This window comes from Malus domestica, chromosome 05 (genome assembly GCF_042453785.1).
Source record: "Malus domestica chromosome 05, GDT2T_hap1".
In the NCBI taxonomy this organism is placed as follows: domain Eukaryota; kingdom Viridiplantae; phylum Streptophyta; class Magnoliopsida; order Rosales; family Rosaceae; genus Malus; species Malus domestica.
In genome coordinates, this window is record NC_091665.1 from 5,719,309 (window position 1) to 5,789,238 (window position 69,930).

General features: G+C 38.7%; 6 protein-coding genes, 2 long non-coding RNA genes, 1 other non-coding gene and 1 pseudogene across 22 annotated transcripts in view; 3 read left to right on the forward strand and 7 right to left on the reverse strand.

The window, feature by feature from the left end:
* Positions 1-12,671: 12,671 nt before the first annotated feature.
* On the reverse strand, positions 12,672-16,984 carry LOC103448890 (probable serine/threonine-protein kinase At1g54610). 4 transcript variants are annotated; one of them, XR_011581723.1, is made up of 8 exons: positions 16,319-16,893; positions 15,585-15,866; positions 15,180-15,497; positions 14,854-15,075; positions 14,206-14,300; positions 14,013-14,052; positions 13,286-13,385; positions 12,672-13,055 (listed from the first exon to the last, which is right to left on the reverse strand). XR_011581723.1 is itself a non-coding variant. In XM_008388144.4 (7 exons), exons 1-7 carry the CDS (start codon positions 16,745-16,747, stop codon positions 12,803-12,805), a joined length of 1,815 nt encoding a protein of 604 aa, XP_008386366.1. In that variant the 5' UTR covers positions 16,748-16,984; the 3' UTR covers positions 12,672-12,802. The 4 variants fall into 4 exon arrangements, 3 of the variants coding, with proteins under 3 accessions (XP_008386366.1, XP_008386365.1, XP_008386367.1); XM_008388144.4 differs by lacking the exon at positions 14,013-14,052 and having other exon boundaries at positions 12,672-13,171; positions 16,319-16,984; XM_008388143.4 differs by lacking the exon at positions 14,013-14,052 and having other exon boundaries at positions 12,672-13,192; positions 16,319-16,966.
* An 867-nt stretch (positions 16,985-17,851) lies between these two features.
* LOC139196628 (uncharacterized) lies at positions 17,852-18,898 on the reverse strand. The gene is made up of 3 exons (XR_011581729.1): positions 18,758-18,898; positions 18,562-18,656; positions 17,852-18,291 (listed from the first exon to the last, which is right to left on the reverse strand). It is a non-coding gene; the product is annotated as an uncharacterized lncRNA (long non-coding RNA).
* On the forward strand, positions 18,218-19,265 carry LOC103448888 (uncharacterized). The gene is made up of 2 exons (XR_531295.4): positions 18,218-18,357; positions 18,819-19,265. It is a non-coding gene; the product is annotated as an uncharacterized lncRNA (long non-coding RNA).
* A 357-nt stretch (positions 19,266-19,622) lies between these two features.
* Positions 19,623-21,188, reverse strand: LOC103448889 (light-harvesting complex-like protein OHP2, chloroplastic). Its single transcript, XM_008388142.4, has 2 exons — positions 20,564-21,188; positions 19,623-19,959 (listed from the first exon to the last, which is right to left on the reverse strand). Exons 1-2 carry the CDS (start codon positions 21,019-21,021, stop codon positions 19,845-19,847), a joined length of 573 nt encoding a protein of 190 aa, XP_008386364.1. The 5' UTR covers positions 21,022-21,188; the 3' UTR covers positions 19,623-19,844.
* On the forward strand, positions 20,444-20,543 carry LOC114825284 (U6 spliceosomal RNA). Its single transcript, XR_003773926.1, has one exon. It is a non-coding gene; the product is annotated as a U6 spliceosomal RNA (small nuclear RNA).
* A 4,200-nt stretch (positions 21,189-25,388) lies between the features above and the next one.
* On the reverse strand, positions 25,389-29,990 carry LOC103448886 (uncharacterized). 3 transcript variants are annotated; one of them, XM_008388141.4, is made up of 3 exons: positions 29,798-29,990; positions 27,698-28,316; positions 25,389-25,789 (listed from the first exon to the last, which is right to left on the reverse strand). In XM_008388141.4, exons 2-3 carry the CDS (start codon positions 28,246-28,248, stop codon positions 25,720-25,722), a joined length of 621 nt encoding a protein of 206 aa, XP_008386363.1. In that variant the 5' UTR covers positions 28,249-28,316; positions 29,798-29,990; the 3' UTR covers positions 25,389-25,719. The 3 variants fall into 3 exon arrangements, with proteins under 3 accessions (XP_008386363.1, XP_017191380.1, XP_017191381.1); XM_017335891.3 differs by having other exon boundaries at positions 27,698-28,320; XM_017335892.3 differs by having other exon boundaries at positions 27,698-28,337; positions 29,798-29,988.
* A 4,273-nt stretch (positions 29,991-34,263) lies between these two features.
* LOC103448885 (uncharacterized) lies at positions 34,264-37,938 on the reverse strand. Its single transcript, XM_008388140.4, has 3 exons — positions 37,447-37,938; positions 36,263-36,343; positions 34,264-34,970 (listed from the first exon to the last, which is right to left on the reverse strand). Exons 1-3 carry the CDS (start codon positions 37,603-37,605, stop codon positions 34,563-34,565), a joined length of 648 nt encoding a protein of 215 aa, XP_008386362.1. The 5' UTR covers positions 37,606-37,938; the 3' UTR covers positions 34,264-34,562.
* Positions 37,939-53,214: 15,276 nt separating this feature from the next.
* On the reverse strand, positions 53,215-54,035 carry LOC114825201 (cytochrome b-c1 complex subunit Rieske-4, mitochondrial-like; annotated as a pseudogene).
* A 1,405-nt stretch (positions 54,036-55,440) lies between these two features.
* On the forward strand, positions 55,441-59,830 carry LOC103448892 (UDP-rhamnose/UDP-galactose transporter 6). Of its 9 annotated transcripts, none has more exons than XM_070822990.1 (7): positions 55,644-55,762; positions 56,155-56,256; positions 56,560-56,806; positions 57,777-57,961; positions 58,050-58,250; positions 58,346-58,507; positions 59,268-59,830. In XM_070822990.1, exons 3-7 carry the CDS (start codon positions 56,680-56,682, stop codon positions 59,595-59,597), a joined length of 1,005 nt encoding a protein of 334 aa, XP_070679091.1. In that variant the 5' UTR covers positions 55,644-55,762; positions 56,155-56,256; positions 56,560-56,679; the 3' UTR covers positions 59,598-59,830. The 9 variants fall into 9 exon arrangements, with proteins under 9 accessions (XP_008386368.2, XP_008386372.2, XP_070679096.1 ...); XM_070822993.1 differs by having other exon boundaries at positions 55,653-55,762; positions 56,581-56,806; XM_008388148.4 differs by lacking the exon at positions 55,644-55,762 and adding an exon at positions 55,828-56,016.
* A 642-nt stretch (positions 59,831-60,472) lies between these two features.
* LOC103448893 (protein GIGANTEA) overlaps positions 60,473-69,930 on the reverse strand; it is an 11,914-nt gene continuing 2,456 nt past the window's right edge. The window contains exons 4-16 of the mRNA XM_029101908.2: positions 69,454-69,525; positions 69,319-69,373; positions 69,070-69,212; positions 68,641-68,912; positions 67,073-67,128; positions 66,560-66,800; positions 66,294-66,444; positions 64,439-64,648; positions 62,743-64,284; positions 62,466-62,534; positions 61,925-62,143; positions 61,049-61,141; positions 60,473-60,927 (exon numbers count right to left, since the gene is read on the reverse strand). Coding sequence (XP_028957741.1) covers positions 60,628-60,927; positions 61,049-61,141; positions 61,925-62,143; positions 62,466-62,534; positions 62,743-64,284; positions 64,439-64,648; positions 66,294-66,444; positions 66,560-66,800; positions 67,073-67,128; positions 68,641-68,912; positions 69,070-69,212; positions 69,319-69,373; positions 69,454-69,525 — 3,423 coding nt within the window. The 3' untranslated portion in view covers positions 60,473-60,627. The remainder of the gene's footprint in view (positions 60,928-61,048; positions 61,142-61,924; positions 62,144-62,465; positions 62,535-62,742; positions 64,285-64,438; positions 64,649-66,293; positions 66,445-66,559; positions 66,801-67,072; positions 67,129-68,640; positions 68,913-69,069; positions 69,213-69,318; positions 69,374-69,453; positions 69,526-69,930) is intronic.

Consider the following 69,930-nt stretch of genomic DNA (forward strand, 5'->3'; position numbering starts at 1 on the left):
GGTGGTCCATCCTTGGTCTCAAGTCTAGATCAAGAGGTATAAGACTAAACCTTCACTTTGTTCTTTTCTCTAAATTTTTATTTGATGCATTATATATAAACCTATGAACCTTGAAGGGGATTTGCATGACTATAGCTTTGATAATATGTTATAAATGCTTCCGCTGCTTTCGTATATCAAAATTGTTTTGGATATGCATGATAGTCATTTAGAAATCCCATACATGAATCTCATAGTTTTCCCTTCAAGCACCACGAAGGATGTCAAAAGAGAAGTAATAAGTGGTGCGTGGATAGCACACCCCTAAATTAATTATTATTAACATTTACACATTTTCAATTCACCCTAAAATTAATAAGGGTGTGTGAGAAGTAATAAGTGGTGCGTGGATAGCACACCCCTAAATTAATTATTATTAACATTTACACATTTTCAATTCACCCTAAAAACACTATTCACAAGTGTTTGCAGGGTTTTATAAATTCCAATGGCGATATAACCATTGTAAAATCATAGGGGATGTGATAACGAGTGTTTTCATATTTTTAAAAATTCATAAAATTAATTAACAAGCGAAAAAATTGTGTAAATTTATGGAAACGCTTATGGTCACATCCATTATGCTTTGATGATGATTAGATCATCAATTAGAGTTTTTAAAGTTTTTCCTTTGACTTCTAATTTTTTTTTAAATATATAATTAATTTACAATTGTGAAAATTGTGAAAAATTACGGAAACGCACATAATGACAACAGTTACAACTTTCATGAAGAATTTTTCTCCAAATCTCGACACAAAAATCAATTTTCATTACTGACAAACCCTAAATTTTCATCACCGAAAAGCATTTTTAGGAGTTTTTTATTTTTTTTATTTTACTTTTCAAAACATAATCTTCTAGTGGATTGAAAAAGATGAATAGTTTGGATCGTTCACATCACATTCCAATTTTACGATTAGTGCAATTGTTGCTCGATGTTTATAAACTCTGTAGACACTATAGAACATCGAGCAATATTTGCACTACCCTTAAAAATCAAAAAATATTGTCAGCTGTGACAACCCGTCTCCAATTTTACGATGTAATAAATTTTTAAAAAGTGAATTGACAAAAATGCCCTTGAGATGAGGTTGTTGACTTTCGTTGATCCTCTCTTGGTGAACTGTGTGAGCTACTATTTTACCGTAGTCTCGAAGTACTCAACAATACGAACTCATAGGCACAAGAAGAATCAAAATTGGAGTTACGGTTAAAATTTTACTAAACTACGAACATGGAGGCATTTTGGTAATTTCGGATATTTTCTATTTTGTTCTGTGGTGACATTGCTTTGTGAGCCAGTAGGGCCCACAGCCCATTCTCTCCCTATTTCCCCGTGTTTCCTGATCTCCCGGGTCTCTCATCTGTCACATCTCTAATTCCTCATTCCCTTTCTCTTCTTTCTCTCAACTCTCTCTCCCCGCACAGAAGGTGTAAGAAGATGGTCATTCATCACCACCCTAGAGAGTTCTCAAGCAACCATCATTAACCTCTCTCTATCTCGGACACTCTCCTTCACTCTTAGGCTCTCCCTCTCGAGCTCTCTTGCTGCACTCACTGCACAGAGGCAGTAAGCTAACCAGCGTGACCACCATCACCATTTCATGGTGGAAAAATGGTATAGCCACCCTCACTTGTTATTTTTCACGACAACTTTCAACAATACACAACCAAGGTAATTTTGGAACCCCCCAACCTCATATCTTTCTTATTTTGATCCCCTGGTGATGTTTCTAATCTTAAATAGGAGATTTGTGGGTGAATTAATGCAAATCACATATCGGGGAAGGATTTTCCCCAGATTCCTAGAAAATGAATTGTGGCTGTTTGACCACTTTCACACCCCTTTTTTTACTATCTTCGGTCTCCGTTGAGCCTTCATTTTGGTATAAACCTGTTCCTTACATTCCTAACTTCATTTTAACATTTGAATCACCGAATTTGGTTAAGAATTGAGCTTGATATGAGCTCTGGAAGTCGGACCAAAAACCTGCAAAACGTAGGCCTTCACGAGGAAGGTGAGTATCATCGTACTCGCAGGCGCATGGGAAGCACAACGTGGTTGGCGCGTGTGACACGTGGCTGTCTGTGCAGCCACCTTGTGGCAGCGCGTGGAGGAACCTGAGATCCCTCCTTAGGTTTCTCGACGTGCAGAATCTAAATCCGCCGTCCGTTTTTCGAAATTCAACTGTTTTAAAATAGTTACTTTATTAGCCGTCCTTTGTACAAAAAATGAGTTTATACGTTAGTGTGTTATATATTTACGTTAATGGCTTTATTTTTAGGTGAAATGCATCACAAGGATCTTTGAAGCCCGCGAGGTGGGTTCGACCCGACGACATGATCTGTGAATGGATCTTTTCTTTGATATATGCATATATATATATATATATATGTGTATATATATATATATATGTGTATATATATATATATATGTGTATATATATATATATGTGTGTATATATATATATATATGTGTATATATATATATATATATATATATGTATATATATATATATATATGTTTAGTTTCCATATATACATTTAATAATGAATTTTCTATACGAGTGCCGTAGTTAAATTAACATTTATAGGTAATGATGTAACAAAGAGAATTAGAAAATCATTATGAATCTTACAGGATGCCTTAGCTTAAGTTACGGTGATGAATAATGTTATGTTGACCATAATTATCGAATCATTGTGGCATGACTATATTTGTGTTAACTGCTCATCATTTGATGCACCGATGTTGGTACTCGTTCGGGCAGGGCCAGTCTTTCACATGTATGTGCACATCGCACTGTACGCTCATTTTGGATCCATTGTAGGTGCCAATCCTGTCCTAGATTGCTATAGGCAATTAGGACTCGTATGTGCTGCGCATAGCGCCAGCCTTCACATGATTGTAGTACTAGAGCGTATATCATTGTTACACCCAGTCTTATTCATGTCAGAATACCTCTACATGAACTTGTGTGTCAACAGGTGTCGATGAATACTCGATATGAGATGTTTGCTTATGCAAGATTATGTTGATTACAGACGTCATGCATTTACTTATGAAATATTATGCCGTATTGAATTCTTGAGCTAATGCAGGCTATAGTAAATACTTTCTTACTATAAGTAATATGTATATTTTGGAAACTATACTTGATTTACGGCGATGGATTATTATGTTTTCGAAAAGATTTTTACGAAACTTTATTTTTAAGCCCACTCACCCTTGTTTTTCGCCCCTCCAGGTTTAGTAGCTGAGCTTTCATATCGACGAGGATTCTTGATAAATCTTGGTATTGGAGATTACCTGCAATGGTATAATTCTCATCCTACTTTACTATACTTTACTTATCACATGTGAAATGGGCTCATTCCCACTCACCAACGCACTCTTAAAATTAGGCATTTTTAGGTTTAAATTTATTCATAGGTTCCACTACATTACACCTTATGGCTTTATGACCTTCCAGGTGTCGGCCAGCACAGCTTGATTCGGAGTCCAAGTGGACATTCCAGGTTGGAGCGTGTCATCAACAATCCAAAAAACCATTCATTTTATTCAATCCACTAAAAGATTATTTAAAAAAAAAAAAAAAACACCCAAAAACCTTTTCTGCAGATGAAATATTAAAGAGTAAAAGTAAATGATAATCAAAAAGTTAGAGTTTGTCATTATGTTTTTTCGATTCTGGTGTCGATATTTAGAGCTGATTCCTTTACAAACGTTGTAGAGTTATTACAAGCGTTTTCATAATATTTTTATATTTTTTACAATTGTAAATTAATTTTTTTACACTTAAAAAAAATGGAAATCTTAGTAAAAACACTATTCATAAAGTTTCGGTAGTTTCAAAAATCCATATCACCATCTAATCATAATCAAAGCTTAGAGGAAGTGATCTCAAGTATCTTTGACACACTCATACATGGAATGTCTATCTAGACTCCGAATTGAGCTGTGCTAGCTGACACCAGGAAGGTGATGAAGCCATAAAGTGTAGTGATGTGGAAAAATGTGAATAAATTTAAACATAAAAGTGCCTAAATATAAGAGTGCAGTAGTGAGCGGGAATAAACCCATTTCACATATGACGTCAGCTCATACGTAAAGTACAACAGGGTAGATTGAGAATTATACCATCAAAGGTAAACTTCTATACCAAGATTTGTCAAGAATCCTCGTTGATACGAAATTCAGCTACTAAAACCTAGATGGGCGAAAAACAAAGGTGAGTGGGCCTAAAAATAAAGTTTTGTAAAAATCTTTTTGAAAATGTAATAACCTCTTGTCGTAAAATAAGTATAGTTTCTACATATAACAAAGTACATATAGTATGAAAGTACTTACCGTAGCCAGCAATATCTCAAGAATTCAATTCGTCACAATATTTCGTAAATAAACACCTAACGTCCGATAATCACATAATCTCGCATAAATAAATATATCATATAGAGTGCTCATCGACATATGATGACACACGAGTTCATACAGAGATATTCTGACGTGAACAGGACTGAGTGTAATAATGATATACGCTTTAGTATTACAATCACGTGAAGACTAGCGCTATGCGCATCACATACGGGCCCTAATTGCCTATACCAATCTAGGACAGGACTGGAACCTACAATGGATCCAAAGTGAGTGTGCAGTACGATGTGAATATACACGTGAAAGATTGGCCTTGGCCCCGGGCGAGTACTAACATCAGTGCAGCACACGATGAGCAGATAACGTAAATATGATCATGCAACGGTAAATCGATAATTCTAGTAAACATAACTCCATTCATGGTTGCAAATATAGTTAAGGCATCCCATAATAGTATGCATACATGTGCATCCCGCAAGATTCAGAATAATTTCATAATTCTCAACATTACAACCTTTCTTATAAACGAATTTAATTATGGCAATCATGTAGAAAATTCATTATTAAATATATATGTGAAAACTAAACAAATATATATATACACACACACTATATAAAAGAAAAGACTCACTCACAAATACTTGCGAGGTATGTGAAAACTAAACAAATATATATACTATATAAAAGAAAACACTTGCTCACAAACACTTACGAGTTCGCATCCGTTCGAACTAGGAAGGCTAGAGTCTCCAATAGTAATTGCATTTAAGCATAATATTGGGACTCATTAGTAAAAGTCAACAAAAATGATTAAATTTAGGAAAACGGAGCGCTGATTTGGAATCAAGGCGTCGAAATACCCTAAGAGAGGTCACATGTAAATTTCGTAAAAAGTCAACGAAAAAATCAACAGTCAACCCTAAGAAGTCAACTGAGACGCCAAACCGGTCAACTATGTTAAAACTTCGGAATTTCACTAAACGGATGTCAAAAAGGGACTCAAGGCTTCGAAATTAGCCTAGAACGATTTTCGAGAAAATTTCGTAAAAGTCAACATAAGGATATTCCATATCCATTTTCGAAAATGGTCGGATTTGATCTTAGGTTTATATCCGGATCTAGGTCGCATATCTAAGCTTTTTTTCTTTTTTTTCTCGGGTCGGGTTGACCCATTTGGGCTTGCTGATCGGCCGAACCCAACGAAACTTCCCGAGCTCTACTCGAGCTCAATTTTTAACCATTTCACTACAAAGTTAAACCAAAATCAAGATAAAAAGACGAGGGAGTCAAATCTACCTTACCCAAGCAAAATAGGTGGTCAGAGAGGTATGAAAATCGCCTGCAAAAAATCACGGCTCTCGTAGGAAAACTGAGGGAAGTCTCCCCAAGTTGATCTCTGTACCAAAATCCCCACTAAAGACCTTAGAAAAGCTAGAAACATATACCAAAACATGATCCAAGAAGTTTTGGATGGTTTTTGGAACTTACCATCGTCGAAAATTTGAAAACTTGCCAGAGGAAAATATGAACAGTACTGGTGCCACTGTGTAGAGAAAGAAGGAGAAAGAGAAAGAGAGAGTGATTGCGTTCCAGAGCTTGGGGTTTGTGACGTAGTGGTCAGGTGGTGTACGGTGGTGGTGAGGTTCACTGAAGCGCCGAGGGCGTGATGTTGTGTCATTGTTATGTTGTTGCAATGGAGGAATACAAGAAAGGTACTAAGTCACTCATGTATCTTATCATGCAATGTATAAAGTGTAAAATATTGTACTAATTCATTATATATAAATGATTATGGTGTGTTTAAACTTCTTTCATTAATCACTACATATTTACTACACTCACAATGTTTGCCTCACTATATAATCAACTTAAATCAGTTAAATCCATCATGCAATGCATTTCCTTCCAATTTTTTGTGATAAACTAATAGATAATTGACTAAATAAACATCCTGCAAAGTTTCAATAAAAATTTCCAAGTTTTTATTACAATTTCCGTGGTTTTTATTGAATTTTTATCGATGTAGATAATATCCCGATATTTCCATCGAAATTTCCGTGTTTTTGGACTACCGATATTTCTGATATCATCGATATTTTAGACCTTGGTTTAGTTTCATAAGGTGTTACAATCCTTCATCCAATATATAAAAAGTAGACAACTGAAACTTAGCCACCCACGTGGCCAAACCAGATGGTGGGAATTGGGGGCGGGAAGTTAAATATTTCGCCTGGATTCATTTTCTGGAAGTATATTAAGGCTCTTTGTGAGACGGTTGGTATTCCCCATGGCAGATGTTGGTTGTCCGAGAAGGTCGTGTTTTTTTAGGCCTTGGCTGTTGAGGACTTTCAATTATGTTGTGTCCTCTAGTTTGCAGCCTCAGATAAAGAGCCATAATTTGGATCCATCATTTCATTTTCCTAGGGGTCTGCACACCACCTTCCGCCTCTATTTTTTGGTGGTGCTCAAAACATTATTTTAGCATCCCTCCATCTTCAACCCCTTTTCCATATTTCATGACATATACTGTTTCACTTTCCTCATGGCTCAAAAATCTCAGCTCAATGCTAGTTCATCCAGCAATTCTAGATCTTTCTCTAATCCTAGGCTTCCCTCCTGGGTTAACCCATTCCCTAGGTGAAGACCCTATTGTGGTGGAAACTGCTAGCTGTACTTTCACCATGGAACATGGTATAACTAGGGGTTCAGATGAACCAAATCTCCACTACCAATGTGTATCATATGAAGTGTATAGTTCTTATGTATAAAATGTTTGGGAAACCGTGGAAGCACACGTCATGAAGAGGGAGCTTGCTATTTATCTTGCCCCGAACACTGGGGTCGGCAAAATAAATGACTCTGTGTCCAGCGCACAAGTAAAAATGAAAATAAAACGAAAAAAAAAACTAAACTTTTCTTATAAAAATAATTTCAAAATCCTTACAGGTTTTACAAATCAAATCCTTAAATCTCTTCTATAACACAACTTCAGCTTGTCTAGCACTTGTCTTGCCAAATAATTCATCTGAAAAATATAAAGGCGAGGGGTGAGCAACAACCACCGTCTCCCAGTGAATAGAATATATGATATGTCAGTCAAGCGATGTCGTGTTACGCAGTCTAGAAAATACAATAATAATATCCAAGCTTTAGCCATGTAATTCCATATCACTCCATGGAATTACATGGCTATCCTTGTCCTTGTCGAGACACCATTTGAGAGAAACGACATCGCCTATCCTTGTCCTGCTTCGGGACACCTCGTTTAGGGTACACTGCAAGAGCTGACTCACCAAGATAAGCTATTGTGCAAGGGTGCTTGTGAGTTCTGCAACCTGTCGAGATAGGTGTTGTTTGCTATTTCGAGTGAATGAACTTATATGGTAGACGCTTACTTGAGTTATGGAAGTGTAATGGACTCCGGATGCAAAGCTTGAGCCAGGGTGGGTTTAATCTGTAACAAGGTAGGGTGAAAATACCTTTGGTTCATCCGTCAACCTTGGGATCTAGATCTGGGCTGGTTGAACTGTTATGGGATCATGCTTGACCGTCTAGAGGGCTGCGGAAACAGGTCAGGTGCATGGGCGTTGGGTAGCCTCGGTTAGCGCGACTTAGGCTGCCTCGATCTGGGCAGTTCGCATCCAAGTGACAGTGGCAGAGGACAAAGGCTATTGCCGAAGGTGAGCAGCTGCTTGGGTTTACGCTTGCTAGCTGCTTGCACCGTGGGCCTCCTGCCCTAAGGCTTTCTCACATTGAGTGGAGGCTACCTCGTGGGCCATTACAGTAGCGACTACCGCTGCTGGTATAACCACAGTACCTTGTGGTGGCAAAAGTGCAGTTTTACCGTGGTAAGCCTCGAGAAGCCACGTCGTAGAGCCACATCGCGATCTCTATCGGTTGGTCCATATCCTTCAATGTATGAGGTCCTATTGGTTGTAGTTTCTGAATTTCCTGCCATCGTGGTCGTGGATCTATGAATGAGGAAGTTGAAAGCGATAGTCTTCTTCGAGCCTTTGAATCGAAGCTCTCAATAAAGCACTAATTTGTGGATGAAAATTTCCGCATTTCCTGGATTGATGAATTTGCACCTGCAAAATAATAACAGTTAAGATTAAGGCCAAAAGCCTCACACACTCACAATGAATGAGGATGAGGGGCTTTGGCCGAAGAATCTCTGATGCCAAAGTTAAAATTCTAAAAAGAATGTGTTTGAATGTTTGTGGGAAGAAAAAAGCCTCTCTAAGGATAGCTAAAGCTTACTGAATTTTGGAAATAAATGGAGTATTTATAAGAGAGGAAGAAGAAGTGGGCCGGCCCTCTAGGGTTTAGGGGTGGCCGGCCTTAGGTGGTATTTTGGGTGGAATATTCTAAGATATTTGTGTAAATAAATATCTTACAATAAATAGGTAAATATCCTAAATAAATGAAATTAGGATAACTTACTTGAAAGAGGTCTTCTCTGATTAAGAATGTATTTATGATAAGAATAAGGGATTATCCTATCATAAATACTTTCGACTTTTCCTACAAGCAGGGGTGCCTTGAGCAGTCGTTGATCTCTGCCTGTTATACCTCAGTTGCGCATGGTAAATGAGGCTGCTCCCTACTCATTTAATAGGGGTAGTGTTGTCTTTCTTGGGAAATAATTCATGTATCAACTCCATGATTTTTGGGATTATTTTTTGCTCCACACTTGCACTTTTTAAAGGCCCTTTCAAGCTTCCCACAAGTCACAAATATCTTTTTTCCTTGACTTTATTAGGGACGGCCTTGGCTTTACCTTTGCTCTTTTCTTTCCTCATCTTGTTACTTTCTCCTACAAACCCCAATTTCCTAGGAAAATACTCCCTCATAAGCCTAATGCCTTCCCACTAAACCTCTACATCATGGGGTTCACCATATCGAAGCCTAATAATGAGGCAAAAGTCTTGCTTTGTGAACCGGGTCAATTCACAACTAAATAAATAGGTCAATTCCTCGAGGTCTTTGACCCCTTGAATTGCCACTCTTCGGAGCGACAACTCATGGATCAATTGGTCATCAGTGGCCAATTGATCCACATGCTTGAGGTGGCCAAAGAAGGATGCCTTAAAGGAGCTTGGGATAGGTTGTTTATAGGAATATTCTTCTTTGGTTGCTAATTCAACACCCTAAGCTACCATATCCTATACACATAACCAAAGTTCTAAAAGACGCTAGGCACTAGACAAGTAGCAAGCTGGGGCCTAGCTCTTAGGTGGCTAGGTGGGTGCCTAGGTGGACTAACTAGGCGGACTTAAGTAAATTTATTATATATATATATATATATATATATATATATATATATATATATATATATTATAAGTAAGTGTCTTCTTATATTTAAAAAAATACATAATTGTATTGGGATACATAAATTTTATTTAGACATATAAATTATAAATTAGAACATATAGAAAATATGGGGAACAAACATCCAATGAGTGTTCATCCAAGTATTCAACAAGTCTCTTACATTTTATTAAAAAACATAAAATGCAAAATGAAAGTTATCAATTTTCTGTCTAAATGAGAGTTCTAGTTGGGTCTAGGCAGGCTAGGCGCTTAAGCAAGTCTAGGTGCCTTTATTACTCTTAAAACGTCTAGGGATTAATCAGAACGGTGGCCAACCGCTTAGTGCTTAGGCGGTAATTTTTAGAACAATGCACATTACACTACAAGCACTCAACAGAACCAAATTCAACAAAATATACCTTTAACACAACCAAATTCAACAATATATACCCTAACAAACATGTCAACAGGTTTTCATAACTATATATCTGCCTAAACAAAGCACCATGACTTAAGCAATATCAAGTTAATTCATAAGATTACAGAAGATTTCATCAATACAAATTAATCCCAACTTAACACTATTACTTCAACTAACAAAAGTGAATGATATAGGCCCTATACACAACCTGTCAACAAAACTTCATAAACCCACTTCCCAACCAAATTTCCCTAAAATTCCATATATATCTACCAATTTCAACTAATTTCATCAACAAACATGCATAATTAACTTTAACACTAAATTAATTAATCAAATTAAAAGAAATAACAAAATCTTTTTCTAGCGTTCCATTTTCCAAACTCGCCAAATTTGAAATTGACTTTACGGATTGAATATTGTGCAAGGACTCTGAACATGACTTGAACGAAGTAGGCACCATATCCTTTCTGCCGAACCGTTGGAAAAATTTTGAACCAAATTCACCTGAGTTTCTAAAGTGTTGTGTGGAAGTGCAGAGATTTTCGAATGCCGAGCCGGAGATGACAACCACTAATGGAAGGAATTTTTCGAACGAGAAGGCAGTTTTCGAACGGGTAGGAAGTTTTCGACCAGAAAGGAATTTTGAAATCGTTGGCATGAGCCGTTCAGATTTAATCAAATTGGCCATATTAATTCTGCACCTAAGGTCTACAAATAGCGGTTTGCACCTGTTTGGGCTCAAATTTACACCATCGGCTCGTGCAATCGAGGCCGTTGAGTGAGCATAACTCCCAACCGTTGGATGGAAAAGTGAAGATAATGTTGTTATTATTAAAAGATAATATTATGATTTTTATCATAATAATTGTTTTTTAATATGAATTATCTTGACATATTCTTGAATAGGATAAATAGTGTACCGTGTGGGTTAGAGCAATTTGGCTTGGATTCTTATCATGACGCATAGCATGGGATTTGCAAGGCTTGGATAATGGTGAGATAGGAGACCTAAGTAGGCTAAGGTGTTGTCAGGTGATGGACTTGGCCTGCATGCCGTGTGAAAATCTACCAGTTATATATATATAACAAAGATTGTCAATGGTGCTGTGTGAAAAGCTACCATATAGCCTGCATGCCTATGCCTAATTTTATATATATATATATATATATATATATATATATATATATATATATATATATATATATAATGGTGGTTATTTTGATGGGCATTATCTGAACCAATCCAAGCGTGCAGGATTATCTTGGGATGTGATAACTGATAAGACTAAGCATAAGGATCGGATTTGGTTGCATTTTTGGCTAAGTTCAGAGTCGTATGAGTATAAAGATTATCTGACGCAATTTGTGGAAGAGTCCTAATACATGGCAGAAGCATATATCAGCTTATCAACCAACATTTTTATCCAACCTTATAAATACAGGACTCAATGCATCATTGAAAAGCCCCTGCAATTCAACACAAAACTGCCCTGCGCAAGTTCTCTCAAACACTTTGAGATTTTCATTTTCTTTTTTCGCTGACACATCTTCTGTTGGCATCAACAGCACTGTGAAAGCAACCGGTGATATCTTAAGTCGGCATAGATAGCTCTGTCATCGTAGAATCAGCCAATCTCGCAGTATCTTCCGTTGGCATCAACAGCACTGCGGCGAGGACGGTTGGTTATCTATCCAAGTCTCGGTCGAGAAGGATTTCCGGATCCTTATTGATTAAGGTCATCTCATTAGCCTTCTCGACGAAGTGAGGTGTTACAGTTTATTGAGCTCGGCGCATTGCACGCCGATTTATTTTATGATTGGATACTCCCAAGTAGGATTTAGAGTTCAGCATTCGGACGGCCGAACCACGTTCACTATTAAAACTTATATTTGCTTTGAGTATTTGTGCCCTTACACTTTGGTGTCGATTCGGCGTGAGTTTACTCTGACGAATAACATCATTATGACCGAATCCGACGACGACGATTCGTGAACTTCGTAAGAATAATAACCTTGTCTTCAGGTTCGAGAACCCAAGAGGCCGAGACGTGTTCCTTCCTCGGTCACAATCGCAAGACGCAGAAGTCAGCCGCGCACCCAACGCAACATCAACAAATTTACTCCTCGGCCGAGCTCGGCCGACGAGTTGGCACGCCCCCCATTTACCGAATGACGTAGTTAACTTATAGATTATTCGGCCTGCGTGCCACGTAGGCTTGGTAGTTTCTAGGGTCAACAGCACCATAGAAATGGCGATTGTTTGTTTATTATTATTATTAATGGAACAAGAAATACAAACGTCAAATCTCTTCCAACAGTTGGAAGAAAAATGCCAAGGGAAGATTTCACTTGTATGACTAATGAGAATGCCATTTTACCCTGCATCGTCGCATAGTTTCTATTAAGAATTCTACCGGCCATATGAAGGAACTTTCGGGTTTCAACAGAGACCTTGCCGTCATTGGCCGTAAAGAACAGAGCATACGCTATCTTGGCCGGAAAACTAAATCAAGCCCCTAATCACAAAATCATTGCATTATACACGAAACCAAAAATTCATGATTATTCATGTTGGTCAATACTCAATAGAGGGTAAAGGACTACAAGAAAAAGACACGGAGCAGCTCTACATGCTCATCCAATGGGGCCTAATCATCAAGAGCATAGTGTTCTAGCTCCCTTGGATTGAACCTTCTGAACTCTCTAGTGGATGTAGACCTGTTAATCTGATTGTATTTGCTGGTGGCACGCGCTTTAGATTTGGGTAATGGGGGTAGGTTCTTGACGTACTTGGTAGCACCCGAAAGGCCTTCAACTGGTGAGAGGGAGAAGATTGGGCTTTCTTTTCGGCCTGCCTGGTTTGCACTGGAGGAGTTGCTACTGGTAGTGCTACCTGGCTCACTTTCAAAATTTGAATAAACAGTATAGGTGAGAAGGGCTAGACGAGGCTCCTCCCTGACATTGTCGTTTCTTCTTCCTTCTTTTCTTTTTATTTGAATCTTTTCTTTTCCCTTCCTCTTACATGCATGATAGGTTGGCTAGCCTCAGTTAATTATGTGAATTGTTCGTGCGCCATAAGAAAAAAAACCACAAGGGTCCCCTGAAATCTGAAAGTAAGGAACTTTATTTACCTGGTTGGAAGACGCACAAGTTTCTTTTACTTTCTCAGCAGATGCATCTTGTCTCTGGCACTCACGTGTTCGAGACCGTCTTACTTTAGAATTCCTAGACCTGATAAAAGGAGAAACATAATCAGTTACCTCAAGCAATGAAATTCACATTAGGAAACATTTTCCAAGTACATTAAAGCAAACATATCATGGTTTAGAAAATAATTCGCACCGCCTATTACAAGCTACTACCTGATTCCAGTCAGTAAAAGATCTAAAACTAAGTTGATTACGAATTCGATTTATTAAAAGTATGCCTAAATGGTTTCAAGGCTTTGATCCATACAGGTTAGTACATAACTACTATATCCCATTCCTTCAAATTCCACCATCTTATGTGAATACAGACAGTCTTTCCTTTAGCAGACTAGATCAAATGTCTTCTTTCTTCACCTTTACTTACTTTGCGCCTCATCCCTCATGTCGAGAGAGTTAAAACACTAACGAGAGTACTTTAATGTTGGTTATTTAGGGGTTAGTGTTTTAGCCATGGATCAAATAGTACGAGATCAACTACTTGACCGATTTTTTTTTTCTGGTCAAATACTTCAGTTTAAATTTTTAATTACTTGTCATAGCATGTGTGTGTGTGTGTGTACTCATGGGTTTCAGCCACCGGGATCATGCATCCTTTAATCTGGTAACTCTCGAAATCACACACTACCATACAATTGGAGGATATACTCACTGTGATATCTACAGCTTTGTACATGAATAGGTTCTTGCACCTTCACAGTTAGTGCAAGCAGAATCCATCAGAGATGTTAGTGGACGGAACAGAAGGAAGACCAAATTCAATTAGAAAGCCAGGTTAATGACATTGAACCAATTAACAGGATGTTTATGTCATCTATCTTACATAAAGGAAAGCATCAACTTACTTTTTCTGCTCATTGGCTAATTTCAGTTCTTCATCCTCATTGTAGATTATAGGTAGACCAGAAAGTTCACATGCTAAGGGGCTTCTGAAAAAGAACTGTAAGCAGAAGTCCTTATTAGTATATAACACTCACATATTAACTCATGAGTAATACATGTACTTGCGAGACAAATTCAACACCAAAACAAGAATTCATACTATTGTCATGTGTTCCGAAAACATAGGGGGAGGGTGGAAGCTAAACTGAAAAGAGATGCTTTTCAATTATGTACAACTTTATTCTACTCATCAAGTGAAATTTTTATGACGATCAGTAGTACATTACAATTCAGCATGAGATATCTTAAACTTGCAATTCTGAACATAGATCAATAGCTTTATACCTTTGTACCGCCTCAAATTGTCAGCAAGAAGAAAATACGAAGAACAATAAAGTAAAAGACAGAGAATAAACGTTTAGCAAAATAACTTGCAGCAAACTGATTTGTTTTATAACCAAAGTATATTATTCATAATTGTGGACTCAAGCGTATGAAAATAGAAGATGAAAAAACGCTGGTTTCAATCTTAAGGACACAAGTTACTTGAATAGCATGTAATTGGTACAAAACACTTCATTGTAAGAGTAAAACTTTCAATTTGTACTCACTTCGTTTCTGAGAGCCGAAGATGCAGAGCCACGATAAGCAGGATCTAAAGCAAGAAGAGTGCTCAACAGACCCAAAGAAGAAATAGGGAAACCCTTGAAAGCTTCTTGAAGACTGGGTTTGTATGAACGTGGAGGTCTAAAAGTTGTAGACAGCTTCAATCTTTTCCAGTATTCCTCTGACGGAGTGCCACAAAGCCTGAAAATCCTATGAAGTTGCTCAACCTGAAAGCAAGTAGAATGTGAGCTACTAGCCAGTGATAGTAAGATCATATAATTGATCTTCTTGCCTGGACAAACACACATGCACACGCACAACATTGAATTACCTCTGTTCTACCAGGCAGAAGTGGTCTCCCTGTAAACATTTCAGCCAAGACACAACCAGCACTCCAAAGATCAATGCCAACTCCATAATCTGTAGAACCTAACAGTAGCTCAGGAGCTCTGTACCAAAGCGTCACAACTCGGTTTGTGAGTGGGCGCTTAGGGCTTTGAACATAATAGTTTGCAAGCCCAAAATCTGCAATTTTTAGCATTCCACTTTTATCTATCAATAGGTTTGATCCTTTGATGTCTCGATGTATAATTCCCCTCTCGTGACAATGCTGCAGACCTGAAAGTAGTTGATGCATATAGCACTTGACCTGTATCAATAATTCATGTTAGAAAATGAGAGTCCAACGAATCAAAGCATCCAAATTCAGAATCCACGAGTTAGGACAAACTTAAACCTGTGGTTCAGTAAGCCCTTCAGGGCTGGAAATAATTCTTGTCAAATCTGACACCATGAAACCAAAAACAAGATAAATGCTGTACTGCATTCTTGACGTAGCCAATCCTTCAAGCTTGACCACATTGGGATGATCCAATTTCCGTAAAAACATAATCTCTCGTGCCATAAATTTAACACTCTCGGGTTCTGATGTATCAAACCGGACCTTCTTCAAGGCAACAATTTTTCCAGAGTCCCTGTCTCGCGCCTTATACACATTACTGTAGGTTCCTTCGCCAACCTACAACATTAAAAAAAGTTCAAATGCCAGCCTTTTTCTCAACAATAATCCCGCCAACTAATGAATTTATATCCAAATTTATTTCTTAAACTTTTAGTGATTTGTAAAGACGGGCAACCCCAAAATTTAACTAGAGAAGATCCAAACTTTTCCATTAGTCGCATACTTCACTTTCATGATTTTGTTTTCATTCATTCTTTTTTATTTCTTTCCCTGTCCCATCACCCTTGTTCCTCTCACCTTTCCCCTTACACTTGTCCCATATCGCAAGCACAAAAAGTGAAAACCAAAAACGAAAAATGGTCCCTTAGCTTTTCGATTGCATCCACAAAAGCACTCAAGAACAATACGAATTCCAATCACTAATGAAGGAACAGAAAAACATCCATATTACACTTCTAATGAATCCAAAACATAAAAATTTGAAAGCGAGAGTTCAAAAAGAATTGAACCTTATCAAGCTTGTCAAAAGAGTCAGCACTCTTCGGAACCAAGCCAGCCAAAATCTCTCTCGAAATATTATCAGTGAGCCACTTGGGCCATCCATCCACAAACTCCTCATCATCCACAGAAACTTTATGAGAAACTTTGTGACTCCCATCATCTTTCTCTCCCTCACTACCACCATTCAACGCCCCCCACTCATCCGCCACCGCTGCCGCCGCCTTTTCGTTGCTGCTTCCTCCACTGCCAGGCTCGACATTTGAAATTCTGGCCTCACCCCTCTGCTGCCGCGGCTTAAAGGGGTCCCTATGGAACTGGCCAGTTGATCGTCTGTGACCGTTAAGGGGACCATTTGCGACGTACCCATTATCCAGTTTGAGCTTCTCTAGCCCCCCAGGAGTGGAGTTCGTGAGAGGCTTGGCCTGAACGCAGCCCATTGGCCTGTGTGTCGAGACCAGTCTGTTGTTTTCTGAGAGTGACGGGTTGCAGAGCAGAGCAGAAGAGAGAGCAAGACGAGGAAGAAGACGGAGAATGAGGAGGGGTAGTAGGCGAATATGTGGGAATCTTGGCCGTCCATGGACGGCAATTTGGAGGCATACTGTGCGGGAGAAAATAGAGGTGTTTTGTCCTTGATTGGCTCCTTTCCTTGCGTTTCTCGCTCAATTGCAAAATCCGGAGGAGCTAAAGAGGAAGGAAGTACGATATAGCCACGTGTAAGCACGTGACAATTACTTCCTTTCTTTTTAATTTTTGTTTCCTTGCCTTCTTAACATCTATCTGCGGACTAAGATTCTTTCATTAAAAATTTTATGATTTTTTTTACAGTTGTTGAGACGTCTGCCCTGATTTAGTTCTTCAATTATTTTTTAAGTAAAAATTAAGTATACTATTGCTTCAAATAAAATCAGTCTTTAAATTTCTTAAAGGTTGTTAATTGCATCCCGACTATAAGATGCAAAACTATTCTATTCAATTTTTTGTTAATGTAAGTCACATAACTTGCATATGATATATTTTGAAGGGTCATTTGACAGCTTTTAAGGAGTTTAAAGACTTGTCACTTTGTACTACGATCTAGTGGTATTCTTCTTCACTTGTAAGTGAGATATCTTCGTTTCAATTCTTACCAAAGGCGAATTTGAACCACATTATTGATATTCTATTGTGAGGCTTAGCCCACTCTCCCACCTTCTTAGTGTAGATACTATTGTTTGTAAAAAATAAAAATAAAAAAGAGTTTAAAGACTTATTTTTCTGAACAAAAATAGCATATGCGGTTAACTTTGGAAGATAAATTGCTAATTAGATTCACAACCTATATGGAATTTTAAGTGTTTCTTTGCGAGAAAATGATGATATTATTTTCTAAAATGTGTCACGTGCAAGTTACGTGACTTAATTAACAGAAAAATTGAATACAATATCTTCGCATCTTATAATAGAAATGAAATTAAAAATTTATAATGATTTGAAGGACTTGTGTTTACGGAAAATATAGTTTAGGGTTTACTTATGTAATAATTAAGAGAATAAGGAGGACGTATTCAATCCTTGAAGGACTATAAATTGCTAGTCAAGATCTTGATTTTGTGCCAATCGGGACCATCCGTTCACAAACATACAATATCTAAGGCCAACAGATACAAGATTAACTTCACAACAATCCCTAACCTCTAGGTCAATCAATTCATCAAAAAGAAAATCTAACAGTTTCGATTATAGCATTTCTACCCGTTAATAGTAAATCAGAACTTTCTTCTTGAAATGAGAGAAGTGTAATTTATAAAAATAAAAATAAATAGAGCCCAGCCGGCCTGATGACGACACGTGATGAGATGCTAGTGGCCCAGGCCCAATGGCCTCAACCAATGGTACTGCCTATTTGGTTTGGCTGCCTGACTGACGGGTGCGCACATCACAAGTCTCCCGACCAGTTTTTCTCCCAATCTTGAATCTTGACTGGTAAGAAACCCTCAAAATCCTGGAGAATAATTGGTGACACCAAGCCCCTCAGCTCAAACAAGAAAATACAAGATTCTCTTAAAGGGTATGCATTTTTTAATCTGTTTTTTTTTTATTTTGTTTTACTTGTGTAAAATGTGGGTCTTTCGCAATTAATATGGTGAATTAGATAGAAAATCGAATCGCAGCGGAGGAAATCTATGAAACCCAGATGGAGATACAAGTAGAAAGTAGAAAATTAGAGTTGTAGATCATTTCTATGATGCACTATGGATATTGTGGAATTTACCAATCATACCACCACCACTGAAGCGTCTGGAGATGTGAGTTAAGCTAGTTGGTTAGGGCAGTGCCGGCCTCCTTGCGGCCAGTTTGTTCACTCTTCTGCATATTAAAGTAGTTTAGAATATCGTTTTGTCAAAATATGGTTAAGAAAACGTCATCAATCACACTGTATCGTATGTTGTTGAAAGCACTAGAGCTACCTTGATTTGCACGGACAGCTTTGAAAGTATGTAACTTGGAAAATGTTACGATGTTATTCAGGAATTTTAGTCTGTTGAGTTGAGATGTGTAACTATCAAGCTTGGGAAGACGATTCTCTGCAGGGTGAAGATTATGCACAGAGCATGGCAGATGGCGTAGATGTTGGGGAGACAAGGTGGGGAGCGCGGCTGGCAATGTTGGAAGCGCGGATAGCTCGAGTGGAGGCTAGGGTGGAAAGACTGGAGGCAAAGATGCTCTATCTGCAAAAGGGAATGCGTGTCGTTTGCGTGCTGTTTCTGTTTACTCTCATCTATGCAGTTGTCAAGTAAATGTTGGGGGTGATGAGTTGATTTGTTTCAGCTGTGTATGCTCTTCTTTTTCTGTAAAATATGTAGTTAGGCATCTGAATTCTGATGATTCTCTCAACTGCACATTTACCTTTGTTTTTATGATGCTGTATAAGTACTTTTTAGTTTGGACATATGTGAAAGGATCCGGATTCTCTTCTCTCCCATTTTCCCTCCCCTCCAGTCCTCTCCTATTTGAACGCTCACGATTAAGCCACATCAACATCTTGTGTTGCTTCTCTATAGAGAGAGAGAGGAGGGGACGGGAGGGGAATGAGAGGGGAGAACCCTACTCGTATGTGAAAACAAATGGGCATAGGCGTTAATCAGTTTATGCATTGGAGTTTCTACTCAGATCATCCTGCCGTCATGTGTATGATCAACCTGCATTTCGAGCAGTCATGAACAACTCCAGATATCACGAAACACTGCTGCAGACTTTAGTTCACCAATTTGATGCACCTTTGTCTCTGTTTACTTGAAAAGGAAACAACCCGAAAGCAAAACAAAACAAAAATGTTATCAAACGAGCTCTGAGGAACTTTTTCTACTGTTCAAATCCTGGTAAACATTGTAAATTTGCAAGTAAACAGCAGCGACAATAGCCAAGTATTTCTCGGAAATGAAATTTAAACGAATTACTCAACAAAGTTACAAGTGAAAACAGTGAATGTATCTGCACCAGCTCCAGAGAAGATAAGGTATTGAGGCTTTTAACATCCCTCCGCGCTGGTGTGTATCATTCCAGATCTAGAATTCCGAAATTGGAGAGAAGTATCTTTACTTGATCAACAAAGTCCGAGCCAGTTGCATACTCTGTTAGCATTCCAACGGCAAAACCGAACATTGCCCATCTGTAATGCCAAAATCACAAATACATGAGAACAAGATCACAGATCAACAAACTAAACTATGCCACACAAGTTCACAGACCCAAATAGGAAGCAGAATTCCTTTCTTTCTTTCGGGAAATCCTAGTTTGGTCGAGGATCGAAAAGAAATGACAAACTCAGACAGAGCACAACCTGAATTCAGACTCCAAGTTAGGGAAAGCATGTTGATTCTAATGAATAAGTAAAACTACAGAAGTACGGTGTCTTATTGTTTCATCATTCGAAGAACAAGCTGACTACATCACCATCCATTACTACAAATAGACGAGGCAAGGAATATAAGAAGCGCGCTAATATATAATCGAAACCGATGATTTAACAGGTTCAATTTGAAAGGGGAAGCCAAAGCTCAAAGAAGTAGGATAGAATCCAACTCAATGCTTGCGTTTAACATATTCCAAGCACACTAATCATTTTGTTGGTTTCACACATAACTATTAACTACTGCCCCTTAGAGGACATATTGGAACGATACATAGAAGATTAGCATGAACGAACCCTGCGCAAGGATGACACGCATAAATCAAGAAAGGTCCGATAGATAAACCAATTGCAAAGCTTTTACCTGCCATTGCTGATCTCATTCTTGCCAACAAAGCCAAAGAAAGGACCCTGGTTAGCTTCCTCAAGCTTCTTCTGCTTGAAGTACTCCTGAATCTCCTTAGCCTTTTGCCTCTGGAACTCCAAGGTCACCACATTCTTGTCCTCCACCATAGTCTGCCCGGAAACCTGTTCCGGCTTCAAGGGCTGCTGAGGCGGCGGCGAAGGAGACGGAGGAGAAGGAGGCGTTGGTGTGAGAGGGGAAGACGGCCGGGAGGGTTCCCGGAGAGAAGGAGCACCAGGTCTTCTGATAGGGCCTTCGGTTTGAGAGCTCCTTATGCTGAATTTGACATAGTAAGGCTTTGTTGAAGAGGAAGAAGAGAGCATAAAAGAATGGTTTGAGGAACAAGAAGGAGAATGTGAGCAGGAAGATGGTGATGCAGGTGGGGTTTTGATGCAGGGGAAGGAAGATGCCACTGACATTTTTGTGTTCTTTTGCTTTCTGAGGAATTTGGGGGTGGGATTTGTTTGTGTTATCCATTGAAGCAGATGGAGTTGGAAGTGCTTTTTGTGGATAAGGTGCGGCCAAGTTTGTGAAAAAGGAGATGCCTGGCGTCCTTCGAATTCTAATTCTAAAGTCACGTGGTCTTGGACTCTTGTGATGCAAGACTAGTTAGGTTTTCTTTTTTTTCGGAAACTCACTAGTCAGGTTTGTTGGCTGGCTTGAGTTTGGCGCCTAACGGTTTATACAATCGCGAGAGACACGTGCCAGTTATTCGTCCTGTTATTTTTCGAGGAAATGATTATCATATACCATTTTTCGCTTAGTACAAACTCATCAATGGTGACCTGTACAAATAAATCGAGCGAAAACAACATATAGAATTAAACAAGTGTATAGGCAGAGGAAAGAGGTGAGCGATTATTATTTCTCTATTTTATGGATAAATAAGTAAACATGAATTTTTTTTTTTATATAAATAAAATATATTGATGAGAAAAAAGAGAATACAAGCAGAAAAGAATAGCTGAAAATACAAACAGTTGCAGCTCTAAGAAAAACAGACAGCAAAGCTAACAACGCTGCATCAAAGCAGCAAAAATAAGCATTAACTATTCATAGTTATATTCCATTCCCGTAAAGTAGAGTCATTAGCAGCGGAATGGGCGATTTTCAAAGAACTCGATCGAAGTCTAATGGTGGACTTAATTGAGTTGAGAACCACTGCAGCGGGTTGACATAAGTTCTTGAATTTACAATTGTTTTGCTCCCTCCAAACATAATACACTGTAGCAACAAGACTTAACTTCAAAACTATCGACAATAGAGATTTTCCCTTGCAACGGCTAATAGCCCACATGACAAAAAGAGGCCAAGGGAGCCTTAGCCAAGGGACACCACACTTGAATATCACCGAAGACCAAATACTATTGGTAAAAAGACACTCAAAAAAGAGGTGGCAATGGGACTCCATAGCAATAGAGCAGAGTACGCAAGTGACAGGAACCGATGAAGCAAAAGTCAAAATTCTACCCATAGTACAAAGCTTGCATTTAATAGCCAACCAAAGAATGAAGCTCATCTTGGGAATATTTAGATTATACCAAACAAGCTTAGACCAACCTACCGTAGGCTTGGATTGCCGAAACTTATCCCAAGCAGAAGCAGCAGAGTATGCCAGACGATGAAGGTGTCCATCGAATCATATCACCCAAGCTACGATTTGGCACAATATTAGACATAGAAATTTGAATTTCCAACAACTCATGAGAAGAATTATTAGGCCAACACCAATTAGAACCATTCCAAATATTGCAAACCAAAGCAATTTTTGAAAGCCTGGAATCAACAATGATATGGCAACCCCAATTCACAACAAGAGGACCTAAAGGATGCCAATTATCATACCAAATAGATGTTCCCCTACCATCTCCAATTTTGTGGAAAAAGGAAAGCCGAACAAAATCTCTCAATCGGAGAAGCTTCCTCCAATTCCACGAGCAGTTTTGGGGGATCTTAATCTGCCAAAAGTTCATATTTCTCAAAAGATAGATTCTAGCCCAGACATACCAAACATTGTCTTCATCGATGAGCAAGTTCCAGATGTTTCTAACCATAAGCGCTCTATTCCAGTCAATCAATTTTTTAATCCCAAGACCTCCATCAGATTTAGTAAGACACACATCATCCCAAGCAACTTTAGCAACACAATGACCAGAAAGCTTACCAAACCATAAGAATTTTTGAACCCTTTGCTCAATATCACGGAGAATTTTCTTAGGGGGCATGAGGTGTGAGGCCCAAAAAACTTGCATACTACAGAGAACAGATTGAACAAGTTGTAAAATGACCAGCAAAATAGAGGACATTGTTCTCCCAAGCTCTAATTCTAGCCTCAACGCGCTCGATAAGAATGGAGCAATCTTGCAAGGTTGCTCAACAAAGCTTAATTTGCAAGATGAGCAATCTTGCAAATTATGCTTCTTTTCAATTCTAGCCTCAACGCGCTCGATAAGAATGGAGCAATCTTGCAAATTGAGCTTTTAGTTAGGTTGGCCTTAATACCAGACAAAGAATTAAAGCTGCATAAAGAGTCCTTCAAGATCTTAGCTGAATGATAATCCCCTCCACAAAACATAATGAGGTCATCAACAAAACAAATATGAGCAAACTAGACTGCCTCAAAGCGCCAGTGGTATTTAAAAGAAGGGCTAGCATTTATATTAGAGATAATTAATAAAGAGAGCACCTTCATAGCAATAACGAAAAGGTAAGGGGACAAAGGATCCCCTTGTCTCAAGCCTCTGTTACTAGCAGAGAATCTTGTCAATTCACCATTCACATAAATGGAGAATTTGGGGGACGAGATGCAGCAAAGGATCCAATTGATCATGACAGGATGGAAGTTGAACGCTGCCAAGGAGCTAAGGATGAAGTCCCATTCAACCATATCATAAGCTTTCATAAGATCAACTTTGAGAGCACACCTAGGAGACCCCTTATCCCTGTGATGGTTTCTAAGTAACTCTTGAACAAAAAGAATATTGTCTCCGATCCTCCTAACATGAACAAAAGTTGTTTGGGACTTGCTAATAATATGAGGAAGAATAGATTTGAGCCGATTAGCAAGAATCATGGATATGATCTTGTACATAGTATTGCAACAAGAAATAGGCCTGAAATCACTCATGGTAGATGGGTTGGGAACTTTGGGAACTAAAGTGATGATGGTTGTGTTGAACTCCTTGAGAAGCTTTCCGGAAGAAAAAAAAATTCTTCAACAGCACGTATAATGTCTCCACTAAACAGCCATGCTTTTCTAAAAAAACATTCCATTAAAACCATTAGGACCAGGAGCCTTGTTGGGATTCATAGAGAAGCACACATCTTTTATTTCATCTCTAGTAACCTCACAGCATAAGGGATTCGTCATTTCACAAGAAAGCGGATCCTTGATAAGATTATTCTAAACCTCTAACCAATGGTGATTACCCTCAATGGACTAACCCAACAAGGATTAAAAAAAAGGTGGTTGCTTCATTTTTGATGTCGCTGTCACTAGTAGCAATGGTACCGTCACTTCTTGAATTAGAATCAATCTTGTTTATGTTCCTCCTCTTAGTCATGACCTTGAAGAAGTAGGACAAGTTTCTATCCCCAGATTTAAGCCATTGCACACGAGCTTTCTGTCTAAAGAAACTTTCTTCAGCAAGAATCGCATCAGAGTATGATTTAAATAGAAGTTTCTCTTGCTCCCTCAACTGAAGATCAAAAACATTAGCTTCAAGATCACGCCGGCAGCAATCCAGAGCACACTTGGCCTCTCTAGCCACTCCTTCCCGTTCCATCAATAATAACCCCTTCGCACATACAATTAAACGATGGGGGCCACACTCCAGTCTAAATGCATATGAGACTTACAATGCATTTTGAGTTTGGAGTACCAAAACCCGACAATGCTATAAGAATTCAATAATCAGCGCGAATGAACGATTGTCACCTAACATTTTTTTGTTATTAATATGAAAACATTTTGAATCGTATCTTGTCACCCGTGAACAACACACGCACGCCCACAAGCCTACATGATTTTCTTCACAAGCTAAGCCACCACAACTGAACCCGCAAATGAATCCTCTACGTCACTCTGATTTGTTCTTGTCACACAAGCACACAAACACACGAGTCGTAATTTGAAGTTATTTTTCCTAGGTTTTTCAGAAGTGTACTCCATGATCTTTGGTAAAGATGGATTAAGCCCAAAAAAAAAAAAAAACAGTCCTCGTTGAGGGTCACTTTGCGAGACACCCAGCAGTCTCGAGTATCAATAAGTTCAATAAGTTCTGGTTTGGTAATGAGATGATTCTGAAAAAAGTGGCTATCAAAAAAAGTTGAGAGCTTTTTTATGTTTAGTAAACATTTAGCTTCAACTTTTTTTCACAGTTTTGGGTGAAAAAAAAAACCAAAAATACAAAGCTGCAAAACCCAACTTTGAAAAATCAGCTTTTTTTTTCACATCTGTTTTACATAAAAGTTTATCAAACACTATAATTCTGCTTTTTTTTCAAATGCACTTTTACAAAAACATTTACCAAACACTCTGCTGCTTTATTTCACAGCTGTTTATTCTCACAGCACAACAAAAGCAGTTTTTTTTCAAAGCACAGCAATACCAAACCAGCCCTTAAATCTCTTTCAATTATGCTCCTAGCTCAACATACGCAACGGGGACAAATGCTCGGTTAAAATCCAACAGTGCCTTGGACCATAGAGCATAACATCAGTCATTCTTAAAAGGTTTTAGTTTTTGGAGAAGAGGAAAATACTGAAAATTCATTAAACCAAATCAGGAGGACAAAAAATAATACATTAATTACGACAAAATAATGAACAGTGCAGTCACACAGGAGGAAGAATAACAAACGAAACGATGTCCCCAAACCCAAAGGGACAAAATTGAAACCCACAGCAACCTGATATACACATGAATGTTCATTCCGACGGACATAGTGACAAATAATACTCCTTGCTATGGTGGTGTTTTGCATGGACTCAAAAACCGTTTTCTTCTTCCGGAAATAAATATCAACCAAACAAGCTCTGTTAGCGGTAAGTTTCCTGATGAAATGTTTGCATCTAGAGAGAGGAGAAGCCCAAATCATCGTCAGGTAAAAGCCAAACTACATAACCACACATGCACAACTTCTTTCATTCCCATTGTCGAACTCATCATCTGATCCGTCCATTTCACTGCCAATATGACACCGTTTCCATCTCAGCAAAATTTAAATGTAGTACGAAAAAAAGAGAAATGAAACAACTCGAAATAAGGTGAAACAAAAAGGAAACGGAAAAATATATATTTCCCGGATTGCACGGAATGCAAGAAAAACATCTTGCAGAAGAACATATGACATAATGTAAAATTTAACCCTCAAATATCCGACGCAAACTAATATAGAAGTATTCAACAAGTATAATCCAGAACATATTGATGACAGTCAATCCTTGCTTCTTGTTTTCTTTGTCATTTCTTCCCAGCAGTTTGAGTGCTGGGTTTTTTTAATTTTGCTTTTAGACCGGACTAGCAGAACTGAACGGCCCTAAAATACAGAGATGCTAAAAATCAGCTCGAGAATAGAATGACTTTATTTTCATTCATTCTTCTTTCCTTTGGCCCCTCTCTCCCTCATCCCTCTCATATCTCAAGCACAAATAGTGAAATCTGAAAACTAAAACCGAAATGATTATCAACATATACGTAAAGACCACCACCCTGTACCTTGCAAATTGACATAACAATGGGGACGAAGGATTACAGGCTCTGATACCATATTAGGCAACCACTATAACTCTAAAGGTCAAGTTGTTAAAGAAGGACCTTATCAAGCCAACTCTAAAGGTCAAGTTGTTAAACCACAATTCTCCTAAGCGTAACTGCCTTCTCATATAAACCTAAGCCCAAGTCACCAACATTAAGGAACCGAAATCTCTTGGCAAACTTGTAAAGTAAAGGGGCAATGGCAAAAGGATTTGATCAATACACTCAACTCGCCTTTGAGCATAGTGCACAAATGGGGAGATAACAACCATACAACTTTTTCCTTTGGAGCAAATCGGAAGTGCTAAGTTTCCTATGGGGCACCAACCATGCAAAAGTCTTCACTTGAATAGGTGCGCTAAGGTTCCAAATTAAAGCTAAGCTCTAAGTTCACCCTTCGGCCTACCATAAAAAGTAAATGGGAAAAGAGCTGAACAAAATCTCAATTTAAACACCTTTGTTGAATTCCTATACAGGTTTGTATCCAAATTTATGGGTTAGGGGGTTGGTAAGCCCTAACTTGCCAAGTTGAACGTTCATGGTGATAAAAAATAAATAAATAAATAAATAGCTGTAGCCTAAGTCCAAGCATTAACAACCCAACAACCAGAGTCATAAATTGACCTAGACTTCCGAACTATACAACAAAACTATAATTGAAAACCTATCCAACACTAGGGATCTGTTTGGATGAGGAATTTCCAATTTACAAGGGCGTTAGGCATAGTGATCAAAAATTGGATGACAAAAAGTTGGAAAGGAGGGACTAGAAATGTACCGCATGAGCATTACAAAACTATCATCGAGGGATTTGAAAATTACTACTTGGAGGAGTCATTTACAATTCTCTGTCACATGCCCTTGCAACACTCATGAAGTGCATTTTCTAATTCCTTTTATCCAACTTTTTCAGAGCCATTTCTTCTTTGTTTTGGCTAAATGCCTTGGAATTTGGAAGTCCCCCACCCAAACACCCTAGAGGTACATCCCTACCACAATCAAACACATTCCGTCCATCCTTCTGATAATGCAACCATCTATATTTCTCCTCCTCACTAATTGGAAACCTACCTTAAATTTCACCATCTCATATATGTGTATCCTCACTTTAATACAGGTGAAATGTCAATGAACAATAGACATGTAAAAGTCCATGAAGAATGATTCTACTCTTATATTCCAGTACTAGGGAGAAAACACCAAATTAAAACCCCAGAAATGAGGCTTAGTTTCTGGAGAGCCTGCAGCTAGTTTACTCTAAGTTCACCTAATGGGCTAGATAAATATGTGTTTAGTAATATTGTGATTCATAATACGTGATATAAAATTTAAAATACCTGGGCTCAAATTCCCTGATTTCAACAAGCTCACTCCCGCAAACATCTGTCCACTGCACTTTCCTCGTTTCCGCATGACCAGGAATATCACTACCCGGTTCACTCGATGCTTCACGTTCATTAGCACTCTCAACAGAAGCTGGATTTCTTTTGGATGGATTCTTCAGGCTACTTTTAACAACAACCTTTCTTGCAATATGGTCATCATCAGCATCAGCAGTATGATCCTTGCCTTCGTCAGAAACAAGAGATCCAGGCAAGATATCCTGCTGTTGGGCAGGGCCCACTTTAAGAGGAGATGGAGTGTCAAGCCCGGCGGAAGCGCGACCAAAGCAGACAAAGGAAGCGCAGCCGCGGGAAAGTCGGTTCTTTGCGGAAGCCAGCTGGAGGTCAGTATCAGATTCTTGATCCACCAACCGGTACTGATTCCACGGCGAAACTCTCATGGGTTTATCTTCTTTCTTCTGACCCAAGAGAAGAACGGCTAGGCCCTTGCTATACCCAGCAGCTGAAGATGAGAAGAACCCTCCTCCTTCTACTGCAAATAACATCAGTTCTGCTCATTTGGTCACCAAGATGTGTTTCCTATACAGGTGGCTCTACTCAGAAGAACCAAATCCTGACTTCCATCCACCAATAACTCATGTAAGAATAGTAAAACATAATCAGTATTTGCATCATTGTAATTCTACCAATTTACCAACAGAAATAATCCAGTTCCCAATTTTTTTTTAATAAAAAGTGCATATATCAGGCTAGATCAGGGGTGGAATTCCGCACTTGATCGTGTTCAACAAGCACGCGCACACATATATTATGCCTTTCCAAAGAAAGGATTCCCATTTATGTGGATGTCATGTGGGCCTGACTTGCAATGTGGTTTAACGATCTGTTCCACTCATTTTTCAGGTCATTTCGGAAACCATTGAGTTATCCAACTATGGCCAAACAAATAGAAGAACAGTATCTTCTAGATAAATACTGAAGTAATCATGATGGTAATCAAACGGCTAAATGATTATATGGTTCAAAATTTAGAATCAATAGAGAACATTGCTATGGACGCTCCTCACTTCTCTAAAAATGAGGACATCCTTATTAAAGAGAGACCATATGCGTGGTAATGTTGTCATGTAAGTATACTGACATGTTTTCTTGCCACACTAAAGATCAAGACCATCTATCAAAAACACTCATATCTAAATGCCATTCTAATTGACAATCTGATAATATGATCCAACAAAATACACAGACGCACACACAGAGATTATGAATTCGAACTGTTGATGACATGGAATCATGTTTGAATGCATGTTCTTGATTAACAACTTGATAGTATAAGATACCAATATCCGGAAAGAGATCATAGCTAGATATATGCACATATGCATGTTTGTGAGCACAAAACTCATCAAAACTAAAGGCTTGTAAGGCATTCAAAAATCTTAGAAAGATGTAAATTAGTATGATTAAGTACCAAGTAACAATCAATTGCTCGAGATCATATAATGTCAAAGCTTTGCCAATTTTCAGATTCACAACATATATAGAACCTTAATATAAACCAAATTTCGATAAACCAAGGTTAACAAGGCTTCCGTAACATGTTCATTTGACCCAAAAGTCGAGAATTACTGATACCCAGAATCGCATACATACAGTGCAGTTCCTAGTAAAGTACATAATTACTGATACCCATCACAGCATTTCATTTCATTTTTTTTCTCTACTAACTGTCGATCATAAAATTAAACCAACAGTAACTAATACTCTTATCTAAAATAGTATCATATTTATAAAAAGTCAGATGATTTTATAGTTCCTATTTTTGAAAATTTGAAAAGAAAAAAAAAGCAACAATTTGATTCGGAATTAAAATTTCGTATAATTTCCTCAAACGAAATTTAAATTCTGAATCCGAATTTTCCCATGCAACTGAGTAGAATGCAACGTACTGGCGCAATTGAAGTGAAATTTAACCTTTTCTTTCAAGAATCCAGAGGGAGTACAACTTTATTTCCTTTCAGTTCCATAATTTTCTCGGGAAACAAACAGAAAATCAGATCAAAGAGAAAGGGAGAGGAGAGTCAGCAGCAATACCTGAGGACGTTGGAAATCCAAGGAGCACAGAGATTTCCAGATGTTCGGCGGCCGGCGAATCGGCGGCTCTGACTTCTTCGATCGCGGCTGGTTGCTAAAAAATCGGTGATCAATCGGAGAGAGAGAGAGAGAGAGAGAGAGAGGAATAAAAAAGAAAAGAAAAAAAAAGGAAAAAGGAAAAAGGAAAAGGCGTGGGTTTATTTATGGTTGGTATTATTTAAAGGTGGATAGGGATAGTGACTCCCACTATGATGGCGACGGGCCCTCATTACTTTGTTTCTCTTTTTTTTCTTTTTTCTTTTTTTTTTCCTACTATTTTGCTTCACTCACTTTTGTCTTTTGGTAAAGTATATGAATTATGATCCGTCGGCACGTTGCTATTTTGATCTCGAAATTTGAAAGTATCTTACTGAATAATGTTAAATATAGAATAAAATATTTTCAGACAGCTTGAACTAAAAATTACCTTAAGGGTATGTCAAATTACGAGGAGTTAAATTTTAAAAATTCTAAAGCTAACTAGTAAATCTTTATTTACAATTGACGAGAATTCTCTTTTACTATATTGGCAAAGCCCAAGTCCGTTTTACGCCAGAAGACTTAAGCTACTAACGACACTTTCTCTAAGTTCCTCTGCCTATGACAAGGAGATAAGACAAGAGAATTAACGATCGAATTAATAATCATTCCTACTTTTAAGCTTTCCACATCAAAGATATTCATTTATTCAAAGACGTACAATTAAGATCCAACCAAAAACTCTCCAAAGATAAGTCTTAGATATTATTATTAATTTAATATATCATTAAGGATTATTCTCAAACATCTTTAAGATATCTCAACATCTTAATTATACTTTCCGACTACATCCAACGGATGACAAACCTTGGCCAATTGGGAGTCGATGCATGGCGCAAGATCCATCATCCCGTGGTCAACTCTATTCTCTATAAATACTCCATTCTATACCAATTTTCTGGTGAACTTTTATTAAGCCATCCGAAACTCTATCTCTTTAGATCTATTGGTCAAAACTCCTCCCAAGTCTTTGGGCACATGGCTTTGGTCTTTGATCAAAGGTGTTTAATCGTTTTGAATGTATAATTTCATCAAGACTGAAAACTACGGATTTGTGCTACCACAAATTGGTGTTTTGATTGATAGCTTGATTTAATTCTCAAAGAAATTGCAATTCTTTCCGAATTTCTCCAACACACACAATCTCTAAATTTTTAATTCCTTGATTTGGCCCTAAAGGAAGAAAAATATGGTTGGAAATTCCAAAACCACGACTAATGACACTCCTTACGTGCCTGAATATAGACTGGAGAATGGAGACAATAGGGAGGCCCTGGTTATGACCCAGTTGGCTGCTCTGCACAGCGGACCTCGAAGTGTAGACGGCTACCTCGTCCCACAGGCTTAGCTGCATCCGCTACAACAACAGCCATAACTACTATTCAAGCCATGGAGGACAACAACTATAATAGCAGCCTCAGACCAACCTTATTCATGCGAGCCCTATTAAAGTATGAGTGTAATTCATACGGTTTGGTAATAATCCTTGTTGTCTCATATTGCTATAAAGAAGTCTTAATATGCTTATGAGAGTTAATTCGACTTTGGTTTGGATTGAAACTCTATGTTGATAAGCTTAAGAATATAACTCATACAAGGATTTGGTCTTGTATTCCTTGTAGGATTATCATAGGGTAATTCAGATTTTGTAGTTCTTTCTTATGCTAATATCGTTTGGTAGATTGTCTCCTATACTGATTCTAATAGGAGAATCAGTTGGGGACATTCGATATATATATATATATATATATATATATATATATATATGTGTGTGTGTGTGTGTGTGTGTGTGTGAACATTAGCCACTGCTCTTGCAATATCTTTGCTCATCTCGTTCCAAAGACCTATTATTTGGAGAGCAATTGTGTTTTGCTAAAAATGAGAAGGTTGATAGTTCCAAAGCCATAATGGCTTCTTCTTCTACATCGAATTATGTAGGTATATTTTCTTCTTGTCCTTGCACTGCAATATTGTTCTTGTGTTTTGTGATTTAATAGCATATCTATGATCTATGGTCTGTGTTAAGTATATGTCTTACAAGCCCAATACGCAGCGCAGCTAGCCTGCGAAGCAGATGTATAACTGCTGTTGCATTCTAATAGGTCCAAGCCTGAGCCGTAGCAAGTCCAGACACAAGCCCAACGCCAAAACCAAGCCCGTGCGCATAACCTGGTCGCAACTTCAGACTAGTTCAACCAAACTGGTTGTTGGTTCCCCAACAAAAACCGGACCAGCCGACTTGACCCACGAACTGGCAACTAAACCACAAATTTTTTCACCCCATTTTCGCGCAGAATTAACCCGTCTCAACTCAACTTTCGTGTCCCACATCCACTCCACTTCCACCACTCATTGAAACGTCAATCGAGCTCCTCTACTCCAAATGGCAATCCAAAACTATCCTGACAGGTTGTAGACTTAACAAACGCACTCGCGCAACAGACCACCTTGGTGAGTTAACTCCTCGAGAACATTGAGATGCAGCACGCTCCTGACGAGGTATCCCGAAGCAGGATGAGAGTTAATGACAATATTTCTTTCTTAATGTGTCCCGACAAATAGTCACTCAACCTGTCACTAATCGAGTGTTCAGGCAGTGTACACTTCCACCTTAGCCCCCACGGAAACATTTTCTCCCTCCTTAGCATGCAGAGAAGTGTGCATTCTTTGATTTGCCAGCGAGCTAGTGTACACTCATGGTTGGGTCCACACTTTGACGAGGAACACTCAAGACCTAAACCCAAGTGCAATGTCCACTCACAACTTAGCTCGCATGGAGATCCTACTATCTCACACTAGAACAGGCAACACATGGAACAAGAAGAAACTCAAGGATACTCAAGCTCAAGTCCAACTGGCATGCAATGATAAGTGCAAACACGAGTAGCATGCTCGCCAGCTAGAGACGAACAACGTGTACTGCAACCACGACACAGATGAGCAGACCTCCAAGAAGAGTAGCGTAGACCTGTAGATCACCGTCTGAGGCAGCAGGGGGCACCACTGCCCCCACCAAAGGAAAATCCAGGAAGAAGTATAAAGGCTCTTAACTAAGCAACTGTGCATTTCCAGCGCATGGTACCCACAAATAAAGCACTCCAAATGGACATGACGAACATGAGTAGGTCACCATTCAAGGAAAAGATTGAGCAAACAAATCCACGTCACAAGTTCACTATGACTCACTCCAACAAGTTCACTATGACTCACTCCACTTTATTCAAGGAAACGAGGATTCAAAGAAGTCCATCCGGGAAAGAAACACCAGTTATGTGCTTCTAGTAAGAAACAATTGAAGTTCTTTTTTAGGATAAACTAGCATTTTTACTAAGACCATCTCCAACCCTTGGAGTAAAACCTAAAATTTTTAGCCTAGAAAATTTAGGTTTTATCCCAGAAACAGTTTTTCTGCTCCAACCCTTCTGGCCTAAAATTTTAGCTCCAGATTATTAAAGAATGAATTTAGGATAATATTTTTAACTTAACTTTAAAAAAAATTATGTAGACTATCCTAAATTAATTTTATGAACATTTTGACCTAAAAATATTTAAATTCCGATAAATATTGAAAAATCACTAAATCGACACATGAAACTCAAGAAACACTATGGAAGAATATGTAACACATGATAGAGATTGGAAGAATTGTAAATGGGAAAATTCAGGACTTACTCCAAGGGTTGGAATTGGTCTAAAGATTGATTTTAAAAACATTTTCTCTAAAAGCGATTTTAGTAATTTAAAAGCACTTTCTAATTGTTGCCTCAAAGGATGTGGTTTCTGTGTTCAAAGCGGGCATTATGTAGAACAAATAGCTTAGTGGATAGAAGAAAAAATAGACCGGCAGAAGATAAAGGGATGCAGCGAATTTGCAAATTTGACATTCGAGCTCCGATTTGTACCCATGATATCTTTTCGGAAAAGGAACAATGCCGTGGTTCAAACTTTAATCAACAACCTTTTGGGATTTCTATCATACTGGTGAATTCCATAATTGGTTGAGCAGACAAAGTCCTTGTTTGAGTGAGAGCTTCTCGAATGCCGTTCATTTTACAATAAGAGACATGTCTCTTATTCACTATTCGCCGACAACGATAGAGTTTCTGCAAAGGGTACTGAATAAAAGCAGAAAGTCAGTTTTCTGAGATTGGCCGGTGGAAGAAGATAGATTATTGGCCGTCATGGAAGTTCCCGAGACAAAAATGTTGACGATGATTGCCTTCCATCACAAAGCAATTGTCGCTGTTTGGTGGGATCAACTGCAGAACACTCGACAGAGGCAAGCGAAGAATCGGGTTCGAATACAAGGATTTTTCATGCGTTCGTGTTCTTAATTTATAAATTAATGACTGAAATCTTCAATTGTAATGTAAAGCAGAATCAATACATTTACAGGGATAATATTTCAACATTAAAAGCAATGCCTAATAGAAACACAACGGTTTTTGGTAAAACAAAACGAAACAAAAAGCAATACAAAAAAGATGCTTACAGAAGATGGAGAAGACCAAGCTATTCTCAAACAAGACAGCAAAAGTAAATTAAATTGATTGCATTTACCGCTTCCATGTTGTGCCGTCTTCCCTTATGGAATTGCACCAGAGAGCAGCTTTGTATTGTCGTGGTTCTTCCAAAGACTTTTGACACCGTCCCATGGGAAATACTTGGATGAACCAACTGAACGCTTTCAGTAGGTAGAGTCATGACCAGGACTATCTGCATGCATGTCCATCGAGGTATCATTGGAACTTGGAGGATTAGCATCCCGGTTTGGGTGGAGAAAGCTAGGTTCATTGTTTCGGGCTCCATTTCCAGATGGCAGAACTGCTCCTGGATAATATCCATCTTGAGAAATGTGATAGTGCTGAAGACTCTGGCGAACAGGGCTCGACAAAGCATTTGAGAAGACCGAATTCTTAGATTGATGATCGCACTGCTCAGAACGAATTCCCTGCCCAGTATTTGTTGGACCAGATGAACCAGAAGTAACTGGCAAACCTGAGTTTGAGAAATGCGCAGTGGGCTGCAGATGCTGATGTTGGAGTGGCAACCTAGGGGACATTGATGGCTCCTCTCCACAATAGTCCAACTCATTCTGCATGGAGATAAGAAAGATATTTGTAAGCTGTACAAATGAGGTTTAGATTATTAAATTTTTACATATTGTAACAGCACGTCCGTTGTTACATATCATGAATTTCTTTATTAAAGAACAGGCATTATCTATACACACAAGAAATAAACTTATCAGTATAAAACCAAGGTTTAGAAACATTCCTCCATGGATGTTGATTGGTAAGAACCACCTAAGAAAACCACACTCTCAGGGCCCATTTCATAACAATTTTGGTTTTTTATTTTAATTTTTATTTTATGTGCTTGAGATATGAGGGAAGTATACAGAAGAAAGAAGACATGAAGAAGAGTAGAGGAATGTATACTTTTGTTTCTTATACATTTCTCTACGTCTATCCCACCATCATTCCTCCACCCTTCATCACCCCTCCTTCCTCCTTATACTTTCCCCATATCTCAAGCACAAAATGTAAAAACTAAAAATAAAATGGTTACCAAACAGGCCCTTAGTTTCTAGTTAACAAAATAAAAGTATTCCCTCGAAAAAAGGAGAATCATTAAGCTGCACAATGTTTAAAGCTTCAAACAGGTTTAAAAGTTAAATTCTGGATTCAGGCCCAATTCCACAGAATATGCCAACCATGAAATTAATTCCTTCTGTTGGGCAAAAAAAGAAGGTTGGAATTCTTCAACTGGGAAAAATATGGAAATAAACCCTCACAAAAGTTCAGCTGAACCACATCAATGGTAATCTGAAATGAAACCATAGGTCACAATGTTGCACTTATAAAAGGTCTTAATCTAGCAACACATAACCCTATGCTCTCTAGAAGGCAAATATAAACATATACAAGATATATGCTTAGCATGTACATCAAGTCTAGAAAGAGAAAATGTCAAGTAATCAACATGAGATTCAAGAAATGCATTAGTAACATGTTACATGAGGGATGGATAGAATGTACAGAAGAGAGGAAGTGGCATCAGTCAAATAAACTGCAAATATTTTTTAAAATATATAATAAACCCGTCAAAAGTTAGTTGATACAAAGGGTGTGTGCTTAATGGACTCTGCTAAAAAAATTAGCCCCATCACTAATGTATAACATCCCTGAAAGAAAGACACACTTAAGTTTGATAGAACTGTTTTGATTTACACAAATTTTGAATGTCAAAGAAGCAACTTCGTGTGTATGTCTATGCGAACATCCATATGTTTTTTGCCCTCTGGATAGGTTATCACACTATGAGACAAACAAGATGGCACAATAGATCCTTTACGAAAACAAACATAGACAATAGTAAACAAACCTGAAGATAATTTACTATATCGACTGTTGTAACTCGTGAGCCTCCTTCTTGTTGTCTACAGATCCACTGATAAATTTTATCCTGAAAAAACAGCCAGCACAGTTTCATCAATGAAATGTAGAAAACAGATATGCAGCCCATCTTTAAAGCAATTTTACACATTAATAGGGCATTATGTGTGTAAAAAATTTATACAAGAATGAATATGCACATATATTAAGAAACATTGTAGACCAATTGCACTATTGGCTACCAGCAACAAAAATTGCATGGAATTTTGAACATGGAAGCATAAAGCAGCATTTGAGACCTCGCCCTTCAATCAACTAAAAGGAAACAATATATTTAACAAAATTTTAAATTCATAAAAAAGTCCCACACCATCCTGCTGGTTTAGCCAGTTCACAAGAACTCTGTATATCTCAGGAAGAAAATGTGAAAAGCCAAAACAATGTACAAAAAAAGATGGCTACAGGAATAAGGAAGAAGGAACACAAAAACCTCTTACTCCAAAAACTAGTGGAGCCCAACTCATCAGAGAGTAGAGACTTGCACCATCATTTGCAAGAGAACGGCAAATCAATCAGTTGGAGAAAGGAAATAGTACATATGTTTGTGTAATGAACGTTGAATACAAAACCCTTGGCAAAACCAACTTTTCAAAAACATATCCCACTCGAAGTTTTATGCCAAACAACATCAGAACAGCAGCAAGAATCATGCAAATTTACTTACTTTAAGTCCGACTACCGTGTTTGGAGAGTAAAGGAAATATCATTTTGTCAACACAGGGATAAAAATCATTCATGTTATCTAGTGTTTAGGGTTTGTTAAGATGTAAATATAATATCCAATTGGAAATCCCCACCAATTATCTGAGCGCTTTCGACAAGTTTAACATTAATATTCATTACAATTCCTACAGATACAGAAAAAGTTGCTGTCTTTCTCATCCAACCTTATTGGCAATGACATGACATGCTCACTCAAAACTACCGTTCACCCAATTCACAACCAAACGAAATACACCAATTAACTATGAAACCCCAATTTCTATCAATAATTGGAGACAAAAAAATTGTGACTTTGATTTGATCCTGATGAAGAACCAAAAACCCAATGAGGGAATCAGCGATTAGATAAGAATCAACAAATGAAGGAGGTAGAGAGAGAAAGAGACATACAAGGGCGTGGCGTTCACCGGCTTGAAAGGAGAGTTTTTGGTGGTTCATGGCCTGAGTGTAGAGCTGAGAGAGGGAATTAGCGGCGCTGCAGAAGGAGGTATACATGCTTCGATCAACCTCGTCGAGGCTGGTGGCCACCGACTTTCTCTTCTTCCCCATGGCAGGCAGTTTCTGTCCCCAACAATCGCCTTCTTCTTCTGATATGATATTATCAGAAGAAACCAGGTTGTGGGTTTTGCGTGTGAGGCCAAACTGGTCCTCTGAAATCGAAATTGATCGATTGAGAGAGGAACAAGAAGAGTGAATCGATTTTATATGGAAATTTGGGATTTTTGGGGATTTGGGGGACTTGGATGGAAATCCGAATGGGCGTGGGTGTCTTTTGGTTTGGGCCTTTGTTTTTTTTTTGGTTTCCTTTTGCAACAATTATCACGTCGACATGAGGGGGGTTTCACCGTCTCAGAAGAGGGAAGGACACATGCTCACTATCGTGGCAATTCGCCCCACGTGAACATTGCTTCCATATCCCAACAGTTACTCTAATCTTATTTTGTTTCTGATGACTCTTATTTATTTTCTTTGAACAAACGATATTATTTATACTTAGAAAGAGAGGGTGGACTAACTTTCACACTAGATTTTTTTTTTTTTGAAAAAAAAAAAAAGAAAAAGAAAAAAAAGAGTCTCACACTAGACTCTTGTTTCTTCTTCTAAATCAATGATTTATAAGAGGTTTCCTAAGGTTTAGCTGAATTGTAAGGATATCTTTTCTCATTGTTGATATTACACAAAGAACTAGTCAGTTTGTAATGTCCTCGAATAATAAGTCCAAGAAATATATAATAGAAAAAATCTAGTCCCAAGAAGTTAGAATCTCAAGTTTTTTTTCTCTCTCATACAGATATTCTAAACGTTCATAATCGTGATCACAATACTAGCTATGTTGGAATATTAGTTGTTTAATTTTATTGTTTGGGTTTTAGACCCAACCCATTAGAATTAGGTTTTTGTTTCCTTACTTATTAGGATTAGTCTTCTCTTTCGTTTAAATTAATAAAGTTTTATGTTTTGTTTGTTCATCGTGTCCTCTGATTTTCAACTAGCTAGGCATTGACAATCATCGAAGATCAATGCCTATTATATTTTCTTGCTTGATAGAATGATTGGTCTTTGAGTCGTTGGTGTGAAGGAGACCAACACAAATATGTCAGGTGAATTCATTAAACACGACCAAATGAGAGTTCTTATATGCAATTGCGTAGTCATAAATTAATCGGTGGGTGGGCTAAGCTAAAATTATTACTAAAGTAATAACTTGAAGCAAGATATTTGTACTATAGGAGTTTTAATTTGTTAATAATAAATTATAATATTGGTTAAGGTGATGAGTCTATTTAATATTTATTAGCTCTTATTTTCCTCAAAAACACCTTTAAGATTCAAAATTTTCATTTACTAAGTGGAATACGTCTAGTGGAATTCCTCTTCAATTATAAGTGAGAGGTCTTATGTTCGATTCTTGCAAAATGTGAATTTGAACTAGCCCATTATGAGACTAAGCTCATCCCTTTTGACACACCCTGACCAAGATCGAGGCATGCTGGCCGTCATGTGAGGGTGACAGAAACAAGTATATACCGTTAATTATTAACGGCGTCATCTAACGCCGTTAGCATATTCCGTCAAAATTGACGGAATATGCCCTCATCTTCTCTGACGAGTCGCCGGACGTCGGTGACTTCACCGGTTTCTGGGTTTTATTTCAAAACCTTATATCTCTCTCGACGTAACACCAAACTTCATGAAACTTGGACCATTTTGAAGATCTCACCAAGACAAACAAAACCATACCTGAGTCGAGCCCTGAAACCATCGGAAACCCACCGGAAAAAGCCTCGATATTCCGGCAATTCTTAAAACTCGTCGTTCTCGATAGTTCGACATCCAAAATCTTCCAATGAACCACTCCTAGCCTCGTGAGGACCTCCTTAAGCTACCTATAAGCTTGAAATCCCCAAAAACACACGATTTTACGATTGCATGAATAGTGACATAAATCGGGTTAGGGTTTTCACGAGTTTTCGAAGAAGTTCTTACCTAAAAATGGTATCATTCAACTCGTGTGAACCTTAGGAACACCATGATGTCCTCTGAACCCTCGATCTGCGCGTGAAAGGTTGGTTTTTAAGTTCGTCCGTACGTTTTGTATGGATTTTCTAAAAAATCCGAGAGGAAGGAGAAAGAGAATGCACGGGAAAGAGAGAAAGAGAGAGGAAGAGTTTGTGTGTGTGTGTGAGTGGTCCACGTGGGTCACCAACCAAAACTACAAAAACTAAGTTCTAATTTGGTCCAAAAATTAAGGAAAAAATATAAGTTTAGACCACCACTAACATGCATAATACACACCACAACACTCACATACAAGGGTAAAATAGTCAACTCACGTCATTGATAATTTATTTCGGGACGGGCTGTGACACCTTTGCCCTTAGTGTAGATAATATTATTTATTCAAAAAAAAAAACTCAAAAGATTAATATTTTAAAGCTTAAATAACCAAAACTCTCTCCCTATACTATAACCTTGTTCTTGGCTTCGCCAGTGCTTATATGGAAATTTTTACTTACAAGACAAATAAGAAACTTTAAGGTTATAATAATGCAATTGTCCTTAGACCTAAGGCACCATATTTGTCTTATGGATACATTTTTTTTATCATTTAATGATGCATCATAATCCTATGGTTTGTTGCACACATTGTTGGAGTCTTGGACTTATTCATAAAGGCATGTGCGTGTGCGACAAGTGTGATCATTACATTCAACAAGAAGAAGAATACTCTAAAGATATGCTTTAGACAATAACCCCACCCTTTAATACCTATTTTGTTCCTTATTTATGTAAATATTACCATACCTTTGGACTATTCTATTTTATATAGCTTTAAAACCTGCAACATAACCTCGACCCTATTCTCCCAACTCTTTACACACCTCTTTTTTTTTTTTTTTTTTTGTCAAGCTTTACACAACCTCATTCACTCACTTAATTATGCAACAACTAACACAGAGAAGTGTTACATCTTTAAGGAAAATAATGAAATTTGAATCAAACAAACTAAATTATATAGGAATGATAAGCCTTACCAAAATAGGATTTAATTCTTTTTTGCAGAAACACCCAAAAATAAGTCATGTGTGATGCTCTTAAATATATATATATATATATATATATATATATATGTTGTAGCCTATTTTATTTGACAAATGTGAGGGGGCCGACGGCAAGGAGAAGAGAGAGTGAGAGAGATTTGTTTGTAGAATTATAGAGGAATTTATGTGTTATCCCTCCTACATAGTGCCTTTATTTATAGTAGTAAAAGGATAGAAGAAATTCCTTTATCCCCAAGGAATACAAGTTGTAATAGGAAATGATAACTATAATCAAACATAATCTAAGGTTTACACAATCACACTTAAACTAGGAAAGTTTACAACACTCCCCCTTGAGTGTGTAAATACTCAAGGTAGATTTAGCATCATGCAAAAGTTGAGGAAGTCGACTCATCGGGATGATTTTAAGGAACAACGCTTATTCTCAATAAGGTAAGAACTTGCATAAGTAAATGAGTCTCACTAAAAACCCTAAGGCTATGGCAAAAACCCGAGGAGGGACAAAATCCATAGTCTAAGGATAAATGTGTGAGAAATGCAAGGTCAAAAGAACGTCTACAGGACGTCATCAGGGATATAACCAACCCAAGGTGGGTGCCTCGTTAAAACCTAGTTAGGTAGCAAAAACCAGTGGGAAAATGCTCCTAATCGTAGGGAAAAAGAATACACTAAGATCAAGCAAGTGTTCTTCAGGATACTCCCCATAAGTTAGACATAATTCCAAAGAGAAATAGTAATGTTACAACTCAGAAAGTTTACGCATACCAATTACATGAACAAGCTTCTGAAACGTCGTCTTCGGTAGTGATTTGGTGAAAAGGTCGGTCAGATTGTCTTGTGAACGGATTTGCGTGACTTCAATCTTATGATGCTCTTGTTGTTGATGTGAAAAAAAAGAAATCTGACACAATGTGCTTGGTGTTGTCTCCTTTGGTGTAACCCCTTTTGAGTTGTTCGATGTATACTGCGTTGTCTTCAAAGATCGTCGTCGAGACATCAACGGTGAGATAAAGATTACAGGAGCTTTGAATATGGCCCATTACTGCTCTCCAAGGTTCTAAAAAATGCTAGGCGCTAGTCGGACGGTGGACTAGCGCCTAGTGCCTAGGCGGCCTAGGCAGGTTTACATAAATTTACACTATATATTATAAAATATGAGTATATGTGTATAATTTTAGGACTTTTTTTCTAATTTTATACAAAGAATATTGGGCCTAGTTTGTTTTTTTCTTTGAACAAAATAGTGGGCCACAAAATGAACCCAACTTGAAAGAAAATCCCTTTTTTTCAATTAAACCGACATCTTTTCTACAACCTTTCTCGGTTTCTCCAATGCTAGTCCCAATCAACCATCACTTGTTTAGTGGCTCTAGGCTTGCATTTATTATCAACAAATCTCCTATTCTTTCTCTCTGCAGAGAGACCCCTTCTCTCTCTTTAGTTATGCCTTTCTTTTCCTCCCATTTTTAGTTTTTCTTTCGACTCTCTCTCTCTCTCTTTCTTTTCTTTTCAACAAAATGGACGGATCTCTTCAATATATCCCATTCTCTTTCTGCAGTAAAACCCAACGGACGAATTATGTGTATTGCTCATCCCTGTATATTCTCAATCTACTTGGGTTCATCAATTGATGTTGGGTGTAAGAGCGCAGGTTTGAAGATTTGGGTTGTGGGTGGTGGATCGTGTAGATGAGAGGGGACATTTACAAGGCATCGACCGCAACCTAGACTGTCGCCTAGCATTGTCTAGGCCGCCTTGAGCGCCTAGAGATGCCTAGGCAGCCGCCTAAATCCTTCCCGTCTTACCTGAACGATTTAGCCCAAATCGAATTGGGACTACACCGCCGAGTGCCTAAGCCGATTTTTAGAACATTGATGCTCTCAACCAAAAGCATTCCCAAGTTGCTCCATGTAAGGCTAGAATTTCAGCATGGTTAGATGAAGTGGCAACTAGGGTCTGTTTAGTTGACCTCCAAGAGATTGCGGTGCCTCCAACGGTAAAGACATAACCTGTTTGAGAACACGCCTTGTGTGGATCAGATAAGTATCCTACATCGGCATAACCAACAAGGTGAGAATCGATTCGAGAATCAAGGAGTGCGGCATCACTCGTGGATCCATAGGGATAAAACAAGCCCAAATCCGTAGTACCCTTAAGGTAACGAAAGATGTCTTTCACGCTAGTCCAATGTTTGCATATAGGTACATTACTGTATCTTGCCAAAAGATTAATAACGAATGAGATGTCGGGTCTAGTGCATTGAGCTAAGTACAATAAAGCGCCTATCGCACTTAGATAAGGAACTTCAGGCTCCAAAATCTCTTTATCATCCTTATTCGGACGGAATGAATCTCGTTTTGCATCTAGCAATCGAACGACCATAGGAGTACTCGAAGGCTTCGCTTTATCCTCATTAAAGTGGTGCAACACCTTTTGGGTGTAGTTCGATTGATGTACTAAGATTCCATCTGAACAATGGTTTATCTCGAAATCGAGACATTATTGAGTCTTACCTAGATCTTTCATCACAAATTTCGACTTCAGGTGCATGGCAGTTCTTGCGAGCTCTTCAAGAGTTCCGATGAGGTTCATGTCATTGACATATACTGCAACAATCGTAAATCCAGAATGTGACTTCTTAATGAACACACAAAGGCATAGTTCGTTGTTCACATATCTCTAACTAGTCAAATACTCACTCTGACGGTTATACCATGTTTGTACCATACTTAGGACCTCCGTATTTAGATCTCATATAAATACTCGGGGGACTCAAATGTAGTTATGTAATAAAGGAATGGGCAAATATGTAATAAGTGATGAGCTCTTATTCTATAAAAGGACTCCTCACTCTCCTCATTGGGAGAGGCCAATTCTTAGGCCATACCCTCACCCTCTCAGAGCTCTCATTCTCACAGAGAAGCTCTCTCTCTTTCCCTTTTCAACATCTCAGACAAATACAATAATCAGTGTGAACGTAGCCCAAACCTTGGGGTGAACCACGATACATCTTGTGTTATTTACTTTCTTGCAAATTCACGGTCGGATTTACGTTGTTCCAAGACCCTTCCAGTTTTGTGCATCAACATTTGGCGTCGTCTGTAGGAAACAACACAAAAAGCTGTGTCGGTTCTCTTTCATTTTTCACCTTCGTCGTGAATCTACATCAGCTTTCATTTTCTGATTTCTGTCAGGACCAGGAGAGAAAATAATAATAATAATGGGTGAGTCTCAACCACACACCACCTCAATGCTTCTATCTTCTCTTCTCTGCTTTGAATTCTTAAAAAAAACATTGAAAAAGCTTTACAATAAGAAACCCATTGATCCTAAGGGTTCTCTGTCAGCTGGAGCTTTTTGGGGATATCACCCATGGAGCTTTTAACGCTCACTAGCATGTTCGGCCTGAACTTTGTGAAGGGTATGCACCAGTTTCTCTTCTTCGTGCACTACGTCATGATGATCCAGACACCTTTTGAGCGCGTCATGTACTGCAGCTTGCTCTTCGACACTGCCGTTCACCGCCAAGTCACCACCCTCCTAGCGTCATTCCTCGTCGCCACACACCGCCAAGAGAATCTCTTTTTTGACGGCTCCAAAGTCGAGCTCTCGGCCTACCGAGCCGTTATCCGGCTACGATTCTCCGACGCCAAAGTCTTCTCTACGCTGTGACTCTCAAGGCGCGGGCAATGCTTGTCGATGGCATCAGCCGAGTGGAAGATGACGAAGAGTAGCTTGATCACTTGATCGGGCGGGCCTGCGTTGCCAAGCCAGATAAGCTTATGGCTACGGAGTCTAGGGTTTTGAGGAGGGTAAGGGAGGAATTTGGAAGCCATTCCCCGACACTGCATCAAAAGTCCGACAAGACCAACAACAACAATACCAACAATACCAACAATACTACAATCACCACCACCACAACAATTACCAGTCATAGCCGCCGTCGCTGCAAACCCTGCTAGACTACAATTCCAGCCCTTCCACTTTTACACAAGCTTACATGCACATTTAGCAGCCAACCATGCAGCTTCACCTCCCTCTCCAACCTCTGCCACTGTCAGCTCAATAGGTTTCTCATTTGTTGGAAAAGTATTTTGAAATATTCTGCACAAAAAGCTTGAAAATTGAGATTTGTGGGCCGAAATTGTGATTAGTGTTCTGGGTGAGCGGGATACTGGTATGGCTGTTGCCAAAAGCAACAACAGCAGTGAAGCATCAACAGGGTTGTGCAATTGCTACAAAGTTGCTAGCTTGACTTCCTCCATCTTAGATGCAGATGAAACCTCAAATCTAAAGGATCGGTACATTCTATGAGAGCAATCAGATTTGCTTTTCTCACTCTCGCTCGCCGACCCGCACGCTGCTACTGACGTGGGCTCTGGTCAAGGTGGGTCAGCTTGGTAACCGTGTGATGGCCCTCCATGTGCTCGGTGGATCTCAAGCTCAAAATCTGTAGAGGAACATCAATAAAAAAAAACCAATGATGAAAGTAAAGATCTGGAAATGGACTGTGTGAGGGAAAAATGGTTAATTGAAAAATTAAAGAAAGCAAAAGGAGAAAGTTGTGCTCGCGGTTTCATGGATGTGAGAAAGCAAAAGGATAATGCCATGTGAAATTATTTTTTGAGAAAGTGAAAAGAGAACGACAAAAGCAAAAGAGGGAGGTGCAAGCTGTCACCCTTATTCATCGTTTCAAGCGAGGCAAGCTTCAAAGTTGCAGAGAAAACACAAAAGAAAGGTGCGGTGGAAAAGAGAAAAGCAAAAGAAAGGAATAAACACCCTACCAAAATGATGTGATTTACTTTTCTTGTTTTTGAATGATGTGATTTATTTTTCTTATCTTTCGGAGACATCTATACAAACCCCATCAGAGGGTTAAAAAAAAACATCAAGCCTAAAATAATGGGCTGGAATGTTATATGGAGGGCCAAGGCCCATATGCCCAAAAGAGCCAGGCCCTATGGCGCGAAAATTATCTGGCAACCTGCCGCCCTTATCACCAACCAGGTGATCAAAAGTACGCCCAGTACTCTAAAAAATTATTCGGCACCCTGCCACTATTATCACCAACCAGGTGATCAAAAGTATGCTCAGTACTCTAAAAATTATTCGGCACCCTGCCGCTATTATCAACAACCAGGTGATCAAAAGTATGCCCAGTACTCCAAAATTATACATGAGCATCACTCATGTCAATCATACATAAACATTCATGAGCATCACTCATATCAATCATACATAAACATTCATGAGCATCACTCATGTCAACATCCATAAGCATCACTCATGTCAATCAGCTTCAAAAGCTTCATTTACAGAGCTCTAACTTCAAAAACTTCATTTACAGAGCTCTAACTTCAAAAGCTTCATTTACAAAAGCTCCAGCTTCGAAAGTTTCATTTACAGAGCTTTAGCTTCAAAACTTCACTTGCAAAGTTTCACTTACAAAGCTTCAGTGCAGGGTATACAAATACCGCCTCCGAACAACTGCCACTTCAGCCCATACATGGATTCAATTTGAAGTCTCCAACCAACATACTCTATTGACTAAAGACTTGGGGGACTACATTATGTACCATATATTGGGCCTCATGAAAAATACTTGGGGGACTTAGCCCATTATTTATGTACTAGGAGCGAGCCCTTATTCTATAAAAAAGACTCCCTCATCATCATTATAGAGCACCAACTCTAACCCATCATTTATGTATTGAGGAGCGAGCCCTTATTTTATAAAAGGGACTCCCTCACCTTCATTAGAGAGCATCGCCGCCAGCTGAGCAACCGCCTCGCCATGAGCACTAACTCCAACCCATCATTTTTGTAATGAGGAGCGAGCCCTTATTCTATAAAAATGACTCCCTCACCTTCAACGCCACAAGCCCAGCCAACCAAGGCAACACAAGCAGAGCAACCTCGCAACATGTGCTACTTCTAGTTGAGCATCATTTCAGATTGGGCACCGCCTTATATCGAGCATCAATTCTAAACGACATCTAGTTACTCCAGCCCACACATGGACTGAATTTCAAGTCTCCAGCTAAAAGACTCTCTTGATTGAAGACTTGGGGGACTACTGTTTGTACCATACTTAAGACCTCTGTATTTAGATCTCGTATAAATACTCGGGGGACTCAAATGTAATTATGTAATAAAGGAAGGGGCAAATATGTAATAAATGATGAGCCCTTATTCTATAAAATGACTTCTCACTCTCCTCATTAGGAGTGGCCAATTCTTAGGCCATACCCTCACCCTCTCAGAGCTCTCATCCTCACAGAGAAACTCTCTCTCTCCCTCTTCAACATCTTAGAGAAATACAATAATCAGTGTAGACGTAGCCCAAACCTTGGGGTGAACCACGATACTTCTTGTGTTATTTACTTTCTTGCAGATTCACGGTCGGATTTACATTGTCCAAGACCCCTCCGGTTTTATGCATCAACATACCACATTCTTCCGGATTGTTTCAAACCGTAGAGTGAACGCCTCAGTCGAATTAAGAGCATGTTCTGGGGTTTGGAAATATTTGAACCAGTCAATGTAAGTCTTTCGGAAACTTTCATGTAAATTTTTGTATCAAGATCCCCATAGAGGTGCTGCATACTTAGTTTTGCTGAAACTACCAAACTGATAAGGTTGCAAAAAGTAATCACATCCTTAACGGGTGATAAGTTTTGTCATAGTCAATCCCAAAGCGTTATGAGAAGCCTTGTGTAACAAGACGAGCTTTGTAACGCAAAATTTTGTTTTTCTCATTATGTTTCCAAATGAAAACCTATTTGTAGCCAACGGGCTTCATATGTGGAGGAGTAGGAGCTACAGGTCCAAACACTTTACGTTTCACAAGCGAATCGAGTTTGACTTGGATTACTTGTTTCTAGTTTGACCAATCAGTTCTACGATGACATTCATCAACAGAACGCGGTTCAATGTCATCGCTCAACATGATCTCAGTAGCTACTACAAATGCTAATGCATCGTCGACAATCATCTCATTTATACACCACACATCATCTAAGCTAACATAATATAATGAAATTTCACAATTCTCGGGAACAGGATTCGTCTCTTCAAGAATGCTTCCATAATCTAGAATTTCCTCATAAGTTGGATAAAATGAGTAAGAGATAGTCGGATTCACGGTAGACTCTTCGGGACCTTGTGCTGTGGATTTCCTCTTCCAATGGTGTAAATCCTTTGAACCAAGGGGTCTGCCACACTTTTGTGTAGGGGCAAATGATTGGCAAGTTGCTAATGTACGTGGATCACCAAGATTGGCGTCCCGGGCCTCCAGGAGGGAAGTTCATTTTACATTTGGTACATCCATCTTTACAGGCGTATTCGCAGCTGGAATATATGATATTGTCACACGTGCTATATTGGTGAAAGCATCTGGCATGCTCTGAACTATGCTCTGGAGATCTAATATGTGCTACATTTTAGTTTCGGATTGAGCGGTGCGGGGATCTAAATCAGACAAAGTGGGGGTCATCCACGATAATTCGCGTCGTTCTTCAGGAACATTGACGTTCTTATCTCCTCCTAAAGATAGGAAAACTATCTCATAGAAGTGACAATCCGCGAAACGAGCAGTAAACAGATCGTCTGTCAAAGGTTCTAAGTAACGAATAATCGAAGAAGAATCATACTCGGCATAGATTCTCATCCTTTGCTGAGGCCCCATTTTTGTACGTAAAGGCAGCGAGATCGGCACATATACCGAACAACCAAAAACGCGTAAATGCGATATGTCGGGTTCGTATCCTATAACCAATTGAAGGGCAGTAAATGGTTGTGTCACAACAGGCCTCAAGTGGACCAACTTTGATGTGTGTAATATTGCATAGCCCCAAGTAGCGATCGGGAGCTTGGTACGTATAACCAACGATCGAGCAATCATTTGTAAGCACTTAATGAAAGCCTCTGCTAGGCCATTTTGGGTGTGAACATAGGGTACATAATGTTCAACTTCAACCCCAACCAACATGCAATAGTCGTCAAAAGTTTTAGATGTGAATTCTCCAGCATTATCCAATCGAATAGATTTGATCAGATAATTAGGGTGGTGAGCCTTGAGCTTGATAACCTGATCTAACAGTTTGGAGAATGCAGCGTTCATTGTGGACAACAAGCACACGTATGGCCAACGTGTGGAAGCGTCAACCAAAACCATAAAGCATCTAAATGGTGCGCAGGGAGGGTGAATCGATCCACAAATGTGCCCCTGAATCCGTTGTAGAAAAATGGGAGGATTCGAATGAATCTTGTCATAAGAAGGCTTAGTAATAAGCTTTCCCATGGAACATGTTTGACATGCGATTCCTTGGATCAAACCTAAACTTTGGGTTAGTGGTTGCCCGTGTGATGATTTAAGGATTCGACGCATCACTATTCGTCCAGGATGTCCCAAACGATCATGCCAAAATGTAATTTCATGCGCAGTCCTAGTAGTAGGGTTGGCCACATAGTGGTATTCTATGGGGTGTATGGTCGTAGTATACAAACCACTAGAGATACGCTTCATCTTCTCTAGAATACGCTTCTGACCATATTCGTAGGAAGTTATGCACAGAAATTCAACTTTATTTTTCACGTGGGTTTCAGCGTGGTAATTGTTATCTCTAATGTCCTTGAATATTAACAACGTTCTTCCATAAGGTGGAGAATAGAGTGCCTCAGCAATGGTCAAGATTGTACCATTGAACAACATTATACGTGTCTTACCGTATCTTTCTATCAGGTTGGATAGCCTGAAAGGGTTGTCAGAGGTGCATTCTTATGTATGAAGTTAGTGAAATAGATGCGTTCACGCAAAACAGTGTGCGTGGTTACACTGTTTGCCAGACAACTAACTTCTCCACTAGTCATACATAGAATGAAAAATTAATTTGAATCGGTCACATGCATAAAATTTCTAAAACAAATATCAATTCAAAATAATTTCATTTATTCAAGGATGGTAATTAATGACAACTTAATATCCAAAAACAAATCACCAACAAATAATCCAAACATAAAGGAAAATTGTTCAAAAATCAACCAAAAAAAAAACAAAGGAGGGGGTGTTCGGCCACTAGGTGGAATTCGGCCCCATTATTCAATTTTAACAAAGCTCTCATGACAATCTTTCTTTAAGTTAATAAAATCATATTGGTTTATAGTTACTTTGTTCATTTATTAGTTGCACACTCTGATATTCAACTAATATATACACAAAAATATGCAAATAGAACTTTAGGTCTACGATTGTAATTGAATTAATTATTTGGACTTGGGCCAAATTTAAAGTGTGGGTGAAAAAAATATAAAACCCAAATTGTTTTAAAATATTAAACAATCGAAGCTCAAGGCCCAAAAATATAGGCCAAAGCCCACAGGTGGGCTGAGCAAATTTTGGTCCATGTGGCCTAGGCCCAAAAATTAGGTTAGGGTTTCTCGAGTGCAGGCTTCAAGCCTATGGGAATGAGAGGGACTAAACGGGCCGCAACAGGCAAGCCCCCAAAAAAATCCACACGGCCCGCTGCAGGCGGGCCCTAGAATTTTGTGTTGTTTTTTTTTTCACGGGCTAATCAAGCCCTAATATTAATAGTAGGTTGTAGGCCCAATATTGTAGACCGGCTGCATAAAAGGAGCTGGGCCCAAAAGGGTGGCCCCAAACGAGGGTCGAATCATGTGTGATGCGATATGGGGGAACACAGATGCGCCAACGGAGTTGGGATTTGGTGCAGCACAAAACACCGGGACACCATGGCCCCTTGAGCCGGTGTTGGGTCGAGCCAAGGATTAGGCCGCATCATGCGAACCCTGTTCTTAAAAAAAAAATTATGTGGGTCGAGAATGTCAGCCCAAAGATTTGAGGCTTAGGGTTTCAACCATAAATAAATAAATAACACCCCAACAGGAGCTGGGTGCAATCACTGAGGACGAAGGTCAATGTCGTCGCTACAAGCGGCCATGTTTTGGGAAAATTTTCTCAGTGCAAGGTCATAGGTTCGACGTCGAGCAAGTTCTGGGGAATGGAGAGAGTACCTCAACATCGGGGAAAAAAACCTAAGAAATTCAAATTGGAATTTCACCCAAATTCGATGAAATTTCTTCAGGAGTTTCAATGCTATCGAATCAAAATTACAATACCATGTTAGATTTGGTCAGAAAATTGCACGGCAAAGTCGTGGTCTCGCTTCAGGCGATGTGGATTTTCTGGGTTTGGACGCTATGGGCGTCGGGTTTCAAATGAGCTTTGATGCTCCATATGCTTGCTCGGGGTCACGAGTTCGAAGAACCCAAGTGGCGATTTTGATTTTTTTTTTTTTCAATTCAATTCATATATAATTCAATTTGATGCATATGCAATTCAATATTTTAATGCATGTACATATATTTGATGCAATTCATGACAAATATCAAATTCACATTGTTGATGTACAAAGCCGGAGGGGTCTTGGAACAACATAAATCCGACCGTGAATCTGCAAGAAAGTAAATAACACAAGATGTATCGTGGTTCACCCCAATGTTTGGGCTACGTCTACACTGATTATTGTATTGTGAGGGAGAGAGCCTCTGTAATGTGAGAATCAGGCTCTCTGAATGTGAAGGAGTTTGGGGATCTCAGGCCTAAGAATTTGCCTCTCCCAATGAAGAGAGTGAAGAGTCCTTTTATAGAATAAGGGCTCCTCACTTATTACATATTTGCCCATTCCTTTATTAAATAATTACATTTTAGTCCCTCGAGTATTTATACGAGGTCTAAATACGGAGGCCCTAAGTATGGTATAAATAGTAATCCCCCAAGTCTTCAGTCAAGAGAGTCTTTTGGCTAGAGACTTGAAATTCAGTCCATGTGTGGGTCGAAATAATTAGATGTTGTCTTGAACTGATGCTCGATATGAGGCGGTGATCAATCTGAAGTGATGCTCAACTAGAAGTAGCACATGTTGCGAGGCCACTCTGCTTGTGGCTTATATTGCCTTGGTTGGCTCGGCTTGTGGCGTTTGAAGGTGAGGGAGTCCCTTTTATAGAATAAGGGCTTGCTCCTCAATACATAAGTGATGGGCTAAGAGTGATGCTCGCGGCGAGGCGGTTGCTCAGCTGGCGGCAATGCTCTCTAATGAAGGTGAGGGAGTCCCTTTTATAAAATAAGGGCTCATTACTCAGTACATGAATAATGGGTGCTCTCTAATGAAAGTGAAAGAGTCCATTTTATAGAATAAGGGTTCACTCCTTAATACATAAATAATGGGCTAAGTCCCCCAAGTATTTTTTTATGAGGCCCAATATATGGTACATAGTATAGTCCCCCAAGTCTTTAGTCAATAGAGTCTGTTGGCTGGAGACTTCAAAATGAATCCATGTATGGGCCGAAGTGGCGGTTGTTCGGATGTGGTATTTGTATACCCTGCACTGAAGCTTTGTAGGTGAAGCTTTGCAAGTGAAGCTTTGAAGCTAGAGCTCTGTAAATGAAGCTTTCGAAGCTGGAGCTTTTGTAAATGAAGCTTTTGAAGCTAGAGCTCTGTAAATGAAGCTTTTGAAGCTAGAGCTTTTGTAAATGAAGTTTTTGAAGCTAGAGCTTTGTAAATGAAGCTTTTGAAGCTGATTGACATAAGTGATGCTCATGAATGTTTATGTTAATTGACATGAGTGATGCTCATGAATGTTGACATGAATGATGCTCATGAATGTTTATGTATGATTTGACATGAGTGATGCTTATGAATGTTTATATATGATTGACATGAGTGATGCTCATGTATAATTTTGGAGTACTGGACGTACTTTTGATCACCTAGTTGGTGATAATAGCGGCAGGGTGCCGAATAATTGTGGAGTACTGGGCGTACTTTTGATCACCTGGTTGGTGATAATAGCGGCAGGGTGCCGAATAAATTTTTAGAGTACTGGGCGTACTTTTGATCACCTAATTGGTGATAATAGCGGCGGGGTGCCAAATAATTTTTTTTGTAATACTGGGCGTACTTTTGGTCACCTGGTTGGTGTTATTTTGGGCTTATGGGCCTTCGCCCTCCACACAACATTCCAGCCCATTTATTTTGGGTTTTGCCGTTTTTTTTATTACCCTCTGATGGGGTTACATAGATGTCTCCGAAAGATAAGAAAAATAAATTACATCATTCAAAAATAAATCTGATCCTCTGTTCAATGGGTCACGCCTATAATTCCCTCTTTTGCATGCCATCCTCACCACAATTATGTCTTTTTCTTTTTCTATTCTTTTCCTCCTCCTTTTTCTTTTTCTTTAACATCATGGTGTCATCTGTGAAGAGTGGGAACATGCATGATGAAAGTTGATGGGCATCTTTTGCGCTGTCATCGTGCTAAGTTGATTCCCTTAATCAACTTGGAGCTTGGGCTGCTGTGCATTAGTGGGTAGCCATGCTTTCTGCTTTTTATCTTTTTGCTTTCTGCAATTATCTCCGACCCAAAAGTTGATGCACAGAACAGAATCCTAACTCAGCATCAAGCAGGTAAGCTTGAACAGCCGAGTGACCAAAAAGGTCAATCTGCCAGCCGATTCAAGAAACCTAACCAAATTCTTTCAGAATAAATTGATGGCCTAAAATTGTCTGATCAATCAAGTCCACACGGTGAACAAAAACTCTAGATTGAATGGTGCATGCCCCTTGCGGATCCTGCCAGAAATGTCGTAGTGCGAACCATGGCATGGGCAGAACCAACCACCAAATCACCAGCATTCGACAAGAGGATGTACCCTAAGTGAGTGCAGACTCCGACAACTATAAGCCATTATGGATTTGTAACCCTATCTGCATCCTGTTGGGGATCACGAATGGACTGAACGTCTACACTATTAGCCAACTTGATGTCATCTTCAGTTCTACGCTTAATGAAAACAGGTTTCCCTCTCCATTTCACAGTAACAGTAGTATCAGGCTCAATGCTGGACAGGTCAACCTCAAGGAAAGCAAGGGCAAGAACATCTTTACTAGCAGACATGCTTAGTACAAACGTGAAGATGAGAAGTCGGATCAAGGAGGCATACATGAATCTACCTCATGTCAAGACGAAATAAGCAAATGCACGCTTGCTGGGGTCACCGGGTGGATACCTTTCATGGTTATACTCATCATACATAATTTTTTAAGAAGGATTCTTCACAGCTGCCACAGTAGGTGGGATGTCTGAGAAAATACCAATATCATTTCCGGGAGCGAGGGCTTCAGAGGAAAATCCTCTGACGAGAGATGGAATTTTGGAATTCAGGAAAAAGTGAGCGGGGGATTTGGAAGCGAAATCGGAGGAATAGTCGTCGTCACTGTTGTTGGTAATGAAAAGCGGATGAGATCCTCCGGAGACGAAAGCGGGGGTGGTATACAACGACGACCGCCACACCGCAGCAAAAGATGACAACCTTCTTCCCGCGACTCTCAGCATTTTCCTCTTCTTCTGTAATCGCTAGGTAGCAATGGCCTCAACTTCTCCAGTCTCGAAGCCATCAACAAATCAAATGCTCTTTTCCTCCTTCAACACCAGCAAACACGACATCACAGTGCCCCGCAAGGATGAGGAGCCGAGGCTTTTACCTACAGCCGCAGGAGGCGCTGCCAGTGCAGATGCTGGTGCAGTGGGGTGCGGTTGGGGACGAACTCAGCGGCCTGGGCGTTGAAGCGACTGAATGAAATGTTTCGGGATAAGGATGGATCTGGTAGAGAATCGGACAATGGGGATTCACCCTGTGCATTTGATTTGGATTAGTAAACGCAGCCCATGATTTTTAGGTTTTTAGGTTGTGCAGATTCACGGTGGTGAGATGAAAAAATGAAAGAGAACCGACATAGCTTTTCATGTCGATTCCCACAGACGGCGCCAAATGTTGATGCACAAAACCGGAGGGGTCTTGGAACAACATAAATCCAACTGTGAATCTGCAAGAAAGTAAATAACAAAAGATGTATCGTGGTTCACCCCAATATTTGGGCTACGTCCACACTGATTATTGTATTTCTCTAAGAAGATTATGAGGGAGAGAGCCTCTGTAATGTGAGAATCAGGCTCTCTGAATGTGAGGGAGTTTGGAGATCTCAGGCCTAAGAATTGCCCTCTCCCAATGAAGAGAGTGAGGATTCATTTTATAGAATAAGGGCTCCTTACTTATTACATATTTGCCTCTTCTTTTATTACATAATTACATTTTAGTCCCCCAAGTATTTATACGAGGTCTAAATACGGAGGTCCTAAGTATGGTATAAACACACATAATTCAACAATTATGAATATAATGCATACACAATTTATGTAGAATCTAAAATTCGAAAAACGTAAAGTTAGGTCATACATTATGGTGAATGTTCATGTTATCAGGGTTGCAAAAATATCGAGATAAAAACAGTTGTTTTGAAAGAACCTGATTGCGTGATGATATGGATGAACTGGTTTGATGCAAAAAAAAACTTCAACGTCTGATTCCTAAGCGCAACGGTTGGAGCGTGCTGATAATATGTTGTAGCCTATTTTATCTGACAAAGGTGAGGGGCCAGCGGCAAGGAGAAGAGAGAGTGAGAGAGATGTGTGTATCATTGTAGGGGAATGTGTGTGTTATCCCTCCTACATAGTGCCTTTATTTATAGTAGTAAAATGAGAGAAGAAATTCCTTCATCCCAAGGAATACAAGTTGTAATAGGGAAGGATAACTAGAATAAAATATAATCTAGGATTTACACAATCACACTTAAACTAGAAAAGCTTACAACAATATATATATATATATATATATATATATTATTTTTTTCCTTAACAAACGATAACATCTACACTAAGGGAAGAAAATGAGTTTAGTCTCACAATGAACTAACAATAATGTGTTCAAATTCACATTTAGTGAGAATTAAACCTAACACTTCTCACATAAAAGTGAAGAGTACTTTTTAAAGTGCCAAAAAAATGAAATTGATGTATAAAATTTGGTGTATAAACACAGAATTAGTAATTGCAAATGCAAAAGCAAAAGCATAAACGTAAATTCGTGTTCCGGTTAGCTGGCGGCAACATTGCCTCCACGAGCTCTTCATTGCCTAACAGACTATCTCTCTCTCTCCAAATCTGAGGGGCTCCATTGGGTTTACTAAAACAGAAAGAAACCAATCCCATTGCAATTCCACACGGTACGTTTCTTGTTTCTGAACCGCTCGCTTACTTTTCCATTGCTTTTTTCTGCTACTGCATCTCTGTGATCGATGGCTCTTGCGACCAGATCCGCTGAATTGGGCTCCTTTTTTTTTTCTTGGGTATTCTGGGATCTGATTGTGGGTTAGATTAGATCTATCTTGGAATTTGATTGCTTTTTGTGTGGTTGATCTGGAATGTCTGTGGGTCTGTATGTAGTTGATTTGCAATTTTGTTGTGGATTTGAATCAAGGTGACTACTTTTTTGTATATTTATGTTTTTGAAAAAATGGGCTTTACCCAAAAGAATTGATACATTGCTGTTTTGGTAGTTCCATAGTTCAGTGAATTGTGAGTCCTGATGGTTTTCAGTTTCTATCTCACTGAATAGAGAAATGGGAATGCACTAGATGATTTGATTGTATTTTCGAATCCTGGCACGAAAAGCAGCAGGACCCATCTCTGTGTTTCCATTGAATGACTTAACTGCTCAGTAAGTTTGAACTCGAGGAGAGGCAAGCGATATGTGATTGAATTACAGACTCCTTATCTTTGTGATCGGATGTTTAGTCTTTTTGTAAGGCAGACAATGTTATTATATCAGTTTGTTTGGAGCTTTTATACAAGCATGATTGTGATTTTTAAGTTGAGTTGTTTTATATTATAAACATATGTATAATGGAAATGAGTATTTATTATTTTTGGCATCAATGTGTTGAATCATACTTGAAATTAAACAGTTTTAATTTATTGCAGAATTTCAGTTTTCTTATTTGTTTCAGTTTTTTCTTTTTAGAGTATTTTGTTCCTAAAGCAGGTGAAACCGTCTGGCTTCATATGGATGTAGATGGATGCCTTTTTGGAGGCTGAGGGGTAAAGACTCTACAGTGGCTGGTTGAACGGAGTATATAAACAAATGGCTCCCACTAGCAAAGCTGATAAGAAGGCAGGAGATGTAGCTGCATGGATGTTCAATGTTGTAACTTCTGTTGGGATTATAATTGTCAATAAAGCTCTGATGGCTACATATGGCTTCAGTTTTGGTAAATTATTCTTCTTGCTTTTTAATGATTGATTTGATTTGAGTCGGGTTTGGGTTGTTTCTGATATGAGTTCAGGTTTTGGACAGCTATATCGTTTGAAAACTATAGCTTAGGTTAAAGTAAAACCTTTGTTGCATTTCTTCTGCAAACTTTATTAAAATTAGTAAGAAAATGAACCCGGCATTGTTCCCTATTGGACTTCAAACTATGATGGTTATAGAGCCAAGTGACAAACATGTTACCATGGCTTTTCTTGTTGCACAAATAAGTGGCCAGATTACAAAGTAATTTTGTGCATCAAGATTTCCAGGAAATTTGACTGCATGTACAAAAGTCTTGTGATGTATGTTTTCTGAGTGTCATGTCATAAATGCTTTCATATTTTTTTTGTTTAAGATTTCATACTAATTATGAGTTAATCTCTTGAGACCGAAGTTGTAAGTCAACAGTTAACACTCATGATAACAGAGCGTTGGAAGTAGATAGAATATTGGGGAGCGTTACGGGTTGAGTGGTAGGACTAGAAAGGGCAAGGGGAGCATAGGAAATATCATGTGCAAGGCAGATAATGACCCTACTATTTGATTGTCTTTTGTTAGTAGCCGATCAGTTCTGTTATGACATAAGGTGTAGTGAATACTAAGTATCACTCACAATATCCAATATTTTACCTGGAGAAAAGTTGTAGCTAGATTTAATTTTCAGCTAACCTTGAGACAGTAATGGTTGTGGGGAAAAGTAGGGAGTAATGGCATTTTTGCATTTTTGACCCTTGAATTCATTAATATATTCATTTTTTATTTCATTGATACGCATTTAGAAATCTTCTATAACCTTAAACTTTCTTTATCAATTGGTTGTTTTTCTGTTTACTTGTTTATAGGAGATATGAATCTAGAAAACTTGTATAGCCATAAGCATGCTATTTATAACTTGTATTTATATGAATCTAAATTGAAACAATTTGCAGCTACAACATTAACTGGTTTGCATTTTGCTACAACAACTTTGATGACGCTTGTTCTAAGGTGGCTGGGATACATTCAACCCTCGCATCTACCTGTCTCTGAGCTTCTAAAATTTATGGTCTTTGCTAACTTCTCTATTGTTGGAATGAACGTGAGTCTAATGTGGAACTCAGTGGGATTTTATCAGGTATAGCTAGGGTTTTGATGCACTTTGGGTTTAGCTACTAAATAATGCAATATATTTGGGAGTTACATTTCTCTAATATAATTGACAGATAGCAAAGCTGAGTATGATCCCCGTGTCATGTTTACTGGAAGTTGTTCTCGACAAGATCCGTTACTCAAGAGATACAAAGTTGAGCATAGGAATTGTTCTCTTGGGAGTTGGTGTTTGCACCGTCACTGATGTGAGTGTCAATGCCAAAGGCTTCATTGCTGCCTTCATAGCTGTATGGAGCACTTCGCTCCAACAGTATGTAAGTTCTCCATTCCTCGGCACAAGCTGCAATTTTTCAAGCTCTTAAATTTTCATATTTGCTTATCTAAAAGTTATATGAATTTTTAATTGCAGTATGTGCACTTTCTTCAACGGAAATATTCACTCGGTTCTTTCAGTCTGTTGGGACATACTGCTCCGGCCCAGGCTGGATCTCTTCTGTTACTTGGCCCCTTCCTTGACTATTGGCTGACAAACAAGAGGGTTGATGCCTATGACTATAACTTTGGATCTCTGGTAAGTGTAATCCAATTTATTATTGTTTTGTGATTACCATAATCATCTTAAGCTGACTGTACCCAGACTCAACCTTAGCATTACAAGCAACAACGACAACAAAACCTTTTCCCACTAAGTGGGGTCGGCTAACCTTAGCATTACAAGCATCATTACAAATCTACATTGTAATAATGTTAATGTTGTGATTAACCAGTATAAACACCGCTAATATTATTTCTTTTGTTTTTGGTTAACACCTGTAACTTAATTCCTACTTATAGAAGAACATCATATGCACTTACAATGTTAATGTTGTGATTAACCAGTATAAACACCGCTAATATTATTTCTTTTGTTTTTGGTTAACACCTGTAACTTAATTCCTACTTATAGAAGAACATCATATGCACCAGTATGAACAGGAGAGGTTGTCATCGCCATGCTAATGATTCAACTCTTCTTTTGTTAATGATTTTTATTATTTGATAATTGATAGTGCATTAATATGCATTTTACAGCTGAAATCCAGCATCGAGCTACACAGGCATTGGTAGCATTTCCATGTTTTCTTCTGCACCTCAGTCATGATGGGAATATTTGAATTAGTAACATAAGCTTGAAAAACTTTTAGCATATGATATTGTTAATATAGAGCTTTGCTTACTTTAATCTGTACAATTTCAAAGTGATTAACTTATTCATTTGTCTTTGAGTTTTAAGATGTTTCGATTTTACAGAAAGGTCGTTCACAGTTTTTTCTGAATCATTGTGTCCGCAGATGTTTATAATTCTCTCATGCACAATCGCAGTAGGCACCAATCTCAGCCAGTTCATCTGCATTGGAAGATTTACCGCTGTGTCCTTCCAAGTACTGGGCCATATGAAGACAATTCTTGTTTTGATCATGGGGTTCTTTTTCTTTGGGAAGGAGGGTCTGAATCTGCATGTTGTTTTGGGAATGATCATAGCTGTGGTTGGGATGATTTGGTATGGAAATGCCTCGTCTAAGCCCGGTGGAAAGGAGCGTTGGAGCCACTCTCTCCCTACGAGCAGGCAACAAAAACACGGTGGTTTTCCTGAATCTACTGAACATGATGGAAAAGTTTAAATTCATTCTGTTTAAAAGTAGAAATGGAAGATTTCAGGAAATTCTTAAATGATTTGAGGCTAGAAACCAAAACTTCTTCTGATTATTTATCCTCGTAATTTCTATTTCTTGCCCTCCTATTCAGCCCCATTGGGGGAATGGAATGGATACATCAAGATGGGGGAAAACTCTGCCAAACTTCAATTTTTTTTGTTTACATCATCATAATCATAGTAATTATTTTTCTGGCTCTATATTTTCAGCTTTCTTTTGAATCATAAGGTACCCTGAGTGCTTATCGGATTATTGTTCATTCTTAACCATGTCAGTAAGCGTGTATAAGATACTGTAACTGTAACTTTTCGGATTATCAGCGGTTCCCTTGAGTTGAGACCTCGCGGACATGCTTAAGAGCTTACCGGAAGTAGCCTATAGTCAAGGGCTGAGCACCGGCTGCTTCTCGTAGCAGCAAAGCAAGCCTGTCAGCTGCTTTTGAAAACTGCTGTTAAGACACCCTAAACTAGTAAATGAGCATCGACCTTCCACACCGCAATCCCTGTCGCAGCTTAACGGCCATTGGAAAGCAACTTCCAGTAAGCTCTTTTCAATGATCTCAGGGACACTAACATTGAAATACGCACTTACATGGTATTTTGCCTCAATTTAGTTGCCCCTACCCTACACCCCTCAACGAAAATGGTTGTGTCGAGCGAAAGGCTTTTTCAGACTCAAGTTAAAACATTCGCCTTTGCACCCGAGGTTCCGTGTTAAAAGCTCTAAGATGAAGACTTGGATAACAGTTTAAACACAAGATAGGGCTCAGTCAGCTTGTCTGAACTCTCATTTACACAAATCCCTTTCCATTAGGGGCTGTAACGTCTCGTCGGAAAAGAAAATTTTGACAATATAGACACCTTCATATCCACAAGAACAAAATGAACATCTACTTACCTGCAAACTCGTATCTTTTTAAAAGGAACAAAGATGCAAGTATCTGTTGTGTATATGTCTCACATGAAAAAAATTATACACTGGAAGAAGCTAATCGTTATCATATGGAAATACTACAACCCAGTTCTTTTGCGGCAGTATCCAGAAATTTAATATGCATTCCAGTCGCGAGTCTGCTATGTGCTTCCCATGTCAAGCACTTTTCAATATCAGCTTGCCAGTCAATGACATCTAAGTTAAAATACTTATACGACGGACCATGGATACCATTTATCTCCACCGGATTAGGGTTGGGTCTTATTGAACTGGCTTGCAAGATATCGCGGAGAACTGATGTGCTCAGAGCACGAACATGTGCACTAGGATGAGAAAGGCAGCGGATGGTAGCTGGCAGACGACACTGCATTTATCGAAACAGATGGATCACATAACTAATTGTTTCTCTTAAACATTAGAATGAAATAATTCTCAAATGTCCTAGGAACATAACAGTGATTGTATGACTAGGGGTGGGTACTTACCTTTAACAGGTTTGAAAGGCCATCAGAGACCGCCAGCCCAGATTCTCCCCACTCTAGCATAGGCTGAATTGCTCTAGCTGTTGCTTCCAGTAGCTGCCCATTTATAAACAGATTGATGCATCAAGACATTGAAGGTTAACGAAATTGAAAATTTACATGGACTCACTCTAGGCTATGTGGAAAACAGGTAAAGAGCACGAGATAACTATGAAGATAGTATCAGACACATATAGTTGTAAATGAGGATCCAAAATGGATGAGTAACAATATTAGGGGATAACCAATGAAGATACTGGTATTAGAGAACACCTAGAGTCAAATTATCCCAAGTGAAGCTAAAATGTAGAAGCGTTGCACAAGATGACCCAGTAATATGTCAGCTTTTCATGCTACAAGAAAGAGATTTGATTCTAAGTTTACGAAGCCCAAAAACTTGAGGGCAGCCCAGAGTTGAAACTGACAGAAGATATGATTATCAAAGAAGAAAATGAGGTTATATGGGAGAAAATGGTGAAAGAAATTCACTTGCCAAACCCAATTTCTTTGGAATCTTGGGTCTAGCTTCACCAAGTTCAGATTATCAATTTGTTTCTCTTTTAATGTTTTGAGCCTTCGGCAATCTTATGTGTACTTATAACGAATATACAACTCAAAAAAGCTTATATGAGATAAGGACACTAGTTGAGGATGGTTTAAGTTTTGAAATGTAAGGATGGGAGATCACGTGACTGCCTGGTGCTGAAATCCACCTTCAGTTCGGATGTGCAGTGTTCATACAGTTTCCAAAAAGAAAAGATAAAAAGATACTAAAATTCATGTCTTAGATTAGTTAACACAAGTCATAGGCCACAAACATCAATGTAGTCGCGTGTTTACCTCCAGTTGAGGTAAGGTGCAAGCTTCTCCATCAACAAGCATCCCATCGGTGGCACGCAAAAGTAGATCTGAGGCACTTGACAAAATTACCAATGACTCTGGGCTATCATGAATTCTCATCAACTCCACAATCAATTTCACAATCCGCTGGTTGATTCGCCACATCTTCTGACCTTGATCATCATCTTTGGCAATCCAAGGCTGCAGTTCCCTCTCCGCCTGAAAAGAGTACAAGGTCATGAAACCAACTAAACCAATGAAGCCACCACAGAACTAATAATGGAGAATGGTAATCCAACTGATTACGACTATACCAGGAAAATAATGCCAAATAAGAAAGCCACTGTTTTGACACCAGCCAAGAACAACTCTTCCAAAATCAGGTATTGAAAACAAATTAACAAGAAAACAATGTTTTTGGGCTTCGTTACTTTGCAATAAAGGATCTAGTTTTCAGTATATATCAATGAACTCGTACATGGTCTCACCTGAAAAAATAAATAGAAAATCATGTAGTGTTCAAGTGAGACAAAGTTCAGACCTGAAGAACGATTGCTGTGGCTGCTTTTTTTGGTGTTGCTGACACAACATTGCATAATGCATCAACGACCTAAAGTTAGGAAAATGAAATAAAAATTACATGTCAAACATTATATGTAACGGAAAAATGGCAACAATATATCAAATAAAGTGTAGTACAAATGCATCTAATGAAATTACTGATTCAGAGCAGAATATAGAAACACGGAACCTGCTAATAATATTGGAGAAGATTATCATGATGGTAATGCAAAGTGACACAAGAAATATAATATTACCTGCCGCCATCCTTGTTGAGCAGAAGTGCTTTCTGCAGAAGGTTGAGTTTCAGGAGCTGCAATTAACTTGTACCACAACAGTGAGACAACCGAGAAACAGAGCTCTTGTTTCTCTGCGAGTACTGATCTAAGAAGAACCTGTGCACTGCAATTAAATCCTATATGCCTGTCCATGGTAAGAAAGTTGGCCAAATCCGAAGCATCTAATGGGAAACTTGCAACACCTTTACCAAAGGTATTTCCAGACCCCTCATTTGAACGTGACACACCAACAGATTTCTGTTTAGATTCTGAATGTGACAAATCCTCACAATGCAAGGCAGATGGCTGCCCGACAATAGTGCATCTACTGTTTCCACCTTGAGTGAGTTTTCTGCCTTCAAAACACACAAGGGAATCCCTCCAAATTGGAACTTGCATTAAGCGTGCTTCCAACGGTTCAGCCTTGTTAACAATAGATGCAACAGCCTTGCTGTGGAAATCAATAAGGTTGTACAGTGATGATGCCCTGGAGCAAATTTCAGTGTCCCACTTACAGCGCATTAAGACAGACAGCGCATGCATGCAAGCTTTCGACCATCTAAATAACTCAGAAACATGAGCAGCAACCATAGCTGCTGCAACTATCTCATTTGAACTGTAACTCCACGAAGTGCCAATTGTAGATGGCTTCAGCAAAAAAAGTGCTTCCAAGATTGATAATATTCTGCGTGTGTGACAAACTGCCGAGTCTACACTACTTCGAAACTCAGTAGTGCATACATTTACTTTGGCAGGCTTCGCTACATTTTTTGCATTTTTAGAGTGACTATGATTAATCCCCTTTGAAATCAAAGGGAACAACTGAAGCTCACATGCAAGAGCACAAACAGCAGCCAGAACATAAGAATCAAATGCTGCTACTGGCCCTTGTTTTTTGGTCATTTTAGTTCTGTCTCTCTGCATACCAGACATCTTTTCTGATTCTTCAATGCTCTCATCTGGTGGGAAGCTTTCATCAACTCTTGCTTTCTTGCTACCATTGGACTGGGCTTCATGACTGACGCATACAGTTAACACAACAAAAAGTAGACGTGAAGCAAGCTCTACTGAGGCACATGATTCTAAGAATAGTGAATGAACCATTGTACGCAGCTCTGCAACAGCCAGGTTTTTTGAGGCTGGCCCCATACCAAAAAGGTACCTTGTTTTCCGGTTTTGCTCTCTAGAGGACTCGGACGGAAATGTTCTCTGAAGAATCGCTTCAACAGTGGCAACAAATATCTTCATAAGACATGCCTCAGAAGGACTTCCACGAGGAAGATACTCCAAGACCTTGAGGAGCGGTATATACAGATTCCATGATAAAATCGGAGGTTGTAATGGAGTGGCAACAATAATCTCAGGAAGGTCAACTGCAGAGGAACTTAAAGGAATGAGGCCGTAGGCAGCTTCCCATATGGTACAAATTCTCCATTCAACCTCAGGCCCATGGGCACAGAGCATAGAAGCAATCCCTTGGGCAGTAGCTTCAATTGTTGCTTCCGCAGCAGGAAGTTCGATCTGATCAATAGTATTTTTGAGGTAGTATTTAGGTTCAATTAGTACTTATTCGTTGAACAAAAAATAAAAGCGCCAACAAAAAAGAAACTAGATCAAAGTGCATTTTAGCAGCTGAAGTATAAAAACCTGAATACAAAAAGTTATTAACTGGTACCTGTTTCTTGTAGCTTGAGATGTAACCACCCAAAGGTTCATGCTGAACTTCAACTCCATCAACTTGTCTTAGTGGAGGGAAAAGCAATGCAGGCTGTGAGAGTATTCGGAAAAGTAAAGCTGCTGCAGCATCAGCTGCTATACCTGCTCGCATGGACATTGCAGTCCCAATTGCCCGCAAGAAATGTAAATGCATCCAGTTCCTAGGAAGCTGCATGAATAAAAGAAAAAAATGCAATTAGCCAAAAGTGCTGCATCCATCAGTTTTCAGAGCTGCTACAAATCAAATACTTTCCACTAAAAGAGGACGAGAGAGGGGGACAGCTTATGGAATTTTCAGCTTATTAGTGGACTGCTGATCTAAAAGCTTGGATATATTTACATTTATCTACGCAACAAGGCATGCATTAAAAGATTAAAAATTGATTACTCTATTTTATTCAACTGTACATGTTACACAAGTACATCAACCTATCTCTTGAAGTATGTGAAAGTGCAAGATTTGGAAAACGGCATGTCCCAGAATCTTAAGCTGTTTAGAAGTGGCTAATGATATGCAAAGGTGCACTTTTCCTTGTCATGCATCTGTTATCACCAAAGCAGTAAAAGCCCCTATCTCACCACTAATTCCATCAGAGTGCATTAATTACCCTATATGAGGGAAGCATAAGATCCTAAAGTTGTCTAACTGGGCAATAGAGCAGAAAGAAAGTGAATCATAGGATCAATGTCACCCTTGCAAGTGTGATGGCCATGTCCCGCCATTAGTAAAGAATCATGGGGTGTGTGAAAATCACCACCCAAACTTAAAAACGAAGCTTTCAGCCTTTAACATATGTAATGAACGCATAACTATGACAATTTCAAGGATGGATTAAAACCAGTAAAAAGACCACTCGCCCACTCCAAATAGATACTCCAAAACAAGCACAAAGTTGCCACCCCACAAACTTGCAAAGAATATATGTTTCTGAAACTTCCATGCCAGCTAGGAAGCAGATAAAAAGAGTGAAAGAAGCAAAGCCCATGACACTACAAAACCGATATGAAAATTGATAAGAGTCCTATCAGACAATGTAGTAAATGGCTTCCCCCTATTTTTTGTCATTATGCATGTGGTGTCAATCAAAATAATATACTCCCACTTAATTAGGTTTTTAACAGTCAACAAAAAACCTCAGAGGGAACTCACTAGATCTGCTTCTGCAGCACCTACCAGTTAACAGGAAGGATGCCTTTCACATCGTGACTTCACATAATGTTTCTGAAGGTGATGTTCTGGGTATATTAAATGTCAATAAGGTTGAATGATTGTTTCTTTATCAGAGCTTAAAAAATGTATCCTTTTTACATGATTGTAAAAATGACACATCAATTGATTTTAGATTTTGAACCAAACTATGATAAATCAGGGATAAATTGTAAGTGGGCTGTTTAAATAATCACCAATTTTCAGAATCAGGTAAGAAACAAGACTATTGTATATGTATACTGGAATGGGGATTACTTGATCGCATGTACTCAAGAAGAGACCAGTGAAAGATCTTTCAAATAACAGAAGTATCAATAATTCTGTTCCTCACCAGCTAATGCTAGCGGAAGTTAGTTATAACTGAGAGGAGAAAACCATTTTAAAAGATATTCTTGCAGAACAATGACAATTTCACATTTACTAATTGATTGCTATTTCCGATCGAGAGAAATTTGTCCATCATAAAGTATGCCATACATGAGATGCCAAAAAAATTGTTGCTGAAAAAATGATGATAGTATCTCTTCAAATCAAGCTTGATATTGATCACCAGCATAGCATCAGATAATATTTAAATATTTGCAATCACTAGTGTACAGCTTACCCTTATGCCAGATGCATAATCCTCAGCAGCACGAAGTAGTTCCACAAGCTGTACAGCCGCATCAAGTGCATCAGGAGCCCAGGATGGTGGTGCTTCTAGAAGTCCAAGAAGAAGTCTTTGGGTGGCACTTGGAGTAGCAATGGCATAATACCTATTGCATGGTGTAAGAAATGAATAAATATTAGCAAAACTCGGTCAGGTACACAGAGCAACTCAGATTCTTTTCCTTTTGTAGTGGCTCGAGAGATGGAAGTTTGAAGATTTACCTATGAAATAAACGTGCATAAGGCTCAAGAGCTGGTAGCCCTGCCACTAGGTGTTCATCCAAAGCTGTAGTTGGAGGAGGAAGAAGAAGTGCAGGGACAGCGACTGCTGTCAAAGTAGCAGTCTCGTAGCGAGCAACTTCCTCGTCACAAACACTTAATATAACTCCAGCACCGTTTGCAACAGCCCACCTTGGAGTTGATGGCATGAGCTGTGGATGTTTTCCAGATCCACGAGAAGAAGCTAAGAAAGAGGAGAAAATAGAAAAAGAAAATGAAAGTCATTCGTAGTGGACTATATAATAAAAATATATAGGATTTTTAGGATATCTCAATGCTATTTTGCTTTACATTCCACCTGAATGTTATGCATACACTGCATGCAGTCAGACTCTATGTTACATGTTAACTGATTCTTGCAGAAAAAAATTCATTTAATGTATGGCGCTCAAAAACAATCTAATAAATATAGCAGCAACATTGCATTCTATACTAGTGAAGGAAGATTTAACTAACCAGTTGATGGTGGCTTGAGTTCTCCAGCAGCATATTTTCCCATAACCCCACTGCACCTGTAAAGCACACATAGGTTTTTAAATTACATGAAATTGAATAAGAAAAGTAGCAGCAAGATGAAATGATTTGCTTAACATTTGATAGCTTTTAAACTTTCTTTTGAAATTGCGAACAATGAGTAGCACGAAACTGCTATTGAACTAATGAAGAACTTATCTCTAACATAAAAACATAAATAGTGGACCACAAGGAATGTTCCAACCTCCTTCAGAGCTTAATCTTCTACAGGTCTACCCTTCTATCATTTACATGCACGGACATAGAATTAAGAAATACAATAATTAAGAATGGAATACAGAAATATAGGGTATCAAAACAGACTTTCCTTTCCTGTTCTCATATTTTTCCCTTCATTTTAAAAATCAATTCGGATGTACTCATCACTTGAGATATTTGTTTTATACCAAAATTTTTGGAATCACATGATTTTGTTCGTGTTCATCAGTTACAATTACCTTTCATCACATATAGTAGTGCAGAAAGTACCAACAGTTGGCCGTGCTTACCAATAGTAGCAAAAGCATGGTTGCCCAATAGTTAACCATTATCTTATGACATCATTGCTACACTATTGCTCTTAATTATTTAAAACGAGTGGTGCATGAGTATTATTACCAAAGCATGTGAGAGGGATTTTCAAATGATGACTACTTGGACATAGTCATTTGGAAATCCTACTTACATACCTTCGTAATGCTCATGTTGTGCATTTCTAATCCCTCCCATCTAACTTCTTGTGATCCATGTCTTCCTTACTTTGCCTAAATCCCTTAGGAATTTAAAAGTCCCTCACCCAAATATACCCATAGTGAATGTGACAAAAGCGCATGGTTCAGGGTTAAAAAGTAGATGCAATGCTAAGACAATAATAACAGAGGTTCACATGATGAACTTACTGAATACAAACATTAAATCTCATAATTGCACCGAACCCTAATAACCCATTTCCTTTCTGTAAATGCACTCGTCTAAAAAGCTTTATGAGACCAGTGTGAAGATTAAAGTCCTCCAACTAAACCTAAAACATTCAAATTTAAGCTACAAGATATTATTTCATTTTGTTGACAAAAAAGATTGCTAACTGTCAGGCCGTCATAAGTGTTGTCTACCCAAGTTAGAAAATTAAATTAACAGACTTTGGAAGCTTAAAAATCCTAGCTTTTCTTTAGTGGAGTTATCTATTTAAGAAATTCCTGGAGGGATGAGAACAACCTGTTACCATGAAAATTGCTACAAACACCCACCAAACCCATGGGGCAAGAAAATGATTTTGAATAGTTCACGTGTTTACTATCTCATTGGTCAATGTACCATTTGAACAATAAAAAACATTTTTAGATGAAGTGCTGCTTAATAGGCAATATGTACAAGCAAACCTCTGCTGCTTACTGTTTTACTTTGATTGGAGTGGGTTCTGCTTTGCGCATATACACATGACTTGAAATCAACACCACAAAATTACGACTTTCAACAAAAATAACAGATACTCAATCAAACTACGCACTCACCAGCGGAAGTAATCACTTCTGATGCCTAGAGGTGCAGCAAGCAATATATCAGTAATCCAAGGAGACAATGGCCTAATGGGTTTCTTCTCTTGTTGTACCAAAGGTAAATGGCTGGATTCACCATCAACATTGTCACTTGTTGTGGCATGGCTTCCACTGCTGCTTCTTTCTGTTTCATTATTCTGTTGTTCCGCCTTGTATATAGGGCGATTGTAATGAGTTAAAATTCGCAAAATCTCCCCACATGCCAAAGCCCACTGCTCAGAATACTCCTGTGAAAAATGGGAAGATACAAATAAGGAAATAATTAAATTAACAATACTTCTGAATTTTCTGCTACATAGAAAACATTCCTGTTCCATCAAGAAAGAAAGTCACGGTATTCGATTGAACTGAAAAATGAAAACTCTTAATCTGATATGTTATCACCTCACTGCTTGGGCAGACCAATGATATGAACGAAGCAAATGGAGGGCCACTGCTCTTATAGGCCAGGGTACCATCAATGATGCATGAAATAATTGGAAGGATAACAGCATGCCCATGCTCAGGGTGATGAAGAACAAACATAGCTGGAATATGTCCAAGTAGTAAAGCAGTCATTATGCAACCACAAAATGGCATAAGCTGCAAGTTCTAATCAATCATGTAATAATTAACAGGGTAGAGTATGAATACCTAGAACATCATCAAAGAGACGCTTCACCTCTGATGGATAACGGTTGCGGATCAGCTGTCAGCAGACAATATATTAGCACATACAAGGCAGACTGCACAAAGACAATGACCATGACATAAACACAAAGAGCTTACTTCGGCAACATCCTCAGGAAACTGTTCTGATGTAAACTGACCAAAGTAGTCCACATATGCAGTAATTTCTGCCTACAGGAAGGAAGAAGCGAGGAAAGCATTTTTTCAGTTCTTGTCGGAGGTTTAGAGGCAGAATATAGCAAAAAAAAATCTCCGGAAAAAGAAAGAAATTGATCTTCCAATCACTGATTAGTTGTCATGAGTCTATAGTCTATACCTAGGGCCGACTTTATTACTTTTATATTGTGTAGCAAGTTATAGACTATATCTGTTAGAACATCTCCAAGGGATTACGCATAATTATGAGGCAAAGTCATCCTTTAACAAACTTGGTGGCATTATGCCTCCCCCACATAAATACCTCATCAGAAAGTTCATCACCCAAAGGATGAGACAGTACAAATTTTGGCAACCATCACTTATCTTTAAATTTTCGTTAAAAAAAAAATAAATTGTCATTCCTAATGTATTTTTTTT

What these genes read in the sequence shown, in the direction of transcription:
- LOC103448889 (XM_008388142.4), bottom strand. Translation starts at nt 21,021, where the DNA reads ATGTCAGTGGCATCTTCCTTCCCCTGCATCAAAACCCCACCTGCATCA. An exon ending in AATGAGATCAGCAATGGCAG is followed by an intron (nt 19,960 to 20,563) that starts GTAAAAGCTTTG and finishes TTGGCATTACAG; the next exon opens with ATGGGCAATGTTCGGTTTTG.
- LOC103448890 (XM_008388143.4), bottom strand. Translation starts at nt 16,747, where the DNA reads ATGGGCTGCGTTCAGGCCAAGCCTCTCACGAACTCCACTCCTGGGGGG. An exon ending in TTCTGCCTGGTAGAACAGAG is followed by an intron (nt 15,076 to 15,179) that starts GTAATTCAATGT and finishes ACTTGCTTTCAG; the next exon opens with GTTGAGCAACTTCATAGGAT. An exon ending in CTTGTGCGTCTTCCAACCAG is followed by an intron (nt 13,193 to 13,285) that starts GTAAATAAAGTT and finishes AACTGAGGCTAG; the next exon opens with CCAACCTATCATGCATGTAA.
- LOC103448886 (XM_008388141.4), bottom strand. Translation starts at nt 28,248, where the DNA reads ATGTTATTTGCAGTAGAAGGAGGAGGGTTCTTCTCATCTTCAGCTGCT. An exon ending in ATCAGGGAATTTGAGCCCAG is followed by an intron (nt 25,790 to 27,697) that starts GTATTTTAAATT and finishes TCATATTGGCAG; the next exon opens with TGAAATGGACGGATCAGATG.
- LOC103448885 (XM_008388140.4), bottom strand. Translation starts at nt 37,605, where the DNA reads ATGGGGAAGAAGAGAAAGTCGGTGGCCACCAGCCTCGACGAGGTTGAT. An exon ending in CCGGTGAACGCCACGCCCTT is followed by an intron (nt 36,344 to 37,446) that starts GTATGTCTCTTT and finishes CTGTTTTTTCAG; the next exon opens with GATAAAATTTATCAGTGGAT. An exon ending in ATATAGTAAATTATCTTCAG is followed by an intron (nt 34,971 to 36,262) that starts GTTTGTTTACTA and finishes ATCTCCATGCAG; the next exon opens with AATGAGTTGGACTATTGTGG.
- LOC103448892 (XM_008388146.4), top strand. Translation starts at nt 56,680, where the DNA reads ATGGCTCCCACTAGCAAAGCTGATAAGAAGGCAGGAGATGTAGCTGCA. An exon ending in TACATATGGCTTCAGTTTTG is followed by an intron (nt 56,807 to 57,776) that starts GTAAATTATTCT and finishes AACAATTTGCAG; the next exon opens with CTACAACATTAACTGGTTTG. An exon ending in ACTATAACTTTGGATCTCTG is followed by an intron (nt 58,508 to 59,267) that starts GTAAGTGTAATC and finishes TTGTGTCCGCAG; the next exon opens with ATGTTTATAATTCTCTCATG.